The sequence below is a fragment of the Zingiber officinale genome, chromosome 5B (genome assembly GCF_018446385.1).
Source record: "Zingiber officinale cultivar Zhangliang chromosome 5B, Zo_v1.1, whole genome shotgun sequence".
NCBI lineage: Eukaryota > Viridiplantae > Streptophyta > Magnoliopsida > Zingiberales > Zingiberaceae > Zingiber > Zingiber officinale.
Window position 1 is genome coordinate 105792509 of NC_055995.1, and position 72089 is coordinate 105864597.

General features: G+C 34.5%; 1 protein-coding gene across 5 annotated transcripts; it reads right to left on the reverse strand.

The window, feature by feature from the left end:
* Positions 1-9278: 9278 nt before the first annotated feature.
* Positions 9279-46494, reverse strand: LOC121985273 (CRM-domain containing factor CFM2, chloroplastic-like). Of its 5 annotated transcripts, none has more exons than XM_042538618.1 (11): positions 45729-46494; positions 40667-41186; positions 40453-40583; positions 28226-28531; positions 27941-28097; positions 12413-12705; positions 12268-12327; positions 12074-12193; positions 10882-11353; positions 9733-9863; positions 9279-9653 (listed from the first exon to the last, which is right to left on the reverse strand). In XM_042538618.1, exons 1-11 carry the CDS (start codon positions 46425-46427, stop codon positions 9462-9464), a joined length of 3081 nt encoding a protein of 1026 aa, XP_042394552.1. In that variant the 5' UTR covers positions 46428-46494; the 3' UTR covers positions 9279-9461. The 5 variants fall into 5 exon arrangements, with proteins under 5 accessions (XP_042394552.1, XP_042394554.1, XP_042394551.1 ...); XM_042538620.1 differs by having other exon boundaries at positions 12283-12327; positions 45729-46493; XM_042538617.1 differs by having other exon boundaries at positions 10882-11356; positions 45729-46493.
* Positions 46495-72089: the final 25595 nt, after the last annotated feature.

Genomic DNA, 72089 nt, shown 5'->3' on the forward strand with positions numbered 1-72089 from the left:
AGTCTTTCCTTATTTGCCTTGGGCAAGTAATATAAAAGAAGGGGAGAGGAAGCATCATGTATTATCAATTCTTATTCTCTTGTTGAGCTCTCTATTGTGGTCGGCCCTCTCTCCCTTCCCTTTCCCCTTGCTCTCTTTGGTTCCTTGGTGGTGGTGGTGGCCGGATTTTAGAGAAGGAGGAAGAAGGCTTTGGGTGGTGTTCATCTTGGAGGATCGTCGCCCACACGACGTCCAAGGTGAGGCGAGGAATACAGCAGAAGATCTCGAGGTTATTAGGATACAAAGAAAAGGTATAACTAGTAATTGTTTTCCGCATCATGCTAGTTATTTTTCTTTGTATGAATTCCAAACACAAGAGGCATTAGATTCTAGTTTTTCGAATTTGTAATTCGAGTTGTGTTTTTTTTTGTTTTTCGAATTTGTGATTCAATTATTCTTTTCGGTTAAACCTAATGTTATTTTAGGAATTAAATATTGAATTTCTATTAAAGGCTTTGTCGAGGCAGTGGTGGATGATCTCATACCCAAGAAGGCCTAGTGCCTCGCCATGTTTGACTTGAGAGCCGATTTTAGAAATAAATATTTAATTAACTTTATAACATAGGTTGATTTGGATCAATAGTGTTAAGTTTCACTTGCGATCCAAATCTAAACCATTAAGAACAGATAAGTTAAATTTGAAATCAATAATGTTAAGTTCCGTTTGCAATTCCTAATTTAACTTCTAAAGAACACAATAGGTTGTTTAGAAAAGGTTCGACACTTGTACAAAATTTTTATACAGTGGAACCAGTACGATCTTCCTAGGACCAACCAACATACCCGAGCACCTTGAACCCATTTTCATTGGCTCAAACCTCCTAACCCCAAATTGATGCAGGAGCATATGAAGATTTTTATTATTATTTTTAGAAATTTTTTGTATTTTTGATCATTTCTATTTTTTTTTTTTTTTTTTTGTATTTTGGATTACGAGTCTATTTAGAGATTTTGGAATTATGAGTATGTTAGGAAAAAAATTTCTTTCTTTTAGAATTTTTTACAAGTTAAGAATTGTAGTCTATATATTAGGATTTCTTTTCTTTATTTGGGTTATAGGGTTTTGAGTCTATATAAATATCTATTTAGCTATTTGAGGAATAATCCTCGAATATTAAATAAATTTCTTTTTTCAAAAAAATTAGAGGATGACGGTTATCTCTTCTTGCCTCTTCTCAAACTCTCCTTTTTTGTTAGCTTGCAGGATAATTGCTATCTTGCCCAGCGTCAGTTAGTATCAGAGCTGGCAAGTTTAGATTGAGAATATCAAGCATAAGATCAATGGAATGTCATCGTGTTCGTGGTTATGCTAAGCAAGCTCCAGTTGAGAAAGCCTCGCATCATGGTCGTAGCACCCAAGACGAGATTGAGGATTTATAGAGGTAAGTCACATATTTAATCCAGCATCTAGTCGCGTAAAATCTTGATGATAGTGAGGTATATTGTCAAGAGGATCAACATGGAGACCTCGGATTTCAAGTTGATTTATCCGAATTTTCTGGTACATCACAAACAGAGAATTTTATTGATTGGACTAATAAATTGAAGTGAATCTTCGACTATGAGCAAATTCTGGATCGGATAATGGTGAAATTGATTGTCACGAGATTCAAGGATTGAGCATCGGTATGGTGGAAGCACTTATGACGCTCATGAGACAAACAAAGCAAAACCAAGATTAAGAATTGGGAGAAGACGAAGAAGAAGATGAAAGTTTGCTTCCTTTGGTTACACTCAAATTTTATTCTAGGGATGATTAAGTTTCGCCATGGAAGACAATACTTCAATACCTAAAATAACCTTGATGGATTCGAAGATGATTTGGAGGAATTTGACTTAGAAGAAGTTGATGAAATTGACACGCTACAATTTATGGAAGATGCTATAATTAAAAAGAAATCTCGATCTCAAATTGGAGACGAGACCGAGACGACTAATGATCTAGTATATGATGATGATTAGGTGGATGAAGTTGTCATTGAAATTGGTGATGGTACATTGCGGGTTTCGAGCACTGATAATTCCCCCGATGAAGGCACCATTTATGGAAAATTTGAAGAGAAACAACATTCATCCTTAGGTTCTGTTCAAGGAAAGGAAGAAGAAATTGATGAGGTTAGCTGGAGACAAACTGTGTCCACTTCAGTTCAGTGAAGTGTAGGTGTTGGCAAGACTATGTTGATGATATTTATAGAAGGAAACTGCCTCGCTCTTTTATTTTAATTTAGATAAAAATTTTCTTGAGAATGATACGGACGATAAGATTGAAATAGACGGTGATCCAATTTAAAGACAAGACGGAGTCAATTAAAAAGCCAGTTTATGACTATGATGGGGAGGATCTCATCTATACAGTGTCCGAGTGCGATAGAAGATACACAGTACTTATTTGTCATATATGATCAGATGAAGAGAAGGTTGCTAGCAGAATCATCAGATGGACATGATGTCCTATTGGAGGTCTATAAGCGTCGTTGTGAAATCTGCATGCAACTTTATGAAGAAGAACTTTATACAGATACATCTTTTCTAAACATCTACGGGTTATCATACATTGATTTGAATGCAGAGCAACTTGAAGTTGATGCTGGTCTTTGTCACTGGATTGAAACTCGGCACGTCTAAATATGTCCTCATCCATATTTTGACTATTTACACTAATGATTAATAGTCATTTGTTATTTATCTTCTCCATGTTGATTTATGAATGGATTGACGGGAGCGAACGAATCATCTTTTATCATATGATCTTTGTCATCCGAGAGATAGTATTGCACGTATAATGGATGAGAGTAAAAGTTAGCTGTTTCAGAAAGCTTTCAAAATTGCAGCCCTTCACGGGGACAAGGACCAAGCCTCTCGCATGGACATTTTGCGGAAGTTCAAATTAGGAACATATCATGTTCTTGTGGCAACTGATGTGGCTGCCAAGGACTTGACATAAAATCGATGAAGTCATTTATTGATTTGGATATTGCTAGAGTTATGGGCATGCCTGTCCATCACATTGGTCGAACGGGCCGTGTTGGGGATAAAGATGAGACTGCAATCACTCTTGTCACACAAGAGGAAGCATGCATATGTCCATAACAAACAATTACCAAGTTAATAGCAGAAGATCTTCTTTTTGGATTACCATTTGAAACTATTCTAAGCTCGAATACAAGTTCTAGGATAAGTGATGCAAGAAGATATGAAGATTTTTATTATTATTTTTCATAATTTTTAGTTTTTTAATATTTTTGGTATTTGTAAAAAGTATAATAAGCCTATGTACAATGGATCTTTCTTTGAAATCTCGTATAGCGAAGCTTTGTGCACTGGACTGTCCTTTTTAAATATTTTGGTAAATTTCATCCTTTATATTTTTGAATTATGAGTCCATTTAGAAATTTTAAGATTACGAGTCTGTTAAGGAAAATTTTCCTTTCTTTACAAATTAGGAATTGTAGTCTAAATATTAAAATTTCTTTCCTTTATTCGGGTCTTAGAGTTTAAAGTTTATATAAACATTTGTTTAGCTATTTGAGGAATAATTCTTGAATATTAATAAAAAATTTCTTTTTCGAAAAAATCTGGAGGACGAGAAATATCTCTTCTTATCTTCTTGTCAAACCCTTATTTTTGTCAGCCCATGGGATTATCATGTCCTACCTAATGTCATGAATTCAAGGTGTAGGGTTTGCCAATCGATTGTTACTATCTAGCAATCGACTGCTAGTCCTATTTCAGCCTTTTCAAAGTCTAATTCTTGTCTTATCTGGTATTCGATTGACCTCAACCTACCAGGGCTTTCCTTTGCCCAGTATCTGATCCACCTTAACATGTCGATATTTTTGTTGTCCAACATCCGATCAATCCTAACCTACTGGGACTTTACGTACATAGCATCCGATCACCCTTAACCTGCTAAGACTTCCTTTGCCCATGCCAAATATCTTATCTTCCTTAACATATTTGGACTTTCGCACTCACCTAACATTCAGTCCTTCATGACTTATTAAGACTTTTCATACTTATCTAACATCTAGTCTTTCTTGACCTATTAGGATTTTCATCCACATGTTCAAGTGTCTGATCTTCCATAATCCACTTGGCCTTCATCCATCTCATGTTAAGTGTCCAGTCAACCTTAACCGACTTGGAATTCGCTTCTTATGTCAAGTGTCTAGTCCTCCATACTCATTTGGATTTTCCTCTTGCCAACGCCTATTTGGACTTCTGGTCACCAAGTGTCCGATCAAATATAACCCGCTTAGACTTTCCATCTAGTGCCAACTTCTTATTGAACTTCCGATAACAAGTATTTGGTCAACTGTAACCCACTTGGGCTTTCCATATTACTCAAATATCCGAACAATCTTCATTTACTTGACTATTTGCTCAACCAACTTAACATATTAATCGACGGTCAAACTTGACCAACTTGACGTCTCACTTGACTAACTAATATATTGATCAAATATTGAAATCTCAACTCGAGCTTAGTCAATATAGTTACCTTGACTAGAGGTCGATTGTACCAATACATTATATTTATAATATAATAGTTATAGTTATGATAATATTTAATTATAAATTTCATTGAGATTATTAATACATAAGTTAATTTTTTTATTTTTAGTATATTATAAATGATATTTACTACCGTTAAAATCACATTATAAAAGTAAATGGCTAAAATAGTATGAACAACTCCACTAATTTCGATCAATAGAATTGATCAACCGAGTTTCAAACTTTTTTTATCTATTGCTAAAGTACCATAGTTGATTGCTCAAAATATCAATCGACTCATTGCATAGCAAACCTTCGTAAATCTCCTCAAACCTCGAATTCGAAGTTTAAGGTTTATCCGTCCATTGTTATTTCCTAGCAATGGATTAATACCTCTATTTTAGTCTTTGTTTGGTGTTCAATTGACCTCAACTTATTATGACTTTCTTTTCTCAACATTCAGTTAACTTTGACCTAATGAGATTTTTCATTATCTAGCATTCATTCCCCCTTGACCTACCAGGACTTCACCATTGTCTGGTATTCTTTCCACCTTGACCTGCTAAGACATCACCACTGCCAAACATTCAGTCCTTATTGACCTATTTTGGCTTCCCTCCTTGTCAAGTGTCTAATCAACCTTGATCGGCCTAGACTTCACGTCTCATACTAAGTGTCCAATTCTTAATGATCCACCTAGATTTCACTTCTCATGTCAAGTATTTGGTCCTCCATGATCCACTTAGATTTCATTCCACTTATTAACTTCATGTTGAACTTTCTGACCGCCAAATGTCTGGTTTACCTTGACCCACTTGGATATCTCCACCATTAGGTATCTGGGCAATCTTGACCCTATTAGCTCTTTGCTCAACAAATTAACATATTGATCAAATATTAAAACTCAACTCGAGTAAATTTGAACTTAATTAACTTAGTCACTCGAGATTGATTGCATTAACCAAAAATATATAATGAATTACTATTTCTATTTGAAAAAAAAAAACAGCTGAGTAGCTCCTCAATGATCCTTACATAGGATGCGGTAGCTAAAAGTAGGTGGGAGTTAATAACTGTAATTTGAAATAAACAATTTAAAAATCAAGAGCAAGTGTAATTAGATGTTAGTTTCACAGTAGAAACAAAAGGATGCAACAAGAAAAACAAACACAATTAAAATAATTGTTAATTTGATAGGGCGGTTAGAGGAGGATGAATAACCGTCAACAAAAATTAACAATCTCAATTGGGAGAAACCTCTTACAAAGCCTTCAAAATAAGATTAAAACAATAAGCATATTGAAAGACTTGAATCAAGTAAGAAGCTTGAAGGTAAAAAAAAACTAAAGCATAAATAGGATTCTAAATGATCTAAGTTTTATATTGTCCAAGCTTGTTTAGTAAGTTAACAAAGTTAAATCAAGTCGAGCCTATAATGATTCAAGCAGTTGAAATTATTGTTCAAACTTAGCTTGATTTTTTTTTTATAAACTTGAGCCAATGTTATCAAAATCGCGAGTTAACTTGTAAACTCGTACAAAATCGTGAGTTTACTTTTGAAAATCGAGTGAAATCGTGATAAAATCGTATATTAAAGAAAAATCGGATCAAAATCGTAAAATTAGATCAAAATCATAAAATCGGATCAAAATCATAAAATCACATTTAAACTTGTAAAAACATAATTTTTGAGATAATTTTATAAATTTTGTCTCGTTAATAAAAAGGAATCATTTTGGATAAAATGATATCATTTTGGGACGACTTTAAATTTGCACTTGTCTATGAATGATTTATATTAATTTGTTATCTTCTATTTTATTTATTTTTCGACTTAAGTTGTAGACTTGAATTTATGTTTATGTTGTGTTTTTATGGTAAGTATTTGGTTGTTTAAAAGTTTAAAATTATGAGTAGTTTATAATTATATGAATTAAAATGTTTTATATGTAGATTTATATTATAATTTAAATTAAAATATTTAATGACCAATTAAAAAGAATATATCATGTTTCTTTTCAATTTGATTTAAAATATGATGTAAAATTTTACGATTTTACGACTCAATTTTACGATCCAATTTTATTACTGCTCTAACAATTTTACTTAAACTCTCGATTTTGATAATACTGGCTTGAGCTTAGTTCAAGCATGATTTAAACTTGGTTTGTTTAGATGATATCGAATTCTCAATTCGAGTTTATCCAATTGATTGAAATTATTTACATTTTTAAACTTGCTTGTTTGTTCATTTTCAGAGTTATTTTTATAGATTTATAAGTTTGATAAGAGTTTTGTTGACATAAATTATCAACCCCCCTAAGGTAAACTTTTATATTATCCAAATCAGGTAGGTAACTTTGAAAATACTCAAATTGTATACTCGATACTGATTTTGCCCCTCCAAATTGATTATTATATTATAGTAATCGATTCGGTAAAGTTTTGTGATCATAAATAGTAACTTTAATTGATTATTACCATGTAGCAATCAATTAATTTTTTTTAAAAAATGATTAAAAAGTCTTCTATGATCATAAATTTGTTACTCTCAATACGGTATATTGAATTAATATTTGAGAGCATAAATATAATCAAGAGAACTAGACAAACACGTAAAATCTTGTTTCATGTCATTCCAAGCTCTTTAGGTCTATTAATCAGTTTTAGCAAAAATCAATTAATGAACCTAGAAAGCTCAGAATAATATGGAACATACTATAGGGTTTACATCTAACTTTCCTAATTATATTAATATTCTCAAACATCAATTTAACATACTATATTAAAAGCAATCATTTTTTAACACAAATCGGTCATTTTTTTAAATGGATTGCTATAGTGTAGCAAGGCATTACTATGTTGGTGAACAATAATTGTTATACTGTAACAATCAATTTGGAAGGGTAAAATCGATATCGAGTACGCCATTTGGGTATTTTCAAAGTTGCATACGCAATTTGGGTAATATAAAAGTTTACCTACATGGTTCGCACGGTAATTTGCCGAACTTTGTTTATAGACATTATTCATGAGCATTATTTACAAATAGTTCATAATCTTTGTTAATGAATATTAAACACGCATATTTTTCAAGTTTATTCATTTGATTTAATAAGTTATTAAAACTTATTCATTTAATTGATGTATATATTGAACAAATATAAATGAGCTTTCTAATGAGTTTTATCAAATTGAATACTAAACTTTACCCATAAACATATGATTCATTTATGACCCTAAGCATACAGAATAAAAAATTAAAAAGGAGACCATAACTAAGCAAGAAGAACAATTGATGTAGAATCTAAGCACTTTCTATCGTTTTCATAAACACCTCCTGCTATACCATGGGTTGGTACAGCAGTGCCTGTATGGATATTTATTCTAATAGATTTTGGAATTAATTCTCAACAGATATAAAAATGTCTCGTTAAATGTCTGATTGTTCCCATGTAAAGAGTTGATGCACTAAAGTAAAATATCTCTTGTGATTTATTTACCTATATCTTATCATGAGGACAACGTTACTAGACTGTTTAGGATGAACGATATCACCTTCACTCCAATAAACTCCTCCTGCTACCTTATTTATAATTTTCAAATTGGCTTCAATTCAAACCTTAAAATAGCTTCTTTGTACTTTTCCAATCGACTCAATTTGTGATCACGTCAACCTTTTTCCTGATAACAAATAGTTTAGTTAATTTGATTCCATTAAATTTAATTGCTTAGAATATATCAAGGATCCCATCAATAGAACTCACCTCAATCGACTGCCACTATCAACTCCCAAACATAGGTAAAACTTCAGTAATTGGGTAGCCAACCGAAGATGACTAAATTCACGTTTAGTTGACTCGACTCAAATTAGAAAGAAAAAAATTATTTACAAGTAGAACCTCTTAGTTTTCTCATCACTTTAATCAATTGGTGTTAAGCTACAATTGATTGGATCTGACTACAATCAAATTAAATTATGTCGAGTCTTATCCTGAGTCTATTTGTACACTAAATGTACATGTCAAGAGGCCTCACCTGTAGATCTTCCTTGTCTACCATGATGCTTCGCTTCCACATCTTCCTCTATCAAGAAACCTAGCCTCCAAGTCTTCCCCATTGTTCAAGTATTTGAATAACTTCAACTCACCTAAACTACTAGCTGTCAAGTATTATGTTACTTTTGATTTATTTGGACTTCCAACTACCAAATATCTAATCATTTTTGACATACTTAGACTTCTCTAGCGGTCAGGTATCTAATCTACTTGAACTTCTTAGTTCATTGCATTTGTAATAACTTGTCAAGTATCATACACATAAACACTTGACAAACTTCATCAAAAAATACAATACTGGTCTAACTTAAACCATTATCCAAACAATAAATCCACTTAGCTAAACTCGACCTTCGGGTATAATTGCATTAAAAATCTCCATAACACCATTTGACCAACCTTACCAGGTGCATTATTGCACTAACATTCCTTTTATATGGTTTGTAACTAGCGTATAAAAATTATATACAGTCACGATAATACTGTAACAAGTAACGAAATCTTCATTCATCTAGACCACGAGTTAGGCTGTTTGAATGAATTGTAGAAACAGGTAACCATTTGAAACCAGTTGGAGCTCATAAAATAAATGAATTTCATCAAACACCACAATATCCGATGTGAACTGCAGCTCATAAAGACAAGTAGGTGTTTGTTCTCCCGCTTCCAGAAGGGAACAAGAAAAGAGCAAAATAGAATTTATTCTACTAAAAACTAAGGTTTACAAATTATTTTAGTACCAATAATACTAAATCAGATACATGTGCAATGCATGTGAAAAAAGGATAAACAGATGAAATATAGTACAAGGTAATGTACCCATAGAAAGTTGATGGCATGAATTGCCTGTATAACGTAAACCCTGCTTCATGTGGAAGTTTGCAATCCACATTCAAGCTTAATGGCTTCCAAAAGTTGAGGAGAAACAATGTCCTTGACTCCTGATGAGCATCTCTCGGCATTTTTACCCTTCCCGCCAGGTGCCTCACAGTCTCCCCACCCTCTGTATAATATCACCTTATTTGGTTCTCTTGATACAAGAACTGCCCCAGTTGATTGCTGAGTATACAAGGGATAGGATTAAAATGACAACTGTAATGTTAGGTGTAGATTTTGACAAGATCAGCCTACTACATACCTCCAGTTCAAATATCAACTCTTGTACAGAAGTACCCTCTGCTCTTCCCTTGATATTCACAATAGCAAGAGGATGCTTCCTGAAATGTGTTCTAATTGTTTTTGCAACACCTGAAACAATGTTGTTCCTTCCTGTTGAACAAAAGGATAAAAACCTAAGTTATTCATGAGAACAATGTATGTTGATATTACACGAAGAAAATCCATGATAGAGTTGATCTCTCCCACCAAGGCATACAGGCATACAAATATTTTAAAACACGTTTGATGACTTGGTGGTGATATACGAAGGTACTTTCACCACATAAAACAAATGGGGGAAAAAAGCAAGGGAATGTCCTAAAAGGGTGAGCATTTGTGAGGTTGAGCATAAGGTAATATAATCTCTCCAAAAATACAAGTCAAAAAAGATATTGAAATACAGCCAAACAACAGCAACAAGAATATAGTATGCACTTTTTCACACAAAAAGACAAGATAAAGTTCCAATGTGAGAGTCAATGCATAAGACTAAAGGTGTCAAATGTATGAATCAATGTACAGCCATGCATAAGACAAATCCTCGCTGGACATGACCAACGTGTTGAGCCCGGCCTAATAATAATAATTAGAGCATTTGATATTCTTTAGCAAGACAAAAGAACATTTCATTTTGTTTCATCATAAAGTTGTGTACCTTTCAATGGAGTATGCCTAGCCTATTATAGTCTATTAAATAACAAATTTTTTAATTAAGTAAAATGGGATTAAAGTTGAGTCTTGTTATTTAGTTGGGACTAAGTGTGTTTTTATTTTTTTATATTTTTATTTTTTTAAAAATTTTATATTTTTAACAATTTAAAATCTTTCCCCCAATTTTTATGTTTTTAAAGATTTTTTTCTGATTTTTAAAATATTTTCCTGGTTTTTAGTTATTTTATCTTTAATTTTTATATATTTAGGGCATGGCTCATACACAAGCCAACCGAATGAGGGCTCAAGTCGAACACTCCGTGTTGGCATGATAGGTCATGCTTGGGACAAGCATGGGGCATGGCACAACATGTAACAGGCCGACCAAACCTAAAACATGCTTGCCCGATCGGTCTATTTGACACCATTACATAAGATAAGTTTTGTTTTGCATAAACCAAAAGGAAACATAGATTACCTATGGCTAAAATGGGACGCTTTTTCATCTTGAGAGCTTGTTTACGTAGAATAAGTCTTTCTCGATTTGATAGAGGTGCAGCTTTGAAAGGAACGTCATAAGACTCTTTTGCCAACTCATTCTCATCAACGGGTGATGCTTCAGAAGGAACCTCATATGAGTGTTTTGCAAACTCATCCTCAACTACCATTGAGGATGTTACTGCAACTTTTGAATCAGAACATTTATCCCCATCTTTTACTGCAAACTCATCCTCAACTACCATTGAGGATGTTACTGCAACTTTTGAATCAGAACATTTATCCCCATCTTTTAGAGCTACCGACTTATCCTCAACTATAGTTGTGGACGTTTCAGAAGGAACTTCATATGCCTGTTTCGCCAAATTATTCTCATCAACAACTGCTGAAGATGGTATTGCAACTTCCAATTTGGAACATTCATCCCCATCTTTTAGGACTACCAACTTATCCTGCTGCAAAATGCACAAGACCATCAATAGATAGGAAAGGAAGAACATACCATAAAACAAATTGAGAATGTATCTACTTTTATACTTTTCCGAGAAAACTTATGTCATTTCATCAGAGACTGTGCATGGGGATATTAGAATATTCTTCCACATGCAACAAATTTGAATTTGAGCTCTCCATTCCCTAGATCATAATCTCAAAAAATCACGATACTACAAAAATAACAAGACTAACATCAAAAAGCAACTAAAGCAAATATTTTAGTCCCCCATCTAAACTCATTTTTTGAATATTATTTTTTAGGTACAAACAGGAATGGAAAAGAACAGTAGCAGCAAAAGTCTGTACCACTGTGATAGAGAATCCTTCAGTAAATCTGTAAACTAACTTTTGTTTGAAAAGTAGAAATTTTAGCCCCCGTAATATAATGGATAATTGATAGCTAAGAACATTAGGATTATAACCACCTAAACGTTTACCACTGTGGCATTGAGTAGCTGCTTAACTTGTTAGTTTATATCATGTTTTTTCTTTAAAAAAAGGTAAAATAAAATGAAATTGAAAATTAAGAAAAAAATTATCAATTTCCAACTGTCCTTCCATCACATAACTTGTTTGGATGGCCCTTCAGATATATATTTAATAAGAAATAGATTAAGAAATTTGTGTCGAGTAGTATCATAACTTTTAATATACTCTAGAATTTAAACTTGAATTACCATGGAACCTGAAGACTGATCATTCTGCCCTTTCATAATCCAAGAGTCATTTGCAACTATGTCATTCATTAACCCACACACATGTTCTACAGTAGAATCAACATATGAATCATCCTTCACCTGGCAACAGTTGGATCAGTCACAATAAACAGGTGGAAATAACAATTTTAAATCTGTATAACTTGAAACCTTACCGTCTGATTGCTCACCTGACTTAATTTTTTTGAAAATTTTAGAACATGTAACTTCAGTGACTGCATGAAAGAAAACACAATATTGAAAAAAAAAATTATAAGAAGAAATTCAGAAAAATCAAATTTATATGGGAGAGAAATTTACTTCACAACGCTGGGCCTCCAAGGAACGCTTCATTGCTACCCTTTTGTTTGGCAAAGTAGTTGGTCTCAGGATCACAGGCCTTCGATAATTCTTGCCACGATATATAATTATGGCATACCCTTTGCTCACTCGCTCAACAGCCACTAGTATACCACCACTTTCAGCCTCTAACAATCTAGCAGTTGCTTCAGCAGTTTTAATGGAATGATCTTTAGAAATTATTTTCACAAGTTCACGATATTTCCAGTGAAGGTGCATATTCTCAACTGTTCCATCAAAAACTCCTCTTCTTCCTGAGCATTATAAAGGAAGAAAACTCAATGGTTGGCTTACTATCTTCCTATCATAGGAATATTTCCAGAAACAGATCATTCAGCTCAAAAAAAAGTGAAAAAAAGGGCCTGACAAAAACACACGTAAACCACCCAAAAACATGGTTAACAAACTATTACTGATTATAAGGTGTTCGACCAAATGTAGAAGTGGTTATTATAGACCGTGTATACATTCAACTAAGACTCGTGAGGAGACACATTAAGTTGGATAGTGAGGTTTCAAACTTAATTTTGATAGTTCCAAGGGAGCTTCAAACACAAAAAATTAGTGTGTATAATTCTCTAGCAGAGCTAGTTCAGAGGAGTCAAATGATAAGTGCAATTCTTTAGGACATTAGTTTATGTATTGAGGTGTATGAAAATGTAACTCTATAAATATGTTAGATGAAGACATCATATGCTAAGGTGTGTGAACTACTCTTCCATTGTAATTGTTTCCGACAAAGTGATATTGCGAGCTTAAATGAATAGACATGAACGTATTTTCTGCTTCTCTTTGCCAACAACTACAAGAATTGGAGCATTTAAATAAAAACTTTGTTGGATGTCTAAGATATTTGAGAGATTTCTGATAGAGGTTACGAGAAGCCCTGAGAAAAGTCTCGCTGTGAATTAAAGCACGACAATTGAGAGTGAAGGAAGAAGGACAAGAAGGCTCTTTTCCTCATCTCAAAACCTAGAATCAAGAAGGTGGCAAACACAACTAATTCGAAGCAAGCTTGGAATATTTTCCAAAATTCATACAAAAGATATGAGAAGGTGAAGAGGATTTTTCTCCAAACTTTAAGAGGGAATTTGATGCTTTAAGGACAAAGGAGTACGAGTTTGTGATGAACTATTCCATAAAAGTGTTGGCTCCTGTAGATCAACTAAAGAAATACAGTAACAATTTAAGGATACTCAGGTGGTGGATGGCTAGGATCTTTTTTATCTTAAATTTGACTACGTTGTTCCAGTCAATGAGATTTCTAAAGATGTGATGGATATAGAGTTGTATACACATGTGTTCTCTTAGAGCCCATGAGATTAGAATCCATAAGAGAAAGGAAGAGTCTGGGCAAGGTCATCAAATCAAACTTTCCATCAATGATAAGGAAGAATCAAAAGGAGAAAGTATCCAAGGAGGTCAAAGTCGGGGTTGAAATCGAGATCGTGGGAAAGACCACGGTGAAAATTTCAAACGTGATCAAGAATGTGCTGTTTACAACACCAATGGAAAAAGTAAACACAATACAGAGAAAGAGGTTAAAGAGGAGTGATCGAAGGTACAACAAAGCAATGTTCAACGTTTCAATTATAAAGTGTAATCATTATATTATTGAATGTGAACATGATCAATCTAACCAATTGAAAAAGAAAGCCAACTACGCTAAAAAGAAAAGAAGATGGAGATAATGTTCTTTTATCAGCATATAAGGAAGAAGCAACCGAACCTCACTGTATGTGATTCCAGAGCAAATAACCATATATGTGGATATAGTGAAACATTCATAGAATTAAATGAATTGGTGGATGGTTCTATATTATTTGGAGATGCTTCCAAGGCACAAGTAAAGAACATCGGTAAGATTTTCATTCAACTTAGGGATAGAAGCCAACAATCTCCAATGTTTATTATGTGCCCAACTTAAAGACAAGTATTCTTAATCTTGGCCAACTCTTAGAGGCCAACTATTAGAGAGGATATGATATGCACATAAAAGATAGAAGTTTGACTTTAAGAAAAGAAACTAGATTGATTACACAAATATCCATGTGTATGTTTGTATTAAATATCACTCATATTGTTGATAAAGTTTAAGTAGTTACATGCATGATCATGGTTTAAAATTTCAACCAGTATCGAAATTTTAGGTGGCGTTTGATTTAAAGATTTGGGAATGAGAGAATGGATTCATTCCCAAACCTTGTGTTTGGTTGATGGAAATGGAATCAAGATTTTGGAATGAAACCCAAAAATTTGGATATAAATGAAACTCACCCACTCCCTTGGATTTTGATGGAATGGGAATAAAAATTAAATTTTGGACGAAAATACCCTTAGTATATTTGTTCAATTTTTCTTTCATTTCACTCTGTCTCCTTATTCTCTCTCATCATACTTTCTCTCTCTTCATTCTATCATCACATTTCTCTCTCAACAAACTTTCTCTCTTCTTATTCTCTCTCATCACACACACTCTCTCATATTTTCTCTCTCTTCATTCTCGCCTCATTTTTTCATCATACTTTCTCTCTCTTCAATCTCTCTTACCATGCTCTCTCTCCATATTTTATCTCATCACACTTTCTCTCTCTTCATTCTCTTCCATCATACTCTCTCTCCTCATTCTCTCTCATCACACATTTTCTCTGTATTCTCTCTCATGACACACTCTCTCTCATTATTTTCTCTCTTCATTCTCTCCTCATTTTTCATCATACTTTCTCTCTCATCATACTTTCTCTATTCTCAATCTCTCTTACCATACTCTCTCTCTTCATATTTTCCCTCATCACACTTTCTCTCTCTTCATTCTCTTCCATCACACTCTCTCTCCTCATTTTCTCTCATCACACTTTCTCTCTCTTCATTTTTTCCAATTACACTTTCTCTCTCATCATACTTTCTCTTCTCAATCTCTCATTTTCTCTCATCACACTTTCTCTCTCTTCATTTTTTCCCATCACTCTTTCTCTCTCAACGCACTTTCTCTCTTATCATATTTTTTCTCTTCTCAATCTCTCCTATCACGCTCTCTCTCCTCATTTTCTCTCATCACATTTTCCCTCTCTTCATTTTTTCCGATCACACTTTCTCTCTCATCATTCTCACTCATCATATGTTTCTCTCACATTCAACTTTATCTTCCATCTAATTTTTTCTCTTATTTTCCTCTAAGGGTAAAAAAGAAAATTTAAGTTCATTCCGATTGAAAATATTCAACTAACCAAACATTATTTTTAGGATTGATACCCAAGTTCATTCTCATTCCATAATACTATGATACTCATTCTCATTCCGATTCATAGAAGAAAACCAAACACCACCTTAGTTTATAACCGGAATGATACAGTTTCGGTACCATATGGTGTTGTGCCAATATGGTTTCAGCATTTTTAAAATATAAAATATATTAATTACAAATATTTTTAAAAATAAATTTTTTAACCTAAATATTTAAAAACAACTAAAAAATGAATAAATTTAAAAAAAACAAAAGAAAACGCAAACCATGAGATCAAGACACCCCCACGACCTTGCGAAGGTCGTGGCGGGATCGCGACAACCTCCGCAACCCCATGGAACGTGGAAACATCGCAATCCTGCCATGGCTCGCAGTGCCGATATCGATGTCAAGCAGCAGGCGAAACCGCAAATTTTGCCTATACACGGTAGGGGTGTCAAAAATGAACCTGACCCGACAACCCAACCCGAGTCGACCCGAAAAAAATAAAGTTCGGGTTGGGCATTTTCGGGTTCGGGTCGGGTTCGGGTTGGAGGGTTGGAGAGTAAAAAAGTTTCGGGTTGGATCGGGTCGAGTTCGAGTTGACCCGGGTTGACCCAGGTTGACTTAAATATAGAGTTTTGTGGGGTTTTTTGGAGTTAAATCAAATTTTATTTTAAAAATTTAGATGTTTTTATGTATATTAATATCATATTTGTATGATAATGATGGAATATTGAGATAAAAATGAAAAATTATAAGGAAAATAGTCCAAAAAAATCGTTTTGAATAGGATTTTCGGGTTATATGGGTCGGGTTCGGATTGGTCGAGTTCGGGTTGAGGTGTTTTGGGTTGAACTTGGATTCGGGTCGGGTTCGGGTTGGGTTAAAAAAAAAAAAAGAACTCAACCCGACCCAACCCGACTCGACACCCCTAATACACGGTATAAGAGTTTAAACCTTGTGCATGATGACTCTTTACTTTGGCACTTAAGGTTTGGGCATACAAAATTTGATACGAAATTGAAAGCCTTCCAAGTATTCAAAGGATTTAAAGCATTGATTGAAAACCAAAGTGGTTAAACCAAGGAAAAGAATGTTGTTCCGTGCTGGGCAGCACGAACGATTTTTATCGCTCCGCCGCCCGACCGAAATCAACACTGGACACGCTATGATTTCGACACGTGATACGCGCGCATCTGCGACAGCACACGTGCTGTCGCGATCGATTAATCAAGCGACAGAAGGAATCGAATAGATTCCTTCTGTCGTGCAATCGATTCTAGAAGGAATCGATTCCTTCCGTAATCGATCACGTGATCGATCGCCAGCAGTAGAATGTCAAAAATGAAATCCTATAAAAAGGCACCAGAGAGTGATCGATCAGCAACGGCGAGGCGAGCAGCAGCGAGGAGGCAATAAGAGCGGCGACCACATCTAATTTAATTAGATGTATGGCTGGTTCTATTTGTGTAGAAAGTCATTCTGGAGGGGAGCTTTCAAATGTTGCCAAGACTAAAGTTTCTTTTTCTTCTAGTATATGAAGTATTCTTTTGCCCAGTACAGAGGGTAAAGTTTGGATCGAGTCAATGTCTTGAATCCATAATTGTTGTAACAGTCCATAAGTCATCAGCTTTAGAGGAGTAATTAGTCTTCCTCTATAATTTTTATATTGAAACTGTTCAGCTTGAATGTTTGCTTTTCTAAGAGAATAGAGCAGTTGACAACGACATCGTAAATCCAAAGTGTCAGGAGTAGAACATTGAGGAAAGCCTTTTGAGCACTTGATTTTATAAGTATATTTTTCTACGTAAGTAATAGTTATCCCTTTTGTGGGATTTTGATGGAACCAATTTGATTTCCCCTATTCGCTGGTATCCTCGTCTCAGATGCATCACAGGCGGCGCTAGAGTTGCTGGACGCCTCCAGCAGCACCGAAGGCGTCCCGCGACGCCTTCGACGCTGTCGGACCCACGATTCGCCGCTGTCGTGCTGTGATCCGCCTGTCGTACCCTAGTTTTAAGAAAATAAATTAAATTTTAGATTTAATTAATTTAAACAATTCCCAAGCAAGTGTAATATTCCAAACAGGTTTTTATAAACCCTAATTAAATTATCCCAATAAAATATATAAAAATATATTTAAAATTAAAATTTTAATTAATATTTTGAAAATTTATTTTTTAATGTTTCAAATTGAATTTAATTTTATTTAAATTATAATAAATCTGATTTATATTCTAATATTTTTTTATTATTTTAAATTTCATTTTAAAATTCAAAAAAAATATAAAAATTCAGATATATATATATTCTAATATTTTTTATTATTTTAAATTTTTTTAAAAAAAATTATAATAATTCAGTTTATATTCTAATATTCTAAAAAAAATTCTAAAAACACTTATAATCTTGTGCAATTATGATCATTCTAAATTGAGAAATATGAATTAATATTTTTAGGAGATTGTTTCAAATTTCAAGAAGTTGCTCTTTATAGTTTATAAAATTAATTTGTAAATTTACAATGATAAATACATTCTTGACATTATAAAATGATGACTATTATCTGGAAATGTATATTATTCTTAATTTTTTTATAATGCATAGGTAATGGCACTCAAACAATAATCTCATGATCCAGCTTAGAAGCACGCAAGTCAATTAGAAAATCGATTCCATTTGCAATGTTTACATTACGATAAGATTGAACGTGGCGGTGGGGTCACATGCCTAACATAATATCTTGTTGGTGCATACCCGGATGTTTCTAACTGTCCAAAAGTTTCTCAAGAAGTTCGTCATGCAATGAAACAGAAACTTGATGGTAAAAAAGCAATAAAGTATAAACGACAACGACAACGTGAACCTGTTGATAGCCGAAGCTCTAAAGAACTAATCTATGATGAATTTGAAGGTCATGGTGAAATTCCAAATGACGAATAACTTTTTAGCAGCTCTAAGTGTCTCTCGAACTCAATATAACTATGAGCAAAATATGTGACATAGAAATAGCTCTGGTGCTAGTGGAAGTGGCTCAACTACTGCAGCAACATTAGGAAGGAGTGTAAGTGTTTGTATTACTTCAACACAAGTTGATATTAGTCGTTTTTTTCCTTCTATGGGACAAAGACGTGTAGTTGATATTGCTGATATTAATCTACTAATATTCCTAGACCAAGCTAGCAAGCAAACTAGGATTGATGATGGATATTCAAAAGAAAAGAAAAAATCAATCGGTAAAAGTATTGCTAAATTTTCTCATTTTAATCATATTCCCCCTAATGCAACAAACAACACATACTACCGTAGTATGATGTCCAATATCCAAATACCTTGTCCTCGTATTCAACCTCCGACTGCATATGAAATTGTCGGTCCATATTTAGATGAACAAGTGGAGGAGATCAAGACTTGGATCCTATCATGCAAGAAGCAACGAAGCTTATATGAGGTTATGTTGATGTGTGATGGCTGGACAGGACCTATACGGATAAACATTATCAACTTTCTACTATAGTGCAATAAAAAGGTGATATTTCATAAATCTTTTGATGCAACTATATACTATCATGATGCACCCTACATATATCGTTTGATGGATAGTGTAGTTCAAGAGAGAAAGGTGCAGAACATATAGTGCAGGTGATTACAGATAATAGTGTCAACTTTAAGAGGACTGGAGAGTTATTGGAGCACAAGTATGAAACATTATTTTGGAAACTATGTGCAGCACACTGTATCGATTTGATGATGGCAGATATCAGTAAGCTCGATATTGTGAAGAAGGTAGTGAAAAAAGGTCAATGTTTAACAAAATTCCCTATAATCATCATTGGGTTCATGGATTAATGAGGAAATTTATTGATAGGGAGATTCTGCAACTAGGAGCGACTAGGTTTGCCACTCACTTTCTCTTGTTAAAATTGTTGAATCAAAAAAAAGTTGGATTGAAGGTCATGTTCTGTTCTGAGAATTGGGAAGTCTCTCGATATTGTAACACAGCCGAAGGTAAAAAGGTGCAAAAAAATTATTATATCTGTCAGATTTTAGGATATATCGTAGATATTCTTATAGCAATAGAACCATTGTACGTTGTTCTACATAAAGTCGATATGAACAAGAAGCAACAAATGAGCAACGTTTACCACCTAATTCATGAAGCAAAAGAGGAAATTAAGAGGCGTTTACAATCACGAACCAAGTATCAACATTATATTAACATAATCACTACAAGATGGGACGATCAAATGGGAAAATATATTCATTTGGCCGGTACGTATTTTTTAATGATAAAAAATTTTTAATATTGTTATTAATAATTATATATGTTTAATTATTGTAGGTTATTATCTCAATCTGACATATCAATACTGTATAATCTTGGCACAAATGATGATTTATTAGTGGCCTTCAGATATGTAATATCAAGACTACATACAAATAGAGAATCAATTGCCAAAACTATTAATGAAAGTCGATTATTTCAAGAGACATGGTTTTTTAGCGATCCTATTACAATGTCATACATATATAAAATGAATACAGGTAAATATAGTAAAAATTATACTAATTATTGTCAACAAATATAAATACTATTTTAATTTTGTTCTTATTTATCTTACAGTTGAGTGATGGTTACAATAGGGAGGATCAGCTCCAAATTTGAAAAAGATTATAATACGAATTCTCTCACAAACGTCTTCAAGTGGTTGTGAAAGAAATTGGTCAACTTTCTCCTTCATTCATACAAGAGTATGAAATCATCTTTCTTATCGTCGCTTGGAGAAGATGGTCTACGTTCATTATAATATGCGTCTTCAACTAAGACCAATTACAGAAGAGAATGAAGAACAAGAGTTTGGTGATATGGACCCATTTGACATTGGATTTGTCCAAACTGTAAATGATCCAATGATGGATTGGTGGAGCGAGAATCCATTACTTGATGAAGCAGAAGACACACCACGATCATCTCAATTTCTTACTCAACAGATTGAAAAAATATAAGCTAGAGGAGATATCTGTGAAGAAGAAGATGATGAAGCTTTTGATCAAGAATTTTGATTTTCTGGATCTCGGTCTAGACATTCTCAAACATCCTAACCCCAAACCCAGCCGAAGTCCCTAAATAAAGGCAAAAGCAAAGGCAAAGCTCCTGCAATTTTTACTAAAAAGAAAGAAAAAGACAAATCTCCTGTTTTTACGGGAAGGGATTAATTGAGAATTAGAGAAAATCTACTCGGTGCAATTGATGAACAAGAACATAATGACAGTGATGAAACATCATCACCTTTTAATACTGTAGTCCAACGAGAAATTCGAAATGAGGATAGTGATGTTAATAGCAGTGCAAGTACTCATGGAAGTGATGACAATGGTGATGCATCTAGTGGTAAAAATTATGTTCCCCCTACTCTAGCACCAGAGCCATAGACATGTGAGATAGATTACGCACATACAACTCAAGATTATGATCATGGAACTAGAAGTAGCGATATTCAATATCAATGTCGATACAAGGGTGACAAACAAAAGAAAGCTCATAATTATCAAGATATACGGGAGAGTTTAGCTAAGATTGATTCTGGTCGAAGTTCATCATACTCGCAACCTTCTTATTATAACTCTGATGCATCATATGGTGATCCATCATACCAAAGCTCGGGGATGTATGCTTATCCTTATCATGGTGCATGTACCTATACCCGTTCCGATTTCAGTGGGGTCAGTTCAAATCCAACATCCAATGATAAATCTAGACACGCTGAATGACATGTGGAGAAATCAATATCAATATTACATGTCATGGAATGATTATTTAATCGCGTTGGAGAACTATGGAGTTGACATAAGTAGAATGTTGCAAGAACCAATGCTTCCATCTTATTCACGTCACTCCTTTTGATATTAGTAAGATAACATATTATGATATATCAATTTTAATTCAAGTTATTGATAGATCAATTTATTTTTAAAGAAAACTATATTTAATTATTTTTTCTAACAAGATTAAATGGTTCAATAATTGAGAATTTATATAAAATCAATATATAACTTATTTTAAAATTATATACAATACACATATTTATCTAATAATTACTATATATAAATAAAAAATACCAAAACAATATCGGCACAGCAAGATAAATACTGAAACTGTATCGTTCCGGTCTGAGACTGAAACCTTAGCACAGGTCGAGATTTTAAACTTTGAGTTAAACTATTAAAGCTATTAGATCGAGCCATAGAGAAGAATTCATATCTAAAAAATTTAAAAATTTTTGTAAATTTCTTGATAGAAGGAAACTAAAGCATACTCTCCTCAACAAAAAGAGTAGAGTCACAATATTGAAAGAATGAAACCATACTTGACATTTGAAACATGTTAAAAACTAAAACCATGTCAAAGGGGTTTTAAGGTGAGGCCATCTATTGTGCATTCCTGTGTTGTTAGAGGCGCGAGGCGCACCGAGGCGCAAAGGGCTCATAGAGCCCGAGGCGTGAGGCTCGCGTGAGGCGCGCGCCTCTTGAACATGAGATTGATGGCTACTAAACTATTGACACACTTATAAAATATGTCAAATATGATAACTATTAATATTCCACACACATCAATATCAAATATAACAAGTAAAACAACACCATGATAAAATTAATAAAAGTTTCAAACTTTCAAGTTTCAACTTTCTAATTTAAACTAACAAAGTTCATCAAAACAAGCGTAATAAGTCAAATTAATCATCAAGCTCAAGATCATCCTCATTGTATTCTTCTTCTTCTTCTTTATCTTCATCTTCTTCAAATTCAATTTCTTCTTCTTCTTCTTCTTCTTCTCTAAGTCTTAGAGATGAGTGTCTCATAGAGGAAGATGTATTTCCCTTATCGACTTGTTTAGGCCTAACATGTGAACTAGAGGCCATGGATGTAATATTTTTTCCTCTAGTACAATATTCAAACTCTTCAGCTCCACTAGCCCTAACAACGACATCCCATGTCAAGTCATCACCTTCAAAAACCAACTCATCTTCTTCATTATCACTTTCTCCATCCATTCTACCCATCAACCATTCATTACTATCATTAATATTTGTCAAAGAGATGGGGTCAATCTTATCACGTGCGTCATACCGAAGTTTTAAGGCACGATTGTATTTCACAAATATCAAATCATTTAAGCACTGCTGAGGTAGCCTATTCCTTTGTTTGCTGTGAATCTACAAAATGTCAAAAATCACAATAAGTATAATAAAATAACAAAGAATATTTTCTACTTATAAAAGTAACATACTAATAGTATTACATTTATATTTATTACATATCTGCTCAAATACACTCCAATTGCGCTCACAACCAGAAGCACTACAAGTGAGGCTAAGCACTTTAATAGCAAACTTTTGCAATTCTGGGGTTTTTGCTCCGTAGCATTCCCACCATTCTGCTGGAGATAATGCTCTTCTATGTCTAATTGTCACATTCCTCCCAAATAGCCCTTCTGCCTTTCAATATAGAGAGTTGGGCAGTGATTTTATCTTGCTCGGCAACGTTTGAAACCAATCTCTCCATAGTTTCAAACAAATCATTCACCACTTCTCCACAGATATTTGAATATCTGTATGAATAAAAATATTCTGGATTCAAATAATGTCCTGTAGCATGCAGAGACCAATGAAGTTGGCATTCCCATCTCTTATCAATGATCTCAAACACTTCTTTGTATTTCTCTTCTTTCTCCTTAAAAGCCTTCATAATTGTTTCTTTTGCCCTATCCATAGTCTCATAAATATAGCTCATTGCAGGTTTTCTTTCGCCATCAATCAGTCTCAGAACACGAACTAAAGGGCCATATATCTTTAAAATATGCACAATACTGCTCCAAAATCTAAGTGTCATGATGATTTTAGCTACCTTCTTCCCCGCCGCTTCTTTTGCTCATTTACTCTCTGTCCAATCTTTTGAAATGAACATTTTTCTTAAATTTTGCTTCTGTAGATGCATCCTTTCAAGAGTGAGAAAAGCAGTAGCAAATCTTGTGACACCCACCCGACAAAACTCTTTTTGTCTTGTGAATTGCCTCAACATATTTACCATGTCGGGACGAACATAAATGTAAGCATTCACACTCATTGCCTTCTTCAATGTTGCTTTAAAATCAGGCAATTTCCCAATATCTTCTAACATCAAGTCGACGCAGTAAGCAACACAAGGAGTCCAATACAAGTGTGGCATTTTTGCTTCTAATAATTTTCCTATAAAAGAAGTTAGAAAACTAGATAATTTTAACATATATAAGAAAAAGCATAATGATAAGAAAAAATTAAATAAATTCTTACCAGCAAGCACATTGTTACTTGCGCTATCCGTTACAACTTGAATAACATTTACTTCTCCTACACGCTCCACAAATCGATCAAGCAACTGAAATATTTTCTCTCCAGTTTTTGCATAATCAGAAGCATCAACCGATTCGATGAAAACTGAACCTTTAGGAGAATTCAATAAAAAATTAATCAATGTCCTCTGCCTTTTGTTTGTCCACCCATCTGCCATCAAACTACAACCATACTTTGTCCATTCTGTTTCACACGACTTAATGTAATCATTAGTCACATTATCAACAACCTTTTTTAGAAAAGGAACCCGCACCTCATGATAACTAGGTTCTTTTAAACCTACACCATATTGGTCAACCAAGTCCAACATCCTTTTGAAACTTGAATAGTTAACGACATTAAAAGGAATTGCCGCATCATACATCCACTCAGTTATAGCCATACAAGTTTTTTCCCTCAATTCTTTCTTGTATGCCTCATTTATCGTAGTTTGCCTCTCGTTACCCTTTCTACTTTCAACATTTTTTTTGCACATTAGGAGCAAAATACGTATTCATTGGACCTATTTGTCTTGGCCTTTTTTGCATATTCACTGATCTAGAACTTGTACTTGTACTTATAGGCGATACAACTTTAGCTCCAATATCATCCATATCAATATCATCACCAAGAGGGTCTACATCCTCAAAGTCTAATGTCGCAAGTTTAGAAAGATTATTTTTCTCCGTCTTTTTCTCCATGAAATTTTTTATTTCTTCACGTACATGAGGCGGACATTTCTTGCAAGTCGTAGTATTTCGAAACCCTCCAACAAGATGCTGTTTTGCACGATAAATGCCTCCTTTTGTAACTTTTTGACAAAAGTTACAAATCAAATCATTTTTGTTATTCGGATTAACTCTTTGAAAATAATTCCATGCCGGATCTTTTGATATATATGTTGGAGTATCACTACTACCTTCCATGATAATTGAACAAGAAAATAACCTAAAAAATTAAAAACAAAATTTAAAAAAAATTAATGCATTAATGGAATGGTAAACTACTGTACCTAGTATCAACAATAATAGAAAAATACTGTACCACTGGTACCAGCAATAGAAAAATAGGAAAATAAAAAGAAAAATAGGGACAACATCACAGGCTTGATTATGCAAAAAGGGAGAGAATATTTGCACATCACATTATCAACAAGCACATTGTTTGCACATTGTTTTAATTGGCTAAAATTACCAGCAAACAGGGACAGCATCACAGTTTTCACAGCAGCAGCAGTTTTTTACAGTCCCAGCAACAGAAAACAAAAAAACAAAAAGAAAAACAGCAAAAAAAAAAAACCTAACGGGACAGCATCACAGCAGCAGCAGTTTGATTACAAAAGAAGAAGATGAGAAGAAGAAGATGAAGTGAAGAATAGAAAAACAAAAAAAAAGATGGAAAAAACGCATACCTGGGCAGCGACGGAAGCAACTCAGCGGCGGCGGCAGTGGAGGATGGCGTGACTCTTCTGCAAGGTTTTTTCTTCTCCTTTCGTTATTTTCTTCTTCCCTTTTCTTCTCTGTGCCCTAATTTCAAACCAAATTAGGTTTGAAATGTTTTTTTGATTAGAAATCATGAACGGGAAGGATCGCACGATGCCCTTCGATTGCACGATGCGCTTCAATCGCGCCTTCTGTGAGGCGCGCGCCTGGCGAACAGCGCCCGCCTCGCGCTGTAGAAGGTGCTTTTCTCAGCGCCTTGTGCGCCTGACGCCTCAGGCGCGCCTTTAACAACCCAGGTACATTCTATTTGCTCATGTCCACCAAAACAAAATTAAAAAAACATATTCCACAAGAAGCGAGGAGGGAATTTAAGTGTATCTAACTTTTAAATTGTTTTAGATGTATAGCATCTTGCACATATTCCAATCAAAATTGAAACAAGTTGGATCATAAAAGTATTTTCAGCCACCTACAGTGACTATGACACTAGATCCAAGGCATGTAGACTCTATGATCCATAATTCAAAGATAATTATAAGCTGAGATGTGAAGTTTATACTTGGAATTGGAGTACTAACATGATAGAAGAAGAGCAATTTATGGAGTAAAATTTAGAATCAACCTGATACAACACAAGAAGAGAGATTTGTGTGTTCGAAGGTTTGTGGAGTAGGAATCTGAATTAGGTAGTACAGAAGTGTAGAAAGTTTGTAAAAACTCAGGTATGATAGCTAAGGGTTCCTAGGCATCACACCATAGGAAAATTGCATCACACAGTCTAAGAAAATTTCAAAAACTCAATTTCTATTCTATATTCCAGCAGTACAACAACATACATATTTATACTAGTAGATGGAGTTTTTAACATAGAAATTATAAAGATCTAATGAAGACTTGCATAAGATACACAAACAACTCAAAACTCACATAGGAAAATGATTCATAAAGACTTACATTAGAGGCTCACATAGGAAAATATAGACTCATAAAGACTTTTAATTGATGCTACAATTTTCCAAGCATTGAAAAAACATTGGAATTGCTGGGAATTATTGAACTTTATAATTGACTCTCCCAAACTTTGACTTTCAAGCCTTGGAATTGAATTTTATATCATTTTCCAAATAAGCTCATCATTTTCCAAAGTAAGCAAAATTAAAAATTACACTTTAGAATCTTTGTTTTGTGTTTATAGACTTTTATAGGAGAGTGCCACTTATCTCCATTACAACCTCAAATGTGAAATCATCACGTATGAAGATAGTCTAAGGCCAATAAAAGGCAATAAGCATTCAAGATTTACATGAGTGGACTATGCCTCTAAATCTTTTTTTTTGTTTTTTTTTTTGTAATGAGAAAGTTTCTACGGAAGTTGATTGGAAGCAAATGCAATCAATTGATTGAACCATTGTGCAGAAGACTGAAGCAATCGCAAAAAAAGTCAACTCATTAAAGGATCAATCAAATGACAATGAATGTGAATGAAATCAAGTGAAGAAGTCTGGAAAAAAGCTCCATGCTTGTATTTGCTTCCTTGTTGCATTTATTATTTTTTTATTTACATGTGAATAAAATCAAGGAATTGTAAAAACCTATACCTCTGGAAAGTTCTAAGGAGAAAAAATAGAGGAATTTGATGAGTAACTCACCAACGAGTCATAGGACGTAGAATAAGGATTTGAAGCATGTAATGTGAAGTGTTTGCATTGCTTGAGTGTTTTATTGTTTGTTTATATTTCTGTTGTGTAACTAATATTGTTTGTGAACTCAAGAAATTGATTTCAACTCACAGCTATAGCCTTTCCTTTTGATCCAACGACTTATTGCAAGAAATCACATGGCCCAAGATAAAGCTATAAGAATTTGCATTAATAGTAAGTACATCAGTGTTCGCTTCCATTCAATTTTAGAATATGTGAAGAAGAAGAATGTGGCGCTAGCATTTGTGAAGACTCATAATCAAGTAGTGATATCTTTACTAAGCTACTTGGAGTTAATATCTTTAACAAATTCAAGGTCTAACTTGGCATGAAAGATAAAAGACATATTGAAGGCTCTTAAGTTCAAGAAATATTAGAAAGTGGAGGTTTTAATTTTAGGAGTTACAAGAGTACCCATGTTCCAAAGAGTCAAATAATTAGTGTGTACCTCTCCAATAGAGCTAGTATCAAAAAAGTCAAGCTAGTGCATTTATCAAGGAGACCTAATTCGAAGGAATCAAGTGATGAGTGAAATTCTCTAGGGCATTAATTTATGTTGTTGGGAGTTTGAAGAACTCTATAAAGATGTCAGATGTAACCATGACATAGAAGAGTGTGCTTTCTTTAATATTATGAGTGCCCATTACTCTTCCATTGCAATTGTTTTCAACATTAAGATTACAACTAGCAAATTTCATGATGCCACTATGACTGCAATCAAAATGTTATAACTGAGATCATAGATAGCTAACCTAGTAGAAGAAATGCATTCATCCTCAAACCAACTTTTCTGAGCATGTATCTCTCTTCTTCTGATATAGCCTCTTTATCGAGTGCTGTTTCTTTAGGTTTAACTGAGGTTTCAAGTTCAGCAAGTCTCTTTCTTGACATTTCCACTTTCACAATGGCCTGGAGGAGAATTTGTAAATTCAAAAAATTTCCAACCCTTGCCATATTTTCTAAAGACTAAAGCATAGGACTGTTAATTTTTAAAGAATGGAATACGAAAATTGCATAGATAAGTTGCATTGAGTAACCTGGGATAATCTGTTCTCTATTCTCTGGAGAGCAAAATTTTCAGAATTCGTCCCTTCAAGGGCAAACTTTTGTTTCTGCTCAGACCCCTTTTTTAGTTCTTCTGGAGGGGAAATTGGTGATGATGTTGGTTCAGAAACCACCAGGGCTTCAACAAGATTTTCATTTGTAATTCTCTTTGGCCTGTTATTCCCTTTATTTCTTCGTTCTTCTATTGCAGAAGAGACTACCAGTGGAAGGAAATCCTTTCCTCTATAGAACACAAAGAATTCCCTATCCCTTGATAGGAGAGTCCCTCCAGTCAATTGCTGCAAAAGTTTTCAAGAATTGACCATAAACAATATTGTATAAATATATGAATAAAGTAGCATATCTGGAATCTACCTTAAATATAAAAACATGATGCTATAAAGTAGTATAAGAAAAATAAGTATAACGTAGATTACGCAAAATTTGGGTGAAACATGTCAGTAACAGGTTGACACACATCCAATGAGGACAACCTGCTTGTTCACAGTGCTTGGATACAGAAAGAAAAGAATATAAATCATCACTAACATAGACAATAATCTTTAATATATTAACATAAAGTTTACAGTCACAACCCAAATACAATATAAATTTAATAAGTAACATTGACCATATCAAACCCTAGAAACTATGAAAAGCCCATGGTCAATGTGTCAGAAGTGGAGAATCAGAAAAAAATACTCAAGTCTATTAAGAGGGCTGCCTATCCTCACTATAAAAAAGTGTGGATTAATGATAAAATCACTTAAGTTTAATAATTTGCCACTAAAAGTTTGTGACAATATTAATTGATGTCAATAAATTTGCCATTAGTGACAAATTTTTTCATTATTTCTATTTAGTAGCATCTTCACTAAATGATACATAAAATTGTAATAAAAGTTTGTGTCACTGTATAATCATTATCCTTGTCACCAAAAATACTTTTAGTGATACTTGTGTAATTGTAACTAAAGCCTCTTGTTTTTCTAGCCCTTACAGATAACTTGTTTTTGCTTCAAAACTATGTTGAACCAAAAAAATGACAAGAGAGCTCAAAAAAAAAAAAACTCATGTCCTCTAGGAAGAAAAAGCAAAATTACTTGATGATAACTTAATATAATATCTTCTAGTAACTCCGTGATGGAACCAACATTTTGTAGAACTAAATGAAAAATAAACATGTCATTAGAAAAATGAGATATAATTATTGATGATAAAATGAAGGGATATATACATATATTAAAAATTTAAGATGATTAGGATATGCTCAAAAAGGATTAAATAGATTTTATAATTACATAAGTTAAAAGAATTAGAATTGGAAATCTGATGGACAAAGGAGGCCAAAGAGTGCTAATAAAAAAAAGATTTAAAAGATCTAAAGTTATAGCCATGTAGACATGTAGTTCAGTAGCACGATAAGAGTAATGTAGCCAAAACTAAAAATGCAAACTCACCACTTGGTATTTAATAACTATTAAAATGGGTGGAATCATTCCATCCAAAATGAATAGTAATTTAGGAAGGAAAAACCTCTTAATAACTCGAGGTCAACTTCGCTTGTCAATTTGGGGACTATGGATATGGAGCATCCTAGGTTCAGCATGATCCCTTATGCCTATAATGTCTCTAGTGTACCAATCTCACTTTGATGTCATGTTGAAGTGGAGAGATCCCTCTATTCTAATATGACTAATCACTTAAGAAGAAACCCTCTTAAGCACTATAGATTACTATACTTTTTTTCTGGGACTATAAGCATGGAGTATCTTAGCTACAACAAGAATAGATAATGGCTCCATCAAAAAGTTACGAGCTTCATGTTGTTAGGACCACGAATGGTTGAGAGGGAGATCACCGGAACCCCAAGTGGTATGGATCATGATAGTTTTGATATTTGGTCCAATAAGTCTAAGTTAGGCCGTGTTGGTATTTCTGATCTATATGTCTAAATGTGCAGGATCTTAGGAGAACACTCAGGTATGACTCAGGATCCGATGGAGTACAATGAAAGATGGTATGGGACACCTGATAATCGTATTGTCGTGATACGGTAAAATTCAATACCGAACCTCCTACTCTAGTGCAGTATAGGACACCTTGAATCGTCTCTCAAGGAATGTAACAGTGAGTAAAAATCTCAATATCAAGTGGTACTAGGGTTTAGGTTTGTAATTTGAGATTTAAAAAATACATACTCTTTATTGAGAGAGACATATTTATATACAAACTAGGAATATATTTAGGAAACTATAATTAGGTTAATATATATATACTCCCCCTCAAGTTGGAACATAGATATTAATCATACCCAACTTGTTACAAAGATAATCAACTCAACCCCCATTTAAAGTTTTCATGAAGATGTCTTCAAGTTGTTCTCCGGTCTTCACGTATCTCGTAGAAATCAAATTTTGTTGAATTTTCTCGCGAACAAAATGACAATCAATTTCAATGTGCTTAGTTCGCTCATGAAACACAAGATTTGATGCAATATGGAGAGCAGCTTAGTTGTCCAACCGCAGTTTAACTGGTACTGAAATTTTAAATCCTACTTCAATCAAAAGTTGATATATCCACATTATCTCGCCATAGCCTATATTCTTACTCTGCACTGGATCGTGACACAACGTTTTGCTTCTTACTCTTCCATGAGACTAAATTTCATCCAATATCTTCTATCCATTTTGGAACCTACCCAAACTGCATCAATATGAGTATGCCCATGATTTTCATATACGATACCTCGTCCAGGTGCTCCCTTCAAGTTAACTCAAAATTTACTCGACCGTTGTCCAATGATAAATGGTTGGAGATGAATATGCAATATCTGGACAAGTCACGGTAAGGTAATTCAACTTCCCAACCAACCTTTAATATCTCTCAAGATATTCAAATAGTTTCTCATCTCTTGTGAGGTGCATGTTCTGAGTCATTGAAGCACTACAAGGCTTTGCCCCTAATTTATTTGTCTCAGTTAATAAATCAAGGGCATATTTTCTTTGAGATAGAATTATACCTTTTTTACTCCTTATAACTTCAACACCCACGAAATACTCTAGCACCCCTAAGTCTTTAGTATGAAACTGAGTATGAATAAAAGATTTAAGAGATGAAATTCCCGTAATATCACTTCCAGTGACAATAATATCATCCACGCAGACAATTAATAAAATGATACAAGCTTCTAACCACTTGTAGAACACAGAATGATCAGACTTGCTTTTCATCCCATCAACCTTTTCAACAAATTGACTAAATTTTCCAAATCAAGTACGAGTACTTTGTTTCAAACCATATAAAGATTTTCAAAGACGACAAACTTGCCCTGACTCCCCCTGAGCAACAAAACCAGGAGGTTGCTCCATATATACCTCCTCTTGAAGATCACCATGAAGAAAAACATTCTTAATATCAAGTTGATGTAAAAGTCAATGATGAGTAGCGGCCATTGAAATAAACAATCGAACAGATGTCATCTTTGCAACAGAAGAAAAAATATCAAAATAATCTACTTCATATGTCTAGCATAGCCTTTAGCAACAAGATAGGCTTTTAATCTAGCAATTGACCCATTCGGATTAACTTTAACTACAAATACTCATTTGCATACAATAGTCTGTTTCCCTAAAGGTAGATCGACCAAGTCCTAAGTGTCATTACCATATAAAGCATTCTTCTCCTCTATCAATGAATATTTCCAACCAGGATGAGATATGACTTCTCGGACAGTTTTATGAATAGAGATAAGAGTTAAGTGAAGCAATAAAAGAACAAAAAGGAAGACGCCAAACCATTATAAGAAACAAAAGAAGAAGTAGGATAAGTACACTGACGTTTACCTTTGCGTAACGTAATAGGAAGATCATCGCTCAAGATTAGATCTGGATATGATGACGAAGTAGTAGGTGCAGGATATGAATCAGGAGGTTGGCACATGGAATAGACTTGAATAATACATGGCTTGACAAGAACCGATTCCAGAACAAATGTAAACGATGTGGCAGAATACACCAACAAATTATCCTCCTCCCTTTGACAAGTTGGAATAAGTGACGACGAAAAATAAGGTGCATCTTCCATGAAGGTAACATCAATTGAGATAAGATATTTGTTAATACCGAGACAATAACACCCATAACCTTTCTGAAGACGAGAATAACTAAGGAAAATACACTTCAAAGACTTAGGATCTAATTTGGTGACATGCGGACGAACATACAAACAAAACAACTGCTACCAAATATCCTAGGATTTACAGAGACGACTTATTGGGAAAAAGGCCTTTATAGGGGATCTCACCGTGTAGAACTGTGGATGGCATGCAGTTAATGAGAAAACATACTGTAGAAACTACATCGACCCAAAAAGATTTGGGAATATTCATTTGAAATAAAAGGGTCCGTGTAGTCTCAAGAAGATGTCTGTTTTTACATTCAGCCACGCCATTTTGGAATGGGTATCAACACGAGGTTTCATGAAGTATGTCATTCTGACATATAAGATTGGAATAAACTGGACATATCTTCCTTGACATTATCACTTCGCAAACTATGGATGGATGCTTTGAATTGAGTTTTAATCTCAATGCAAAAGGCACAAAACAAAGAAAATAACTCTAAACGATTTTTCATTAAATATAACTAAGTTACACGAGAATAATCATCTATAAAAGTAACAACATACCTAAAATCGGGTTTAGACAAAATAGGACAAAGACCCCAAATATCAAAATGAACTAATTCAAAAGGAATACTAGTACGTTTATTTACTCTAGGACTTGTACTAAGACGGTGATATTTTACAAACTAACGCAACTCACAATCTAATGAAGATACCTTTCCATATTGTAGACAAAGCTTTTTGAGTAAAGGGAGAGATGGATGTCCAACCTACAATGAGACTCGAAAGATGAAGTGACACTCGAGCAAGCAAAAGAGTTTGGGGGCAGTCAAGAAAATAGAGGCCTCCATACTCGTGTCCTTTACCAATAATCTTTTCCATCAAAAAAAATCTTGAAATAAGCAATGATCAAGAAAAAATAAAATGCAACAATTAAGATTACGAGTTAGTTGGCAGAGCAAATTAAAGGATAAACTAGGTAAATGTAAGACAGAGGACAAAGAAAGCAAAGGGTAGGATTGATAGCGTCAGACCCCAAACACAAGATAGAGACCATAGCTAAAGTAACCGTAAGAGTGTTAGCTTTGATTGGAAAGTAGAAAAGACTAGAATTACCTATCATATGATCCGTGACAACAGAATCAATGACCTATTTGGAGGATGAGGAAATAAGGCATGAGTTTTATTTACCTGAATCGGCAATTGCGGCGATAAAGGAAGATGAAGACTTGAATGATTCATGATATTTTAAGAGCTTGGCAAATTCATCTATAGAGATAACTAATTTATTAGAGGCGTCATTAGTGAATGCAATATGGACCAAGTGTTTTTGCTATTTTTTATACTGAAGTTTTCTACACTCAAACTTCATATGACCTGGGTTATGACAATAGTTGCATATAATATCGTCTGAATTCAGCGTTCAAGCTTCACAGTCATGTTAGCTACCTCCTTTATTGCTACTATGACTAGTTCTTCTAGGAACATAACTTGTATTGTGACTCACCAAAGCACTACTAAGCGGAATGGATGCAGTACTTTCAATATGGAGAACAAGACTAAATATATCTCGTAAAGAAGAGACCTTATAACCAAAGAGAACTTGGGACTTAGCTGACTCAAGTTCAGGAGACAAACCAGCAAGGAAGCTCATAATAGCCATCTGTTCTCGTTGGCGTTGGCGAAGCTTTACATCAGAGCTAAAAGGCCGCAGCATATTAAGCTTCTCATATGTCTTCTTGAATGCTATAAAATAATTTATCAAGGCTGATCTTGTTTTTTTCACATCGTAAAATGTCTTGCAAACCTCATAATACATGATAGAGAGATACTCTTTTCCAGAGTACAAAAATTCCAAGTAACCCATTAATTCTTTAACAAATTCGTGATTGATCAAACCAATTACCTCACTATCAATACAATTCTGTATTTGAAGGAACAAACGAGCATCCTCTCTAAGCTATATCTAATTCGAATCATCTTGAGGGTCATTTGATCAAATGACCATCTTTGTTAATACTTTGTATAAACAGATAAACAGTCTTACTCCAATGCAAATAGTTCGAACCATTTAGCTTATAGTCCGTGATCTTAAACATTACAGGCACCACATCCATTACAATAGACGGCTTATTTTCATCCCTAAAAATTTATCCAAAAGGAAGTCAAACAAAAGAAGAATATGAAGGAAGATACAAACCAAACGCGGCAACTGACTTCATGTGGGAACAGAGGAGGAAGGAGAGGGCTTTCTTTTCCTATGTTCCTGCAAGTAAGAGAGGAGCAAGCCATTAGGGATTTCTGACGCATGGCGATGACAGTTCAAGGCGCTTCGGCAATTTCGAAGAGCCTGGTGGTTCGAGTTTTGGCAATTCTAATGGTTATGGCAACAGTAGCTCTAAATCTGCTTAATCTAGCAACTTTGGCAAAGGCTCAAAGAAGGATGAAGGCTATAGTGGATGGAACGGTAGCTTCTTAGTGAGGAGATGAGTCGTATGATAACCTCCTTGTATGAGCAAGACGATGGATGCAGCAGAACCCCAAGTGAACGCCAATGACAAAGAGCCCTAGATCACCACCGAAAGTAGATCACAACAGATGAGAGGGACCTTACGGGTTTAAGTCCTAGATTAGTCCCTTGAAGTGACGAATCTGAGGATGAATTGAAGACGACAAGCAGCCCCATCGCACGAACAGAGGCGGCAACCGGCGAAAAAGGCGGTGACGAAAGGAGTGCAGGAGGTGATAGCAAAAAGAGTGAAACCCTAGTGACGGGTTCACACGAACAGATAATGGAGAAAAATAAAGCGTTGAAGAAAAGGGAGAAAAGAAAAACAAAGAGAAATAGGAAAGCAGCGGCGGAAACCTAATTTAAATTTGCGCTAATACCATGTTATTTGAGATAAAAAGAATACATATTGTTTATTAAATAGTGAGATATATTTATATACAAACTAGGGATATATTTTAGGAAACTATAATTAGACTAATTGATAATTAGTCTAATTGACAGATATATATATTAACTAATATGTACTAATATTGTGGTAATTAATATATACCGATATGGTATCTAATATATATATAGATAATAGGGTTTTTGGATTGAACATGAAAAATAGTAAACTGAAAATAAATGCAACGGACAGGAATGTAAATGCACTAAACAATAGCTGTACAGAAATTAACGAAACTCGTGCCTTCTAATCTAGTCTAATCTACTTGGCTTGCATTCAAAATGAATAACGGTAACTCATAATATTTAAACGAAACAAAGCATTGTAGAGATTAAATAAATTTAAATGCATTGACTGAAATAAAAGTAATGTAAGAGAAATTAAACCAAACACATTGCAAGCAAAAGAACTAGACAAAACTAAGCACTAAAGGTGGAGCCGAGCCTCCGATCAGGGTGAATGATTGCGAATGATGCTTGCGGATGAGAAGAGGTAGGAGATCCCCATGTCGCCTTCTCCTATACAAGTGGTGTCTTCTGCTTACCGGAAACGAATGATGCGGATTGAACTCTAGAATCCCAAGAGCTCGTGGTGGCGTTGTGCGCGAAGCTAGGAATCCCAAAGCTCGCGGACAAGAGGTGGATGTGTGCGGCGCGGAGCTAGGAATCCCAAAGCTCCAAAAGAGATGGCGAACGAACACTTGAATCCCATAGTTCACGGATAGAGGTTGCAGTGGCCTAAGGTTAGAGATGGTGATGGGAATCCCCTTTCGTCCCTTCTCATCGATGGATGGAAGCACGCCGGATAGAGGTGAGCTGCGTGACAGATGATGATGGGAATCCCCTTTCATCTCTTCTCTTTGATGGATGGACATAGATATACTTCCCTCGATGAGGAAAGGAATCCTCTTTCCTTGAGGTGTCGGTGATGATGGAGGTGGCCGCCTTAGATGGAGATGGTCGGTGGTGGCTTTTGATGGGTGAGGATGTTGATGGAGCCTCTCCCGATCAGGAGAGGATGAGGACTCTCAATGAAGGTGGAGGCATGACCTAATATGAATGCTCCCTTTCTAAGAGAAAATCGGCCACTTCAAGTGGTGAACTGCCACCACACGCCACAGCCGTGTCATGACACGGCCAGGCCATGTGAGCTACTGTGGAGAGCCTAGTCAGCTCACACGAAGGAATCAACAAGAGGCATGGCTAGGTTGTGTCAGGGGAACATTCATATTTTAAGAAATAATGCCAAAAATATAGGGAAATTGCAATAAAGCTCGAAATATACCTTTGCTTGTAAAATATAATATGAATAAGAATTTAAGCATTCAAGAGGATTAAAATGTCAAGCATGAAAACAAAAGTAATACATAAAAATGTTAGTTATCAACACTCGAGAGACTAGAAAGGACAAGGAGTATCGGAGACAATCAGACTTGAGGCAAAAGATGCAAGCGAGCGAGAAGGATTGCACGGGAAGGGAGTCGACAAGCTTGATGCATCCAAGGCATGAGAAGCTTAGCGAAAGAATACTCTAGTGGAACGAGAATGGCGCATGGAGAGTGAGTCATAAAGGCTCGGTGCATCCGAGAGACAAGAAGTTGGGAAAAAGTTTGGCAAGGTAAATTGGTGAGCTGAGTTGAGTTGTACTCGGGACGAGGGTAGAAGAACTCAACCTAGGCGGACTTGGTCGTAGTGGACTAAGTCAGAGTCGAGCAACCGGAATAGGATTCCGAACGACTAGACTAGGTGATCGAAAATGCTTAAGACGACCCAATGCATTATAAACTTATCCTTTAGACAGGTCTAAGAACTAAACGATTCGAGTGGTCTGAGCGACTGAAAGGACCTAAAGGCAACTAGAAGCACACATGGAGTATAAGGCCAAGTGAGACGGTCAGAGATTCGGATTTGACCAGGTGTCCAAGCGATCGGCGATCGTCCGCAACCGAAAGGGTGCCAAGTCAGCCAGATTATAAAAAAGACAACCTGTTCATGGATGAGGGTGGCTGCTGATTCAACAATGTCCGAGCGACCGAATCAGTGCCATGCCATCAAGTCGATAGGTGAAGACCATAGGCTATAAAAGGCGGCATGAGGCTCAAAGACAGTACACACCACCCTCGAAATTAACTGCTCTACTTTCGTTCTTTATTAAACCGGTGTTCCTCTTGTACTCAACTTTATATAAGAGGTTTTTCCACCTCCAGCATTCAACTAAGAGGAGAAAGTGGACGACGTCATGCATAGACACTAGAGTAGCAACCGGAGGGGTAAAAAACTTTGTGTCTCCTCCTTATGGTTTATCGATTTATTGTTTACTATGTGAGTGTCCTTGTTAAGTAATTAGCATGAGAAAGAAGTTAATTTTATTTGCAGGTTTGCTATTCACCCCCTCCTCTAGCAATCCTAAGCTCCCGCTACACTTACACATGCAATGTCAACGCGTAATTTGTTCATCATTCAGACCATTCCTGCAACCTCTCCACATCTGATGTATGTCTTGGTTCCTCGATGCACCGTATAAGTTGTCTAGTTGTGCTGCATTTGGATAGTGGGTTGGTTGAGTTCTTAGTTATAATAACTCCTGTCATAGAGTACTCCATGCAGCTCCATACACTGAACATTATGTGACATCACCCATTTTTGTCAAGTGACTTATCCACAAGACTAAAGTTCGACAATAGTTGAGAAGTTTCTCTAATTCCATAATGACTCATTAGTCAAGAAGTGAAGTCAATGAATCAAGAACTCAATTTAAATGAAACTGACGAGAGGTTCAGAAGGCCTGTGATTTAGGTGCAAAGAGGTCCTTGAAAAAACAGAAAGTTTTGCTTGACTTTGTCCGTTGAGCAATTGAATTTCCCAAGGCATGAAACACGAAAAAATGAGTGCTTTGGATCACATGGAAGTTCAAGTTATTACGCTTATTCATTAATAATTTTCTCTTAAGACAAAAGAGACCAAACTCCAAAGAAATTATCACAAAGATAACTAAGAGCTTGACCACTAATTACTGGCAAGGTTGTAGCTTTATGAATTATCACTCCAAAAATCTAATAGTGATTCAAGTTACAGAACTGCGTCATTCAATTCTATGACTACAATAGTGATTCCGGTATAAGATGTAGGACTAAATCATGTGTATGACCAGATTTAGTCATCCAAATACAATTATTTAAAATTGTGTACCGTGCCGGGTGAAACCATCAGAATTTGTTGTTCCGCCTCCAACCCGTCACCGCCACGATCCCACAGCGACCTCCACAAGGTTGTCGCGCCCCCGTGATCCGGCAATTTTTTCCATTTTAATATATATATATATTATTTTAAATTTTTAAAAATATTTAAATTAAAATTAAAATTTTTAATTAATATATTTTATATTAAAAATATTAAAATCATATTGACACAATACAGTATGCTACTAAAATCATATCATTTTCGTCATAAACCGAAACTCTGATACAGGTTAAAATTTTAAACCATGGCAAATACAATGTGTGACCAATGGCTTTGAGCATGCAGTGACTACCATGATTGACAGTATTAGAATTGGTATCGAAAATTCTAAAATATCAAGTGATAGTTGTATAGGTCAGATCAGAACTGATAAAAAAATTGAAAATCATATGTGTGTGTATATACATACATATATATATATATATATATATGGAAAGAACAAAAATTAAAATTTTAATCAATTATAATTCTGATCAATTCAATATTAATTAATATAATTAACTTAAGTCAATAACACTATATTAAAAATGTGATTTAAATGAATATAAGTGTAATTAGATTAATCAAATAAGAATTTGAATTAATGTAATCCAAGTGATCTATGATTTTAAATCTGATTAATTAAATAAAATTATTTGATTTAAAATATGATTTAAAGTAATTCTTATTTCAAATCTGATTTAAAACATTAATCAATTTTAATCATATTGTAAGAGCTAAATTGATGTGTTTAGGAGATGATCCAATGATATATAGAATATTCATATTTTAGTAGCAACATTAATTGTAACTATTTTACAATGACATGGCCATTGTAATCAATATAGCAATCAAGTCTTGTCCCACTAAGTGAGGTTAGTTATATGGATCCTCCTATGTCATTGGCCCAATTATATTATCATCTATATTTAAATAAATTTTGTGTTGTTTTATCGTTGCAAATCATTTTTTTTTGTCTTCCCCTTCCTCGTTTAATGTGCTTATTTGTCACACATAGGTTGAGGATTACGCTAGGTTGTCCGCCAACATCAAACATAAGTGAATGTTCTATAGATGGCATTGTAATCAATAACCAATATATTATAATTGTTGCAATGCACACACCATTAATGTAAACATTTTGATAGTGATTTTTGGTATCTTTTACCAACTCAGTAAAATTATCACTAGCTCGTTTCCTGACCTCCACTTAGTTGGTCCTTTTTGAGTTGCATATAAATGTTTTAATAAAGTTCATACTCACTATTGAAATTTTCAACAATCACCATGAAAAGATTGGATTGTCATAGTGTAAAGAGCATATGCAAGCAATCTTTCAGATACACATGCAAAATATAAAATAGGGAATGCTTATCATGCAACTTCAAGCTTCTTAATGCTCATTGATTAACAAATGCTCACTTTTGGTTATGTCATGTTAGGCAGGATTGTACTGTCATGGTGCACTACCTTATGATCCTAAAATGTTTTAACACAATTTTAATCTATTGTAATTCACAAATGTAATATGTCATTGCCTGAACTTGACTTCAACACTTAATCTGAATCTTTGAATCCTTCCGGTCAAAAGACGATTTCACCAACGAAAGTTAAGTAGTTAACTACCCTATGGTAGTGTTCTATTGGTTAACATTTCTGGTAATCTACATTTTGCCCAAAAGATTATCTAAAGTGGTATGTGGCTTATGTTATTTGTCCATTTATAGTCCAAGGTAGGCCACCCTTCCTCCACATGCCAAATGCAAGAGTAACTATGACGGTTTATCACACAATAAATTACACCTTTCATAAACAATTAAATCAAAGGCATAATACTAGACCACAAACAAAGCAAACATACAGATCCAAATGGAGAAAACAAGGAGTTTCATGCATGGAAATAACTGAAACTATACTTACCTTTAATTCCTCAGCCATCATAACACTATTTGTATTTTGAACACCCCTTTTAATAGCAATTTTGGCAATCTCACATTTTTCCCATAGTTTCATCATAGAAACAGCCAATCCTTGAAGATTTGTGTTCCTCCCTTCAGAAGAATACATGTGTGAATGTTGTAGCACACAAACATATAGTAGAGAATAATTTTAATTAAGGAAAAAATGTACTCACCTAATGCAAAGTGGCACGGTAAAGGACGCCCAAGCCTCTTCAATATGGTCATTTCTCGATCTGTTAGCTTGGGCTTTATGCCAAATGGAAGAAGCCGAAAAGGCTTGCGAAAACCAGGGACAACAGCTGGCAATAAATCAGCATCAATGGGCAAAGGGTCACATCCCCACCAATCACTAAAACGTGGGCCTAACCCATCTAACAATCTGTCAGCTTCTTCTTCAAGTTGAAGTTCTCCTTCAATTTTCTGATGCACCTTCTTAGAAGAACCAACTCCCACAATGAAAGAGGATCGAGACTGACTAGCAGGTGACTCAGTAGATGAATCTGCGGAAAGCATCGGTAGCAAGCTAGCCTCTTGTGAATTGGTTGGTTCATTATGCATGCCAGATGATAAAGAAGTTTCATTAAATATTTTGTCCTTGTCTTCATGAAAGTAGCAAGGGTATTTGTAATCTACCCCTCTGTACAAGATGATTATACTTCCAGATCTCCAGACCACCAAACCTCCAGTTTTTCTCTGGCAGTTACAGATCCTAATTAGAAAATGTCACTAGGATGTTCATCAATAGGAAAAGAAGGATCGACCAAACTTTTCAGGGAAACATTAACCTAATTTACTTTCAAAGAACAAGGAATGTTATAGAAGAAAATAGAACTGTGAATTATTCAAATATTTATACAAAATCATGATCGGAGTGGATAAACATTGTCTATGAGCTATGCTAATTTTATTTTTTTTTGTTGTTATTTGTTTGTTTTGAAGAATTATATGGCATTATTCATAAGCAAGGTCTTAAACATTCTTCAACTGTCTCGATTATGTCCAACAAAAGATGGATTAGTTAGAAACAAACTTAGCTCAATTGTGAACTTTAGCGTTCTGAGTTGTCAGCATTTCTCCACAAAATGGAAAACATACTCCGAACTAGATAAAATTCATTACAGTCATGAAATATGTAATAAAGATGGCAAAATTAAAACAGAAATGTGTGCTGATCCTAAAAAGTTTAGACAAATAATCAAATCACTATCTATAATCACTATGATTATGATTAATCTGATTATAATTAATTTTATTAGTATGATAGAAATGGTTATTGATTACATTAGCTTTAATAGTTATCTTTGGTATAAATATATGATTATTATTATTAGTTATGAACTACATTAATACCTCATATTTTTGCCCAACTCTTGTGTCCTTCACACTTGTCTTCCTCTCCTGCAGACACACAACACATTCACTATAAAGATTTTTCATAGCCATTGGCAGAATCAAGCCAACAGCCAAAAGCCCTCCATCCATTAAATGATGATCCATATTGGCATCAAGTCTCCATTCCTTATCTTCCCATGAACAATCCTCACGACAGCAACCTTCTCCCTGTTGCGTGCTGCATCTCACAAACTCCATTCTCCTCTGATCCTCTCTACTATTCTTCAACCTTAATCAATTTCCAAAAGCGTCTAGTTGGAACCATTCAACCACCGAAACCAATCTTCCAAATCTCTCCCAATATCAGTTGTGTCCATTGGTTTCTAGTCAACAACAATTTATATTGATTGAGCTTGATTTCTCTGGAGAAACTGGATCAGATCAGCAATCTAATTTGTCATCCATGATTGTAAGTTTTAACCATGTTGATGCCAGAACAATAGCTGTTGCATTATATTTCTAGTAATGAGAAGAAAACGTATGATATTTACAAAGGCAATTGATATCATGGTTTGAAATTTCATACCATGTTGGACGGCACGAACAAAACGTATCATTTCAATAAATTAACGAAACTTGATACTATTTGCACACATAATTTATCCTATGTTATTATGTCAATCATATCAATGAGGAACATAAACCCCTCCCACCCTAGCCAATTTGGCGGTCGATTATAAGCTAACACCATGATTTATCTCCCTTCATACAACCTAGGGACAGGCTGTGAGGGCCGTCTGGGGTAAGTGTAATCACATTTTCCTACAATCATGTATAACGACACATGACAGCACTTGACATGCATTAAAACACATCAAGATAAATTGAAAAAAAATGTTTGTTATTTTTTTGTAACTTTTATGTATAATACATTGTCAAAATTGTATCATTCTAGAGACAGAAAGTCCAAAATTAGGAATGTAACTGTGTTCTCTTCCTTGTTTTCATATTCTTCCTCCTTTCTCCTCCAATTCTCCAATGGCACTATATATCAAAACTCAGTATTGTTCCAATTATACTCCGAAATTGCATCACTGCTCAAGATTTTGAACCTTGGTTGAAATTGAAACATTAAAAAGCATATTGTTGTTTCACTCATGGAAACATCACTAATGAAAAGGTAAAATCCAATTTATGCATTATTTTCATCAATAATACAATAATTCTTTTCATCATACACCTCTTCATAAGACTTGAACAATCAAAAAATGAAAAACATTAATTTACTCATTCGTGTATGATTTTGCCAAAGAGTGTGTGATGCAATAAACAAAGGTTCAAAATCTCAAGTCATACTGGAGTTTTGATCTTCAAATGGAACAATATTGTTTTAGCATCATACCGACATTCTGATGTATGGTGTGATGAATTAAAAGTTGCAGGATGAAGAAATGAAGCATATGAAGGAGTTATTGTATGCACCAAGTTGTATTGAATTTAATAGTATAAAATATTACGACTGTTTCAACTGGCATGGTACAATATTTCAAACCATACAATGAACAAGTTGCATTAGCTACAATTAAATAAGGTCCACTACCTCGATTTTACACCACATCTGAACTTTATGCAAGGCTCAAAATTCCTTAAATCATTTTAAACTACACTAATAGAGTTCTCTATGTTCTCCCCAACCCTTCACAGCTTCTCTAATTGATTCAACTTGTCTTATAGAATTTAGCAATGATTTTTTTATCATTTCTCAAATAATGTTAGCATAATTTTTGTCATTTTATTTTCTATTGGAATTACATCTAATTACATCCAAATAGTCCTATTTATCATTACATCTTTGTAATAACCTCAACATTGATCATCATATGTCACCTCTATTGAACTAAGTCTTTATACATCTTTGTCTCTATATAGCTAGAACCCTAACTTAAAGTATGATTGATCGTGCCTTAGTTTGTAAAATTTCCTTTCTTAAGGAGTGCACGACAGTGGCACAAAACTTTTAAAGTTCATCCTGGCAGACATATGCGCTTTATCCTATTAATACTTTATTAATATCTCCTCATTAATAATCAATATGAGATATTTGAACTCCTAGAAGATTTTCATATTCCTTCATTTTCCCACTTCTCCTGAACTTTAAGTTTTAAATTTTTAAAGTACCTCAGAAAATTTCAAGTTTCAAGATTATCCTATTTACACTCTCATTAAATAGCACATTCTGCAACAGATTTATATTGAAAATAAAAGCACAAGAACATAGGGAAGACCCTTGATGCAAACTTATAATTATTATGAAAGAATAATTCAGTACACTCTTACTAGTTACATCACTAGAATCACCATTGGCAATCTCAAGCCCTATTTTTTAATAAACAAAAGTTAAGGAAAGCATTAGAATATGGCACCCTGTGCTAGAAGAAGTTAAACCAACGAGCATGGATCTAAATGGTATTTGTTTAAGGATATGTCATCACCCCATAAATAATGCAACGGGCCTTCACTAACTAAGTACTTTGATATGCAAAAGGTGCACTACAAAGTTTCATACAAGTAACTGATCACATCATCGTCCAAATATGATGCAAAATAACAACAGTTCTTGCATTGCTGTGGGCCAATATGGGTAAGGAAACTAGCCCATGGATATAAGCTTAGGTTCATTATTTGGAATGTAGAGGACTTTCGAGCAAAGGACTTGAATTAGTAAATTTAATGTTAAGAGAAAAATAAACATAATATGCATATAGGATACAAAATGGGTTGAAGAAATAACTACAGAAAATAAGGAATGCATGTTTCAAGAATGGGTATGCTGGAAAAGTTTTAGAAAACAAATGGAGTAGGTATTATCTTTAATAAGGATGATAAGGATAAGGTAGTTGAGGTTAAGAGAAATTGAAGATAGAACTATTGTACTAAAATTGATTCTTGAAAATGAGACAAACATTTATGGATGCAAGTATGATTACAAGCTCAAATCAAAATCAAAATTTAAGGAGATCTTAGAAGAAATTATTCACTGTTTACCTATAAAAAACTTATTCATGGAAGAGGTGTAAATAGACAAGTAGAGAAAACCCTATGGGGAATGCAGAGATGTACATTTAGGTTTAGGTTTGAGGAAAGAAACGACGACCTTAGTACAAATTGAATTAGGCAGCTACTGTTTATGATGTTATAATTACTAATTATTAAAAGTATTTTAAATAACAGCTTCAATAATTTTTTAAAGGGAATATTTTAAATAACTTTAATTAAATCATGTTCAGCATATGCATCGATCAATTGTTGTCATGCAAATTTGAAAATATATATTTTTAAAATAATGTGTCTTGTCTTGGTTGTCATCATCCATCAAATGCAAGTTTAAAACTTAAGGTAAACTTTAAGAAATATTATCTATTTTGACTCAAAATAAATTTATATTGATTCAGCTTATTCAATTGTGTTTAGAAAATCAAAGTATGAAAGATATTTCATTTTCTAAATTCCATAGAAATATATATTTTTTAATTGTCATGAAACAGTCATTTATCTTCAATTAATTACATATTTAAGCTACCTTATCTAATTAAAGTACCTTTTATATTCCAATTTCAGTTGTTAAACACCTTTTGGTGAAAATTAAGATTACTAAGTTCAAATTTTTGTCTTTACGTACCATATTGCTAAATTTAGATTCATTAATTAGATTAGGCTGATATACAGATGGTTGAATTATATTCATATATAATTGTTCAATACAAGCACTCCGAAAGTCATAAACAACAAAACCTCCTGATCATGTTAGATAACTATTTGTTCAATCTCATACCTCATATCAAAATTAATCATTTGTAGATTAGAAATCAAAAAAACAATGTTAAATTTATTTTAAAATTTTACCTCCAAAATCTCATGAGTTCTCTTCATATTCATCCGGCACAAGTCCTCGCACTTAATCTTCACCAGCTCTGACCGCCGCCATCGCTCATGGATCCCATTTACAATCCCCTCAGTGATTCCAGCCTTTCCTATCTTCAATCGCTTCTCCAACCGCACTCCCTCCCTCCTCAGCCTCTTCAGCTCCTCTGGCGGTATGGTCAACTCTGCTACAGTCGGTGGTGGTTCCGCATCCTTCCTAGCCCTGGCCTCCGCCTTCCTCACCTTATCCCTCGTCCAAAGGTGGTGAAACCGATTGATGGTGACCCCGGACCCTGGCTGAGGAACCGGGTGCTCCGGGGTGCTCCAGCTCGAATCGATAGTGTAACCGACGCGATGCGTGAGTATTTCCCGAGGGGTGGGGATAAAGATCTCGCCAGCGGATCCGGGGCCGGTGGTGGGGCGATCGTCGGCGGAGGAAGGCGGATGTTGCTCGAGGAAGCCAAGGCTGCGGAGCTTCTCGGAGATTCTTTGGATGGCGGACTGGCTGACGGTTTGCGGGGTGGGAGTGGCTTGCGGGGGGTGGGTTCCCTTGAGGGGTTTTCTAGGGTTTTGAGAGGGGAGGGCGCATCGAGGAGAGGGGAGTCGGGGCAAAGTAAGGAGGTGGGCGTTGAGGGGTTTGGAGAAGGGGATGGGAGGAGGAGGCGATAGGTAAATGGGCATTGTTAGTTACAGTAGAGAGACAGGAAAGAGTGAGGGCGCTAGCGAACTCCATACCACATTATTAGTTGGCAGCCAACCCTCCGTGATTGTGGCCAATGGCGGGGATAAGGTCATAGGCATAACGGGGACCAATCCAATTAATGTAAACGGGCCTTGTTCCAGATCCACTAAGAATGTGATCGTCTAAAAAAAAATTTCTTAAACAAATATTAAAATAATATTTTATCATATTTTTTTATTTAAAAAAAATACTCGAATATTGTCTTGTTAGAGTAGTTATGATCATAATTATTGCGACACAAATAAAATTATTTCCATTTAATTAAAATTATTATAAATGAAATATTATATTAAAATATTAATTTGATTAAAATTATATAAACTTAATCAAAATCATTTAACATTATTATAGCATCTATATTTAATTTTGATCAAATTAAAATGATTTGAATTAAGTTTGATCAATTTTAATAAAAAGTATTCTTAATATAACATTGCTCCATATATAATAATTTTGACTAATTAGACTTAAAAAAATATTAAATCAACTTACTTTAATACGTTATAGCATTTTATGATCATAATTACTCTAACTTGTAATAAGAATATTTTCTAAAAAAATTTTAATTTAGGGATGAAAATTTTTCATTCTAAATCGGTAACAAATTTAGTAAAAAGAAATTGTCACTAATTAGCAACGAAAGTGTTTTGTTGTAAATTAACAACAAATAATATTTTATCGCCAAATTCACTGTCAATTATCGACAAAATTCAATATTCATTATAAATTCTATAGCAAATTCTAGATTTGTTGCAAATTTTACAACAAAATCGATATTCATTGCAAACTCTACAACGAATTCTAGATTGTTGCAAATTTTGCAATGAAATCGATATTCGTTGCAAACTCTACAACATATATAGAATTGATGTAGCTAATTCTGCGACGTATTCATGGATTTGTCACTAAATTTACGATGAATGGATTCGTCGTAGATTGATTAAAAAAAATTAAAAATAAAAATAAATGTGTCTAAAACTAACAGAAGGACCTAGAGAGTTTGAAATAATATGAAAATCAGTTCCTATATGTTTATATAGTGCTTTTGATTATATTCATGTTTTCAAATATCAATTTGACATAATATATTAAGATCAATGATTTTTTTTAACACAAATGTGTCCAAATTCATGAGTCGCAGGTTGTCGGAGAAGCTTCACAGCGTCATAGGAGCGTCTTTGGAGCAGCGCGCAAGAAAGCAGTTGCAGAGATAAATTGTGTTTTGTGCTTTTGGTGGAAGGATGCTTATATAGGCAGTTCCGGGTGCCTGGACAATGACGTCAGCCATCCAAACAACGCGCTCCAAGCTGGCGACAGATTGATTTTGGACATTCCGGGCGCTTGGACCGCTTTCGGGTGCCCAAACCAACTTTTCCAACAGCCTTTATTTCCTGCAAAATGAAGTTAGTCCGAGACAATAAAACTTATATTACCCTGTAAAATAAGTATTAGTACAATTATAGTCAAGAGTAGTAATTAGATTCTGTCTCCTCGAGACCAGAATCTAGTCAAGATCTCAACTTAAATTTCTCAAATGGATCTAAGTTGATCGACGCCTAGTGTTCCTTCAAACATGGAATGTGTCCTCACCAAGTCACTCTCCTCCAGTGACTTACCTTAATTTACCGCTTTGCCAGACATCCGATTAGCTCGTCGACCTGTCTAGACTTAATGCCAGCTATCTGGTCGGCATGTTGACCAAGCTAGATTTCATGCCAAATATTTGATCAGCCCGTCGACCTATCTGGACTTCGTACCAGCTATACAGTCAGCCCGTCGACGTAGTTGGATTTCTTGCCAGATATTCGGTTAGCCCGTCGGCCTATCTGGACTTCTCCTGCACACTTAGTTAAATCGTTAGATCATATTAAACCTAACTTAACTTACTTTATCATTTATCAAAACCTGAGTTAAACCGTTAGTGCAACCTGTACCAACAATGTCATGTTACAGTTGCTTCTATATTTTGATCTTACCTTGATACTTTACATGTCATGCAATGTTTTGCATGTTTTTGACTTTCCTACTACTAATCCATGCAATGTTAGCTATATGTTTCGATGATTTTATTACATATCATAGAGCATTTGATACATGTATTTCTTATTACATGACTTGCACATTTTTTTATTTGTTGTTATGCTTAGTTACAAGTTTTATGCATGTATGTGTTTCATGCGATTATAAATGAATGACATCTTTTCATATCCAAGGTTAGAACCTTGATTACATCATATCAGAATCATAAGGTTAACTTGTTTATGTATCAAAACACATGGATACAAGTGATTTGTTATACTGATGAATTAAGTTTTAGTTGTTGACACATAAATACAATTGATAAGTTACATAAATGTTACTTTTAATTTGGTTGTTTTTTGAGCATGAAAAGAAGAAAAATGGAAGAAGGAGAAGGAAGTGTCTGCCGAGGTAAAAGAGGACGATGATCTTTGTTTGTATTTTCATCCTTTTGATACCGTTTAGTATGAACCTTATTGAACTCTATATATTAATGGATCTTTCCGTCCTTTTGTAAGCATTGACTTGTTTGAATATGTTTGTTTGTGTATGATTTCATTTTGGATATTTGTGTTGAATTTTGTTTTAAAAAATTCAAAACATTTTTTTTGGGGTGTTTTTAGTCTCACATTGCTAAGTGGAGAAGCTTGGAAGGGCTTATATAGGAAGCCCTTCCATCCTTGCTTAGCAATGATAAGAGGACCTACACGCATGCGCGGGCCAAGCCCAAATCGAGTGGATTTGGGGGGTTCGAGCCGGAAATCCATAAACCGGGTGTCACGTGCGCGATTAACGCGCGCAGGGGGGGGTGCAAATCCCCAGCCCGTGGGCCTTGCGCTCACGGGCGGCCCGGTCTGTTTTTGCTGGTTTGGTTTAGTCTGAACCAAACCAGTTTGGTTTCCGGTTCTGATTTGAACTTCGGTTTTGGTCCGCGTGAGGAAGCGAAGCAGCGCTTCGATTCTGTCCGCGTCGCGTGAGGATGCGAAACAACGCATCCGCGTGGGAGAAGAGGTACAGAAGCAAAGTGTGTGTCCCTCCTCTGCACTGCTTCAAGTGTATAAATACACTTCCTCACTTCCTTCTCAATTCACTCCAGAAAGCAAAGCATTCCTTCTTCTCCCTTTCTTTCTACTTCTTCTTCCTTCTTTCTGAGTTCTGAGGCTTGGTTCGCGATCTGAGGTTGAGTCCGAGTGCGGCGCTCGTTTTGGAGTGCACCTACGAGCGACGCGAGCGGTTGTCGGATCTTGGGAGGATTTTGCCGGAGAGCCTCTGCACCGTGGGCGGCAATCAATTCTCTAAAGACAGTCGGCACGTCCGACGCTTCGACCGGAGATACACAATTTCTTAACCCTTACTGTTATTAACGTTTATTGCATGCTCGTCATTTATTGGTGCAATTATAGATTACTGCATTAGTGTAATTAGTTCTATTACAGTTATTACAATTTTAGAGAATTGATTGTAGCATCAATAAACATGATGAACGATAGGGTAACGGGGTCCGATGAGGCTAGCGCCCGACCCGAAAGATTTTTCGGGCAAAACTTCAGACGTTGGCAACAACGAATGAAATTTTGGCTTACTACGCTAGGGCTATTCTCCGTTATAGAAACAGACCCTCCTTCACCCAATGAAGAGGAACCTGCTCGTAGTGCTACCTTAGGGAGGTTTAAGCAAAGGGATTATCTCTGTCATGGGAGAATCCTATCTGCCCTCTCAGACGCACTATTTGATGTGTACTGTTTAACCGCTTCAGCTAAAGAGCTGTGGAAATCTTTGGATAAAAAATACAACTCCGAAGATTCTGGTTTAGAAAAGTACACTGTGGCAAAATTCCTAAACTTCAAAATGGTTGAAGGCAAATCTGTGATAGATCATACACATGAATTCCAAGTCCAAATTCATGGTCTTGCTGAAGGAGATATGTCATTACCTGAAAATTTTAGGTCTTGTCAATCATCGAAAAATTACCTCCGAGTTGGGAAGATTTTGGCATGACTCTTAAACATCGAAGAGGTAAAATCTCTCTCGAAGATTTGATGATTGCCTTAAATATCGAAGAAGAACATCGGAAGCAACATAAAAATGATGATACAAGAATGCCTATGGATTTTATTCCAAAGGCGAATGTAGTAGTCTCATCTGACAAAAAGAAATTCAAAAATCAGAAAATGAAGAACAAGATGAAACCCAACCCAAAGGTTCAAAAGAAAACTGGAACTAAACCTAAGCCTTGTTGGGCATGTGGACAGGTTGGACATTATGCCAAATTCTGCCCTAAGCGAAAGGACAAGAACCAAAGCAATACGTCCAACACTAAGGCACAAGTAAATGTCGTGACTGCTAGTGACGACACCGGCGAAAGGTTTGTTACCTTCAAACCCGAACTAAACTTGATCTATCAACCCAATGAATGATTAGTTGATACAGGTGCTAATGTACACTGTTGTGCTGATCGATCTGCCTTCCTTACTTATCAGGTAATTGAAGGCACTTCCGTGACCATGGGGAACCATTCTGCAGCCAGGGTGTTTGGGATAGGACAAGTTGACCTGAGGTTCACCTCTGGAAAAGTCCTGTCACTGCATGAGGTGCATCATGTTCCAGCGGTCCGTCGGAATTTGATTAGCGGATCAAAGTTAGTTCGTGCTGGTTATGAGTTGAACTTCAAATGTAATAAAGTTGTAATATTACATTTAGGAACCTTTATTGGAAAAGGTTACCTTAATGAAGGTTTATTTAAACTCAATGTAGAAAATGCTACTTTAAATAAAACTTCTGATATTGGTTGTTCATATAACATTGAGTCTTATGATCTGTGGCATGACAGATTAGGACATGTCAATTTTAATACCGTAAAAAGGATGATGAATCTAGACATGATCCCTAAGCATGCTATAAATGATAAGAAAAATGTGAAATTTGTGTGCAATATAAACAACCCCGTAAACCCTTCAAATCAGTTGATAGAAATTCTGATATTTTAGAATTGATTCATACTGACTGTTGTGAGTTTAATGGTGTAATAACGAGAGACCATAAAAGGTATTTCATTACCTTCATTGATGACCACTCTCGTTATTGTTATGTTTATTTGCTAAAACCAAGGATGAAGCTTTAGATAAATTTATGATTTTAAATCAAGTTGAGAATCAAACCGATAAAACTATTAAGAGGTTAAGGTCTGATAGGGGTGGAGAATTTACCTCGAACCTGTTTCAAAAATTTTGTCAAGATACAGGTATAATCCATGAGGTAACTGCTCCATATAGTCCTCAATCCAACGGTATAGCAGAACGAAAAAATCGAACCCTTGAAGATATGATTAATTCCATGTTAGGCAGTTCTGGGTTACCCAACTTTATGTGGGGGGAGGCTCTATACACTACATGTCATGTGCTAAATAGAGTCCCAATGAAGTCAAGGGATAAAACCTCATATGAGCTTTGGAAAGGCCGAAGGACAAGTTTGAAATACCTTAAAGTGTGGGGGTGCCTGGCAAAGGTACTAGTACCTGAACACAGAAGGAAAAAACTTGGTCCAAAGACCGTAGATGGTATCTTCTTAGGTTATGCTCAAAATAGTATTGCATATAGGTTCCTGATTATTAAATCAGAAATTCCTGGAATAGATGCAAATACTATTGTAGAACTTCGCGATGCTACATTTTTTGAGGATATATTTCCTATGAAGACGAGAACACCTCAATCTAGTATCCCTACTAGAAATGAGCCTTCTTCCGTAGAGGTCCCACTATCCGTAGTAGGTACACCTTCCTCAAGTCACTCTAGACTAGATGAATCTAGTGAGTATACAGAACTAAGAAGGAGCAAGAGGCAACGTGTGTCTACGGATTTAGGCCAAGACTTTATCACCTATAATATAGAAGGTGATCCTGTGACATATAGAGATGTTATGGCTTCTCCTGAAGCTAAACACTGGAAAGAGACCATTAAAAGTGAAATGGACTCTATTATCTCTAATGTCAGTTGGGAGTTGGTAAATTTACCTCCTGGGTGTAACACTATAGGATGTAAATGGGTGTTTAAAAGAAAACTAAAACTTGATGGGTCAGTAGATAAATTCAAAGCCCGCCTAGTTGCTAAGGGATTCAAACAGAAAGAAGGAATTGACTATTTTGACACTTATTCTCCTGTTACCAGAATTACTACAATCCGAGTGTTAATAGCATTGGCGTCCATATATCATCTTGAGGTCCATCAAATGGATGTCAAAACGACATTCCTTAATGGAGATCTTGAAGAAGAGATATATATGGATCAACCTGAGGGATATGTAGTTTCTAGAAATGAGAACAAAGTCTGTAGGTTAGTCAAATCTCTTTATGGTTTGAAGCAAGCCCCAAAGCAGTGGCACGAAAAATTTGATAGAGCTATATTATCATTTGGCTTTGAAATGAATGACTCTGATAAATGTGTGTATGCTAAAATGAAAGGTGATAATTGTATTATCTTATGTTTGTATGTAGATGATATTCTACTGTTTGGTTCTAACATTTCTATTATTAATAAGACTAAGACCCTCTTAAGTGGTAAGTTTGATATGAAGGATATGAGTTGTGCTGATATGATTTTAGGGCTAAAGTTGACTCGTTCAACTGATGGAATAGCAATTTCTCAATCACTCTATATTGAGAGAGTATTAGAGAAATATGGCTATAGCCAAGTTAAATCTGTAGTCACACCCTATGATCTTTCAAAAACTCTCCACAAGAATAAGAGTGGTGTGGCAGTGTCTCAATTAAGATACTCACAAATAATAGGTAGTCTAATGTATTTAGCAAATTGTTCTAGACCTGATATTTCTTTTGCTATATCGAACTGTCCGGACAGAACACATTGGGATGCATTAGATAGAGTACTCAGATATCTGAAAGGCACTATATCCTTGGGCTTGTGGTATGGGAGATTCCCTGTAGTCCTGGAGGGATATAGTGATGCCAGTTGGATAACTGACACTGCTGAGTGTAAAGGCGTTACTGGTTATGTCTTTACACTTGGAGGCGGTGCAGTTGCTTGGAGGTCTGTTAAACAGACGATTATAACTCGTTCTACATCTGAGGCAGAATTGTGTGCTTTGGATACCACAGTAACTGAAGCTGATTGGCTTAAGGGTCTTCTTTCTGAAATTCCCTTAATGATGAAGCCAATACCTTCTATTTCAGTGCACTGTGATAATCAAACAACAATAGCTCAGATTAGAAGCTCCAAGTATAACCAGAAACAGAAGAGACATGTACGAATAAGATTGAAATCTATTCGTGAGCTAGTATCTCTTGGAGTGGTGTCATTGGACTTTGTAAGTTCAAAAGACAATATTGCTGATCCACTCACTAAAGGACTTGATTCTGAGAAAATCAAGAGATCCAGTAAGGGAATGGGACTGAGGCCTGTCCTGGTTTCATCTCTAGCGGCAACCCAACCTATCTGATTGGATATCCCAAAAAGTAGGTTCAATGTGGTACAAACAAGCTATAAGGGTGAAACGTAAGCATCAAATTGATTGAGATGTAATCTCATAGTCTCTTCCCTGGATAGATGCTTGACTGCTAGTAAGGATGAGCTTACGAGCTCTTAATGAGTTCAAGGTCTTAATGACAGGATGCTTGCAGTACATCCTTGGAGAACTCACCTATGTAAGTGTAACTGTGAGGCCGCAGTGTGGGGGGTCTAGGCAACTCTCCTTAGCACTTATGAAACAAGATTCGGTGGCATGGCCGTAATGCACCAACCCAGAAGGATTCAACCGTCGCCAGTGATGAGTTGTTACCAATTGATCTTCACATATAAAAGGTTTAAGATCAAGACTCTGTTCTCTTCAAACCTATGTGAATAAGATTGGTGTACTTAGGTGAAAATTCAAACCGGAAGGTATTTTCACTGAAAGCTTATTGCAACCAAGCCTCAGAACATATCTTTGTTTTTGACTAAAATGATTTGAATTTGTGGGGGATTGTTGAATTTTGTTTTAAAAAATTCAAAGCATTTTTTTTGGAGTGTTTTTAGTCCCACATTGCTAAGTGGAGAAGCTTGGAAGGGCTTATATAGGAAGCCCTTCCATCCTTGCTTAGCAATGATAAGAGGACCTACACGCATGCGCGGGCCAAGCCCAAATCGAGTGGATTTGGGGGGTTCGAGCCGGAAATCCATAAATCGGGCGTCACGTGCGCGATTAAGCCCGTGGGCCTTGCGCTCACGGGCGGCCCGGTCTGTTTTTGCTGGTTTGGTTTAGTCTGAACCAAACCAGTTTGGTTTCCGGTTCTTATTCGAACTTCGGTTTTGGTCCGCGTGAGGAAGCGAAGCAGCGCTTCGGTTCTGTCTGCGTCGCGTGAGGATGCGAAACAACGCATCCGCGCGGGAGAAGAGGTACAGAAGCAAAGTGTGCGTCCCTCCTCTGCACTGCTTCAAGTGTATAAATACACTTCCTCACTTCCTTCTCAATTCACTCCAGAAAGCAAAGCATTCCTTCTTCTTCCTTGCTTTCTACTTCTTCTTTCTGAGTTCTGAGGCTTGGTTCGCGATCTGAGGTTGAGTCCGAGTGCGGCGCTCGTTTTGGAGTGCACCTACGAGCGACGCGAGCGGTTGTCGGATCTTGGGAGGATTTTGCCGGAGAGCCTCTGCACCGTGGGCGGCAATCAATTCTCTAAAGACAGTCGGCACGTCCGACGTTTCGACCGGAGATACACAATTTCTTAACCCTTACTGTTATTAACGTTTATTGCATGCTCGTCATTTATTGGTGCAATTATAGATTACTGCATTAGTGTAATTAGTTCTATTACAGTTATTACAATTTGGACTTGTGTGAATGACTTTTTTCAATGAATTGTGTATATATGATGTGTTGGATTGAATATGAATATGAATATGAATATGAATATGATTTGTTTGGATGAATTGTGTAAATAAGATGTGTTAGATTGTTTAATTTTTATGTAGGATGTGTTGGAATGTTTATTGTTGTGTTTATATAAAAACAGGTTTGAACATAACTTGTATATATGATAAGATGCACAAATGGGTAGGTCCTGTGCAAAAAAATTACATTTTGTGATGGAACTATTCGTCACAAAATTATTGTAATTTTACACGGTGTATCACAATTCTGCTATGAAATCCCTTTTTTGTCATAGAATTTGCGACGAAAACATATCTTCATCACAGATTCTGCAATGAAAATAGATTTTCATCACAGAAATGATAATTTTTCTCATTTTTCTCACAAAAAATTGCAACGACTATAGCAACGAAAAAAAATTTTGTCACGGATTTCTAAATCGACAACAAACTCTAGATTGTTGCATATTTGCGATGAATTTTTATTCAACATAAATCTACAACGAACGTTTGTTCATCATAGATTTGCAACGAATATCCCTTTTTATCGCAGATTGACGTTTGTCGTAGATTTGTGACGAATATCCCTTTTTGTCATAGATCTGGGATCATGAAATTTTATGACGAATTCTTTTTCATCACAAATTTACAATGAATTCTGAGACGAAAAAACATTTGTTGCAGATTTTGCGACGAATATCCCTTTTTGTCGGAGATTTGATCATGAAATTTCACAATAAATTCTTTTTCTAGCAAATTTACAATGAATTTTATGATGAAAATAAATTCATCCAAGATTTTGTGATGAATATGCATTAATTAGTCGCAAAATTTAGCATTGGCTTATTTGGGATGAAAAAAATTTTATCGTAGATTTCGTCGCATATTCATTTTGCGATGAATTTTTTTTTAAAAAAAAATCATTGCAAAATGCCCATTTGTTTATAGTGATGGAAGAATCAATGGATGAGTTGGCGTCCCTATTGATTACTTTCATCATTGTAAATGGATGTATTTAGCTATTATGTTCGTAAAAACAATAATAATAAATGCACCAAAACCAGTAGAAAATGTTCACATACCTAAAGGAGCTAACTACATTAGATTAATTATATTAGAAGTGAGTCAAATAAGGGGGCTTCTTTTGATTTTGTGTAATTTTAATTTTGTTAGAAATTCTTCTTGGCATGTAAATAGATAGGTGGTGTTGATCTAACAATTGAGCCTCGTTAATCATCTCGATAATGAGTCAATAACTCTAACTAGTGGAATTCGGTATAACAATGTGAACCTTGTTCCATTTATACTCTCGACATCCATTTTGATTATCGAGGTAACCCTTCGGGTAATAGACGTACCTTCTTGGTATCGTCATTACTGACCTAATCTCGTCGATTGTCGAGTTATCCCTTCGGATATCGATACACCCCTTTCGGATAAGTTTATCCCTAATGATAAGAGTATTAAGGTCGAGGTGAATGCTAGGTCTTCTTTCCTTAAGATGATATTGCCCCCGCCGAGGTGCTTACGGTTTATTGGCAATCGTCTTTCAAGAAACAACAACTTGCGTCTCGAAATAAGAGTACTTCAAATTTCGAGCCCTATCGAACTTTCGAAGTCTTGAAACTCTTAAAAGAGAAGAGAGAGAAGAAATTTCAAGAGGAGAATTTACAACTTGAGAATTGAGTGAGTTGAGTGGAAGGAATGAGATTTGTTTTATAGAGATGAAAGGTTACTCCCAAGAGATGAAATATTTTTTTTCAAGAAATGAAAGGATATGAGATATGTCTTTTCCATTATGATTAATTAATTTGATTAATTATTTATTTAATCTATTATAAATATTAATTAATCAATTAATTAATATCAATTAATCTGTTAATCAATTAATTAATTATAATTTCATACCCCTCAATAGTTCTCCATACTTGAGTTAGTGTTCATCCATGAATCTAACTGGTGTGCTTGTCAAATTTTCGTCCGATCATATCGGATCAACCTTTCATTAAATATTAATTTCTCATTTACTCAAAAAATTACTTTACGAGGTCTACTAATAAAATAGTCATCTTATCTTTATTAGTCATCAAAACTAATTTTCCAATAATTTTTCTAGTGTTAATAAAGTTAGCACTTAGGTTAACAAATATTTTAGATAACTAGTCTTATGTAAGATCGAGTTAAAATTCAGATGGAGAACCAGAATGAATGGAAGTAAGGGGTGTGGGGTTAAACGTTGAGTTGACATGAAGATGAACCAATGAATGGTTCGAGGTGAATAGCTAATGGGATACCAAGGTTAAAATGTGAAATATCAATAGAAGCCCTCTCTTTTCTTGCTTACTCTTTACCATCATTGTTCACTAAACCTCGCTCATGATCCGACATATTTGGTTCATACAAGAGTATACTGTTAATAGGCCTAAGATTGATTTTCGGCCAGTGTGAAATACTTTGCTAGTTATCTCAACCTCTTTTTACATGTGCTAATATTGTTAGGCGAAGTTTTTCGTAATTTATCTCCCTTTTAAATAATGGGCAAATATTATGGAGGAACCGTCGAAATGACAGTTTTACCTTTTTACGATGTTGGGATTGTTGTATAATTTCAGCTATTATTATATGTTCTATCATGTCAATCTAATGTTCAACACAGAGAATGTGTAGACCATTTCGTATTACATGGTTGAAGTGGCACAACAAAAATCTGTGAGACACATGACCCATCGTAAACGGTCTTTTCGATAGTGGGAGCATGAAATCATCCCTCATTAGTAAGGGCCATCTTAATGGGCTTTAATGCAAATATCTCATGGATATTCGATGTCAAGCATTGATTCCTCTCCAATGATTCATCTGATAAGAGCATGCAATCAGATGAGAGAGATTAAAAATTTTTATAGTTGTTACATGCAGATGAGAGAGAAAAGTTATTACATGCAGATGAAAGAGAGATTAAAAAAATTAGATTTTGACCACGTCAGATAGTCCACGTCGAATTTTACTCACGATCATGCATAAAGTGTCACTTAACATATTTTATATATATATATATATACTTTGAGATGATAGAAACTAATAAATCAAAATTATAAAAATATAGTGGAAATAAATAAAATAAATTATAATAAATAAAATAAATGATTAACTAACACACTGAATCAAGATGTGTGATTTAGCTTCCCTCCTGAGTTACGACATCCACAACACATGATCCGTTAGGTGGGTCGGTCCCACATGTCCACTGTATCTTCTCCTTTTTGAAATAAATTCAGAGATGAATAAGCATCTTACAAACAAGAGATAAGTAACACAATTACACTATCTCTCAAATAAAATGCAAGCAAAAATTAACACGTTGTATGTAGTATTTAGGTGGTTGAAGCTTAATGAAAATGATTCTGGGTGCAGAACAGAGAGCACGAGCAATTGGGCAGAGAGTTCAAGTTTTGTTTCGGAACTTGAAGTAGAGACACTTTTATAGGGTTTTTCGAACGATCGAAAAAGCCTTTTTGGTCAACCGGTGTTTGGCTAAACTTATAAGCTCTCTAAAATAATTTATAAACTGTTTTGAAGTTTATAAACTCTTCAAATTTGTTTGGTAAATTTTTTTTCAAACAGCTTATAAGCTGTCAAAATAAGTTGTTTTGGAACTTATAAACTATTTTTAAAAAAATATGGAAGACCCTACTTTTTTTAAAAAGATCTTATTTTAATAATTTGTTTATCTAAAATATCCTTATATAATTTCATAAATCTCCATCTTATCCTCGATAAATTTTTATAAGCTTAATATTTTTTTATCTCCGTCGACTTTTCTTCCAACGTTGTGTCATCTTCTCCGCCAACGCCTCTTTCTAATTTTCTCTCTCCCGATGTAGAAATTCGTCCAAAACCCTCTATTAATAAAAATCTTAAAACCCTCTATTAATAGTATTATACCATTTTTGGTAATTTTATTAATAAAAAAATCTTATAATACCAAACATATCAATATCTTTAAGTTGATTGTAATAAGTTCACCCAAACACTTTAACAACTTATTTTTAAAATAAGACCTAACAACTTATAAGCTCCTAAAACAACTTATAAATTATACGAGCTTATAAGCTATTTTTAATAAGTTTAGTCAAACACCCTATAACGCTTGATCGGAGAACAAGTCAGATTGATTGCTATTGTTCATGCCTGTTTTCCCATCTAGGTGATATCATGTTGACCAGATCTAAATAGGGTCCCGATCATCTTTGACTTGCCCGATACACTACCACGTCAGCAACTCGAAAGTTATCATTGAAAAAGTCACCAGCCATGTTAGCATTTACATTTTTGTTTTTTTCTTGAGCGACCAATACGAAGATTATCCATGAATAAGTCTGTTGTCACGTCAGCATATATAATTTTATCTTATGCCACATCGTCAATGTGAGGATTATCCACAAACAAGTCAATGACCATGTCAACATATTGACTGGGTAACAGCCAAAATGACGACCCCATCAGCAACAATGCCGCATCATGCTTAAGTATTATTAATATGCTGATTAGGTCTTTCCAATTGATCGATAAAAGCTTATCAATCATCCGAATATTTTAGTCAACCAAGTCTCCTTTTTCAATCACCCAAGAAACGATGATCCTGTAAGACAAGATTAGCAAAAAAAAAAAAAAATTGGTCTAGTTTATTCTAGTTACAAACTGTTTGACCTCATTTTCAAAATTCTTAGTTTCTTAGTTGGGTCATTATCTAGCTAAAGGATTACCCTTATCTCAATGGGAAGATGCTCCTCACAGCCTTCTTTCATGAGGATCTATCTAGAATTTACCTTACTTTCATTAAACATCTGGTTCTATTGATCCATTTGGATTTGTCATGCTTAGTTAATGTTAGATATATGATGTATAATTTTAAATCCTTTGTCATCTATTAAAATATAGATTTGTTGATGTTATATGCACCAATAATAAAGATCATGCCAATGATTCTTTAATTTAAATTCTAATAGACTAAAGTAATTTGAAGAGTACTGACCATTAAACACCTGTGGAGGCTCAAATTTATAAATATTAATTGCAATTTAATCTTGACATCAGTGCATAAACAATTATTTATATATACATCTGATACTTCTATATACTCTGTTAATCATCTTTTTCAATCTTAATTATCTATATATCTTGTATGGAGAAATTGCAAGTGCCCAAAGGTTTCTTTACCTCTAAAGAAGGAGATTTTTGTAGAGAAAATTGTAGGCTTAATAGGTTGAATAAACCATTCAGTCATCAAGTCATCAAGAGAGGTTTGAAATCATATAAAAATCTTTTGTTGTTAGTATCTAACCAGTTCATAGGTTAAATAATATTCAACAATGGAGGCATTAAGTGCCGTAAGTTACACATTCTACATGTAAAACATAATTATTAATTGCATAATATTCATAACATTAGAAGAGTGTCCGATTTGCTAGTTTATTTTTATTTTATCATAAATGTTCAAAATACAATTTTATCTTATTTAGTGTTTAGCTTTTTTTTTTTTTAAAAAAAAAATAGTACTATCTACGCTAGTAAAATTTTGTTGATAGACTTCGCTACTAATTATTTCGGTGACCATTAATTATGAAATAATATATGATAATCAACTTCAGTTATAAAACTGATAGAGTATATCATTTTAGCATCCATATGTTAAAAAACATAGACTTTACTTCTATTTTTAAATGAAATTTTACTTCGTAATATTTATCTGATAAAATAATAAGTCACAAAATAAAATTTATAATTTCTAAGTGATGAAATAATAAGTTGAACCGGTTAAAATACTTTTTCCTTCGCTGTTTAATATTTTTCCACTCAGTAAAAATGAAACAATTGATTCCCATTTTGCTAAGCTATCGATTTTCATCTACAACGTTCCACCATTACTGCAAACGGTGAATCAACACCTTTATTTGAAAGCATGAGGTCTGAAGCCTTCTATTTTAGTATCAATTCGATGTTTAAACTTAATCTTGTTGTCTTTTTGTGCATCTTTGTCAACCGAAATCTTCATTCAAGTTTGTTTGTAGTTTGATCCAGTCTTAGGATGTGATTTTTGAGTTCATTTTGGAAGGTGAATGGAAGCTGATCGAGTTTAAGCTTAGATTTTAGTCCCTTTTTGTATTTATTTCAAGTTTATGGAATATTGAGTGATGTGGTGTTCTTGTGCAGAGGTGCAAGGAATTTCTCAAATTTTCGTAGCATAGCAAGGGTTGGAAATGTAAGAGGAATTTTTTTAGTTGTTTAAATCATTGTTTCAACTGTTAATTTTGAATTTTAATGGTGATAACTTGAAATTTTCTTTGATTTTAGTACCATTATTGCTTTCTAAAGATTAAATATAGATAATTGAGTGAGCAGAGTTATTTCATGAAAAAAAGTAATCTAGTTTTTGTGAAGATCAAATATAGCTTTCTGCCCCTCTCCTTGCCTGCCCCTGTCCCTGCCCCTGCCCCTGCCCCTGCTCTATTCCTTTACATGCTTATTTAATGATTGATAAAAGTATGCTTAGTATGTGCACTGGAAATTCTTGCAGCTTATAGTTTAGTTTTCTCTTTGTTAGATAACTCTTCTTTCGGTAATGGATAATAGAGATCATTCCTATTGAAGTTCCATGGATTTTATATTTTAAAGCACATGTAGTATATTTTAACTTTTGTTTATTTACTGTCTTTAGATTTTGATCAACTCCAAATTGAAGAAGTGGTAGAACCCTAGAAACAGTTTGAAGCATACTACATCTAGCGGTAAATAATACAAAAAAATTTATATTGACCTATTTTTTTAGGAATTTTACTGTATTGAAATGAATAAATCTTAGATATACTTGGATAGAAGGTCCAAACAGTATAAGGAGGGTGTTGAATAGTTCGTTAGAGGTTGTTTATAGATTTCCAATATTAATGACCCCAATTTAATTCATTTACCTAGTTCATTAGAGGTCCAAACCCTTGAAGCAATTCAAGTTCATTTTATAGCATCTTTATTTCTATGGGTTTAATTAAAATTATGTGTTAGATTTGACATGGTGAGACTATAAAAAATGATAAGAGTAAAATGGAGTGTCAATCACAAGCCAATTGATAATTATTATGATAACTTTGAAATTCCTAATATATGTGAGACAATGTATGATAACTATATAGAAAACAAGAAGTGTTTATGAAATTTGTGGAGGAAGCAAATACACGTAATTAGGGAATATTCTTACAAATCTTGGTGTATATAAGTAGGTAATATACCTAGACTTTTAGTTTCTTTTCACACTTGAAATCGATGCTGTGAAACATTTCTAATGAAGTAATTTATTATTTGGGTCATGGCTTAAAGGATACTTGTCCGTCAAATCGGACAGTACCTTTCAGTGACAATATAAAAAACAATCGATATCCAACTAATTAAAGTCAACACAAATACCAATGCAACATAAAATCAAGAAGTTACAAATGTCAATGTGCGTATGCATGCATATACATATGAACATATTCAACTGAACAAGATAAAAATTATAGTATTCTAACAAATCTCAAAATCAATATAGAAAGAAAATTTTAAATACAAGCAATGAAAAATAAACTAAGCAACTTAAAAAGGAAATCCAAACGAGTGGGACTGGTAGTCAGGACCTCTAAGCGACACAACACATCTTTTACTTGCTAATCTAAAAAAATAAAATAAAATAAGGGGTAGTAAGTGCAATAACTCAGTGGGTATAATAAGATAGTACATGATAGTATATATAAGGAGATCAAAGAAAGCAATCTTAGGTAATAATACTTACTACAAAAAGTAAGAACACTAATATAATCATCAACAACCAAAAGCATAACTAACAACATAACATTCCACTAACCTATCCAATCATGTGTAATCAATAAATCGAAAGTACATACAGTACATCCAAAACTTGAAAGAAGAATATACATAACTAATAGATAACAAGTCCTGATTGTGTGCAACAACTCGCCACTACGAATGGTCTCATAGGCAGACATGGTATATATGTAGCTATCTACTTGTGGACTGCACGCGAACTAGCTACCACAGATTGTATCGTGGGTAGTCAAGATACATACAAGTATAACAATAGTAAGTAAAATAATCAACCAATCTCATCAAGAGAATACTAGTCAATCAACCTTATCAAGAGAATACTAGTCAACTAACCTCATTAAGAGAATACTAGTCGACCAATTGTAACATCTTAACTAACTCCATGGTATCATCATAAATATACTAAAGCAACAGGGCCATAATCAAGTAGTTCTAGATGACAGTTCGAAAGAGATAACCTAGAAACATACTTTATCACTTTGTTATGGTATAATATCTATCACATTGAGGTACGAGCCAAGTGTATAACTATATACTATGATATAAATGTATGAGCGCATAAGTCCACAACTACAATATAGTCTGATAATATCCTACATATATAACCAACCCAAGTAGAAATAACAATTTAGAACTGTATAGACATCAAAATAGACTAAAATAAGAACAAACAACAAAGGTTAATTGCAAGAACAATATAAAATGGATATAAAGTAAGCAAGTAATTACTACCTAATCAATATATAATAAATAAATAATCATGCACTAAGATCAAAGAACTATAAAAATCAAAACAGGAACTACCCACCTCTCTCATAGATCATCCTAACCGTCTTCAAGTCAACTGGTCTAGTTCGATCTTGAATCCTATAAGTATAGGAGATGAAGCAAACTAAGTATTAGAATGAGGCCCAGTAATCATAAATAAAAAAAATAGTCCACATGGGTAAATCATTTAATTTTCCCTTTTAAAATCTATGGTCAAGATTAGTAACCAGTAATTTAATTTAATTAACTTCATTAAGCAGATTAACCTATCCTAATTAATCAATAGTTAATTAATTAATTCACATTAATCAAACCGATTTGATTTAATCAGGTTTACCTAAATTCTAAATCTAAATCCTTCATTACCATGGTTTTCGGTGATGGTCCAGTCATCCAACATAAAAGACTTCACGGAAGAGAACAAATGAGAGGACAGTAATGATGGTGAGGAAAATAGGGAAGGCAGGTGGTGCTTCTTGCTTGGCGATATAACGATAGCAAGCACAATATCGGGGTCTCTCATGACGAACGACAGTTCATCACTATCGGCAACATTCACGATTGCTTGCTAGGAATAGGGGAGGCAGTGGAAGCACAAGGAGTTGCACACGCGGTTGTGTCCTGCTTGGCCAGGCCAATGGCCAGTGACCGCAGTCATCTGTTTTGGGAAAATAAGAGGGACGACTGTCAGCAAACGGGAGGGGTAGTGGCCACCGTGGTCGACAGCGCGATGCTGCGATGGGTGATGAAGAGGTGGAATAGGCTATGGCTCGTGAGGAGGGGACAACGACATAGATAGATGCCGACGGTGGTGAGGTGGTGGTCGTCCTTAGCCTTTGTCAATGCGTGACAATAGCTACGATGTGCGAGCGCGGCGCGGGTGAGGGTGGAAGATGCGATGGTTAATCAAAACTTAAGTTTTGATAAACAAACTTTAGAAAATGTGGAACCACCACATCAGCGCCTCCTCTTGAGGTGGTGGTCGTCCTTGGCCTTTGTCAATACGTGACGGCAGCTACGATGTGTGAGCGTGGCACGGGTGAGGGAGGAAGATGTGATGGTTAATCAAAACTTAGGTTTTGATAAACAAACTTTAGAAAATGTGGAATCGCCACATCAGCGGCCCCCTAGAGCCGGTCCCATGGATATGGAAGGAGGTAAATATGTACACAGCTGAAAGCGCATGGCCATGACGCTAACCCTAGGTCATGACATCCCGAGGATCAAACCCTATACTTCTCGACCACGAAACCATGTGCCCTCAGTTGTGCCCTGGGGACTTGATAAACAACCTTTAGACTTATATACTCAATCAAGTCCTAATTTAAATGAAAATATTCTAAACATTCTTTGAGCCCCAATTAATTATCCCAATGAAATATAAAAAAATTCATTAACAATTTTGGAAATTTTAATAAAATTCTAATAAATTCTATATATGCATATAAAATTATTTCCTCATTAATTCCTAATTATACCATTATTATTTTTCATATATGTACTTAGTATATTACATTATGCATATATAATTATTTCCTCTAATTCATAATTATACCTTTATTATTTTCCTATATATATTTGGTACATTACAATTTGAGTGTAGTTATGTCTACAAATGCTTGACGAAAGAAAATAGGGCTGATCATTTGTGGATCCTAGTGACATATCTATATGTGGCGTGTGTGAAGAAGACAGTAAATTGTCACAACATATTACTATTGAGTTGGAAGCATCGAGAAAAGATAGCATCTGCTTTATTCTGTACACACTGGGTAAGATTTTAATTATTTATCAATTCATACTACATATTAGTCAATGATATATTGTCATTTGTGTAGGTACCATTGAATCTTGACTATTATAAATGAAGAAAAGAATATAATATATTTATTGGACTCTATGGGAAATAAGAATTGAGACGATGCTTGGAAAATTATTATAACCAAGTAGGTAGTAGATTATGTTGATTGTGAATGCATTCAGGTACAAATATGAAAAATAACTTTTTATTTTCTATAATGTAATGACATAAAGATGTACAATACCTCAAAGGGTTTTTCAAATGGACTAAATTTTAAACAATTGATGATATGTATTGTGAATAAACATTTAGACTTTAATTGATAATTCTTATTATTTGGATTGTAACTAATTACATTATCTTGTTAATTTTATTAGGATAATCTAAAATAAAGTTGTGGTGTTGAATGTGAATATTGTGTAATACAGTACATAAAAGAGATAGTCTTAAATAAAGATCCACAGTTGGAGAAGAAGATGAATTTCTTGTTGAAATATTCAATCATTTTACATTAAGCCTTAAACTTCTATTAATGTTTTTGGAACTTTTATTTTTAAATACATCTAGGTTTGTTTATTATTGTTTGATTGAAGCACCATCTTAACCCAAGTTATTAATATTATACTTTTTATATTTCAATTTTCATCATCAATCAAGAACTAATATTTTAATCAATCTCAATATGATGAAGTAAAATGTGAATGTAATGAATTCCTCTACTCTTATGTGGGTGCCTAAAGGTCATGTACGCAATTTTTGGATTATATTTAGATATTTGGAGATGCACTTTTGGGTAAAGTTTGTCAAACATGTCTAGTTTGAACTTAAGGATTTCATTTGTTGGTTTTAACACTTTATTTAGGTCAATGCAAGTTAGATTTCATTTTTAATTTTATAGATATTTATCGTATATTTATTTAATTTTAGTTAAGTGAAAAATATTTTTTTACTTCACTACTATTTTATGAAATAAAATGAAGTTAAAAGTAATTCAAATACTTCATAAATTTATTAAATTAGTGAAGTGATAATCAACAATTATTTAGTTAAATTAAAATTATGTTGTAATAAAATATGATTTATTACTTTTACAATACAAATAAATGGTAGAGTAATATAATACAAAATACTTTGACAAATTTCAATAGTGACACAATTGAAGAAAATATTTACTTCGGTACTTTGACAATGAAGTAAAAGAGTCTTTTTACTTTAAAATCAGTTCAATTTAGAATTAGTTACATATTCTTAGACCGTCCAAAGATTTTAATTTTTTTTACTAGATACAACTTGGATTTTAAGATGAAGTAACAAAAGATTCTTTTACTTTATGTGCATCTATTTCGATATTTATTTATTTATTTATTATTTTATTAAATATATGAAGTCTATCAATAAAATTTTACTAGTGCTACTTCATAATTTTCAATGGTCAAATTTTCTTAAGGACTATGTTAAACTCAAAAAGGTCATTATTATAATTATCAAAATATAATTTCTATAATTAATAATTTTTTAGAATTAAATAAGCTATTAAATTAATAAATTTTATCTTCATTTTGTACTATTGATCATCTATTTTTTTAGGTGCGCAAGGATTTTGGAGAGCTTTCCGGGCACCAATAAAGAATTAAGTAGCTAGTTAATGTCAAATTAATGCTTAACTTAGGACCACGTTATACTAATTAATTCTTGATGTAAAGACGCACATGCTATTCGATTGATTGTTTAACTAATCTTGGACGAATTTACAATAAAAAAAAGGAGAAAATGATTGATCTAAAATCTATAGCTACATATCCTTGATTTTTTTTTTAACTAGTACAAAGTATTTAATGATTAATATGACTCATAAATATTTTTTATCAACTATCAAGATAAATAGCCCAATATCCTAGATTTATTAGTCCACTGTATTCCCCTTTCTTATTTTGAAGTTGTGTTAAATCATTATCATTGTCAATATACGTAGTCATAAATGCCTGTCAGCTAGTACTTTTAGTTCAAAACTGATCATCAAAGCATTCAGGTGGGTTATCGCTATCCATATGTTAATAATTGTTTTTTTTATTTAATTAAATTCTTTTATTTGACCGACCTATATTCTATATCCATTTCAAAATTCATTAAAACTTAACCCATTATACTTTTATTGAATCCCTAATTAAAATTATAACATGGGATAAATATTAATAAAGATCATATGTGAATGTCAATATTGATAAAAACCATTAGGTTTCAATTCGCTCACTCCTAGCATATTCATTAGTCCATTCCTAAGTCAAAATAGAAAAGATATATGATTATTAGTCGAGATTTGAATCCTAAATCTCATGAGAATAATATCATAATATGCTAACTGACTGTCCGTCCCAAGAAGACCTAATAAAAACCATTAGGACAAATATATATAATGTTTCTTGTCACCATCCTTATCGCAGACCTTGCCTCATCATTGTGTAAGGAACTAAAGCGCTAAACACACAAAAAGTGTAGTGGAAAATATCTAGTTCCTATCAGAAGATCCATGTGAAGGAAGAAAACATATACTAAGTTTTAACATGATACGGAGTTATACCTTTGATGCGTGTACTCGATCTTTCGACAGCTAAGATCTCAATACGATTACGTGTCTGTGCCTCTTTCGGTATCCACACGAACACAAGAAAATGGAGAAGACCAAATCAAGCTTGTGCTAGCAACCCTCTTTGAGTTTCAACCAAAGAAAGAGAGAAGAAGAAGAAGAATGAATTCACACCCACAAATGAGAGAAAAAATATATTTTTTATACTGCATCCAATGAAAATACTTAATAAATATTAATTCACTTAATAAGACTTAATGAACATTAACACTCCATTAAAGTCATTTTGAACTCATCATTTTTGAATTCAATTTCAAAATTGAATGAAAATCAAAATTAACTCTTCTAATGTTTCATTAATCTCCATTAATCCTCTTTAGTGAATGAATTCACTTGAGTCTAACTCAAGTTTAATTCGAATTAGATTGAATCCATATGGTTAGATTTACTTGAGTCTAACTCAATGATTCTAATCCGGATGTGTCAATCATCTCATAATTGACTCTTAGAGCTAATACTAACAATTCTTACTAGCTCAAGTGTCAATCACTAAAATAATCTCATCCAATGGTTCATCACATTTTAGTCAAACTAAAATGAATTATCTCCAAATCAATATGTTCTTTGTGTGTGACGCAATAGGTTCTCGTAATGCTGGCAATGTCTCTAAAACTATTTTAGATATATAAGCCATAAGTGACATCTAGCAAGACATCATTGCTACCCAAGTGACGAGAATGTCGATATTTGACTTAACATTTCCGTGACTATTATCTTGTATGACTCAATCCTTCTATTCTTGATATCTAGATTGATCAATGAGGTATAGACCGTATCATCCTCTTATCAATCTTTGTGTTTCTTGATCTCTAAGTAGACACACTCAATCAAATAAGCTCAATATCTCATATTGACTCATATGAACATGACCATACTTTCTTGTGTCCTACTAATTAAGGGGCCCACAGATATTGCTTCCATCATATAGAAGGGATAGATCCCATCTGGATCACTCACATCCCTCTGCATAAGTTATTACATACCCAGTGATTGACTTTATAGTCCATCCTGTTACAGATGACGTTTGACGATACCAAAGTACACAACTCCTTATGTAGAGAACTCTAGTGACTTCAGGTCTAAGGACTATTCATAACAATAGTCACATGAAAATGTTTATGACATTCATATAACGATCCATGAAATATTCTTATGGTGGATCATTCATTATATATTCTTTAATATATACCATGTGTTAACATGATATCTCATATTCATGACTTGTGAGATTAAGTCATCCGTTGACCTACATGGTAGTCTCAACGCATTAATATTATCCTTGCATATTAATGCTTAACTAGGAATAATTTAAAGTAGTGTTTTATGTATATCTATAATATCTCACTATCAATTCAACTAATTGATATGATGTTGATTATAACCTCCTACTTTAGGACATTATTATACTTATTCATTCGGTATAGAATTGAAATAAATAAAATAACCAACTTTGCCTTTTATTAATAATGAAATATAATATAAAAAGAGCCTTTTACAATCATATCATAATTGGTACTAGGGGCTAATACTAACAATCTCCCACTGACACTAGTGTCAATTATTGAAATATCTTATACCTAGTGACCTAGTATGACTATCATACTTCCTCTGTGCCTAAGCCTTGGTCAAGGGATCCGCAATGTTAGTATCGGTCGATACTCTGCATATCCTCACATCTCCTCTATCGATGATCTCTCGAATAAGATGGAATCAACATAGTATATATTTGGATCTCTGATGAGAGTGAGGTTCTTTTGCCTGTGCAATAGCCCTATTGTTATTACAATAGAGATCTATTGGGTTCGCTATACTAGGAACAACATCAAGCTTTGTAATGAACTTTTGATCCAAATAGCCTCTTTAGCTATAGCTGAAGCGGCAATGTACTCGGCTTCTGTTGTAGAATCAATGACTATGTCTTGCTTTGAATTCTTCCAGCTCACAACACCACCATTTAAGCAAAATACATACCCTAACTATAATCTATAATTATCCTTGTCAGTTTGGAAGCTAGCATCGATATAACCCTTTACATTAAGCTCTTCATCGTCTTCAAAGATCAAGACATAATCTTGAGTTCTTCTCAAGTACTTAAGAATATTCTTGACTATTGTCCAGTGACCTTCACCTGGATCTGACTGGTATCTGTTCATCATGCTTAATGCATATGAGACATCTGGACAAGTACAAAGCGTGACGTACATAATATATCTTATAACAGATGCATAAGGAATTTGATCCATGCAGTCTCTTTCTTCCTTAGAAGAAGGGCATTTAGTCTTCGAAAGACTGACACCATGTGATATTGGCAGGAATCCCTTCTTGGAATGCTACATGACAAAATATTTAAGCTCCTTGTCAATATATGTACTCTGACTTAGACCAAGCAATCTCTTAGATCTATCTCTATAGATCTTGATGCCTAAAATGTAGGCTGCTTCACCTAAGTCCTTCATTGAGAAATAATTTCTAAGTCAAGTCTTTACTAATTGAAGAGTAGGGATATCATTTCTAATAAGAAGTATGTCATCTATATATAATATGAGAAAGATGACTGTTCTCCTACTAATCTTCTTGTAGACACAAGGTTCATCTTCATTCTTGATGAAACTAAATGCTTTGATTGCATCATCGAATCAAAGATTCCAGCTTCTAGAAGCTTGATTTAATCCATAAATGAATCATTACAACTTACATACCTTTTAAGCATGCTCTGTATCGACAAAACCCTCAGGTTGTGTCATGTACACATTCTTGAGTAGATTTTCATTAAGAAATGTGATTTTGACATCCATCTGCTATATCTCATAATCGTAGTAAGTTACAATAGCAAGTAGAATCTGAATAGACTTAAGCATCACAACTGGTGAAAATGTTTCATCATAGTCTATACCATGAATCTACTTAAATCCTTTAGCCACCAAGCTACTTTTATAGGTATGCATATGACCATCCATGTCAGTCTTCACCTTGAAGACCCACTTACACCCAATGGGTTTGATCCCTTCAGGTGGATTAACCAAAGCCCATACTGTTAGGACCGATGATCGCGGCTAGAGAGGGGGGGTGTGAATAGCCGCCCCAAATTCGCGTTTCTTTCTACAAATCAAGTTAGCGCAGCGGAAATAACTAAATAGAAACGCAAAAAGGAAAGATCAAACCTCAAACTCGAACTCGACGATGTAACGAGGTTCGGAGATGAAACTCCTACTCCTCGGCGTGTCCGTAAGGTGGACGAAGCCTATCAATCCGTCGGTGGATGAGTCCCCGGAAAACCGGCTAATAAGAACTCCTTCTGGGCGGAGAAACCTCACCACAAACTCTTGCAACAGCAAGATCAGAGTACAAGTACAAGAAGCAAGCAAGATACAAATATAAAGATGAATGTAACAACTCTTGCTTGCCTTCTCGTCGTCGACTGAAATCTGTAGATGAAGCACCAACTTGACAGAATCACAGCAGCAGCTGAAACCAGTCGAAGAAGTCGAGGAAGCTCACGCGAAGCTTCGAAAGCGAGCTTAACAAAGCTCTAGAACAGCAGAAGCAATAACTTGCAGAAGCAAGAAGAAGATCAAGAAGAAGCAGAAGCTTCGGAGAAGTTCCAGCCGAAAACTGTAGCAGCCCTCGATCTCCTATTATA

Excerpts from the sequence above, each read along its gene's own strand:
- LOC121985273 (XM_042538617.1), bottom strand. The coding sequence starts at position 46,427 with ATGCCCATTTACCTATCGCCTCCTCCTCCCATCCCCTTCTCCAAACCC. Across the intron at positions 41,187-45,728 it reads GAACTCATGAGATTTTGGAG|AGAAAAACTGGAGGTTTGGT; the intron begins GTAAAATTTTAA and ends TGTAACTGCCAG. Across the intron at positions 9,654-9,732 it reads AGTTGATATTTGAACTGGAG|CAATCAACTGGGGCAGTTCT; the intron begins GTATGTAGTAGG and ends TTGTATACTCAG.